The sequence below is a fragment of the Sorex fumeus genome, unplaced genomic scaffold (assembly GCF_029834395.1).
Source record: "Sorex fumeus unplaced genomic scaffold, SorFum_2.1 ptg000044l, whole genome shotgun sequence".
NCBI classification, from domain to species: Eukaryota; Metazoa; Chordata; class Mammalia; order Eulipotyphla; family Soricidae; genus Sorex; species Sorex fumeus.
Window position 1 is genome coordinate 12676484 of NW_026606101.1, and position 72089 is coordinate 12748572.

The window sequence follows — 72089 nt, forward strand, 5'->3', positions numbered from 1 at the left end:
TTGAGCCTCACAATGGTACCGTTTTTTTTTTTTAAAAAAAACTTATGTTCTAAGTTATTTGGCAGATGGTAGTTTCAAAGCTGGGCAAAGATTCTTCACTTTACTGTGTAATGCTGTGAGATATTGGTTGGCATTCAAGCAATGGAGGATCTTTGCAGATACTTCAAGCTTTCAATTAATACTCAAAAGACTCTCCTCCAAGGGAAAAGTCTATGCCCTAGAAATAGTCACCCTGAGTGGTAAGAGCAAAACTATAGTAGTTCCATCCTCATGAAGTACAAGTATGTCATGACATAATAAAACCACTCCACTTATAACAGAATGAAACCACTCCACTCCATAACAGAATGAAACCGCTCCACTCAAATCACTTGATCTTTCTCTTTGGAAAAAGAGAGTAACTCTCAGAGCCTTTACAATATTTCATCATTTTGTCTAATAGTCAAAAAAATTTTCAAGACAGATTTTCTGAAAAATAAAAGGACCAGTAGATTAAAAACCAATAAATTAAAATATAGAATATAGACTAGATTCATAAGTGATTTAAAAATTCAAATACTCAGTAATCAGCAGAGTGATCAGCCCACAGCAGATGAGAAGCAGGCTGACCACCCTGTTCACAGAAGTCTGAGACGTTGTTTTGGATACAGTACCTGTGGGAATCCATTTCTGGGCCACTCTGAGAAATTATCTATGGAGCAAATGGTGGGGGTTCCCCCCCATGGGTGTAACAGTGGAGGGACCAAAGGATTTACCTTGTCTTATTTCCGCCCAGTACAATACCTGTTATTTCCACCCAGTACAACACCTGTTCCACCCAGTACACTATCTGATGAGGAATTGGGACTCAGAGGAAGGTCATGCACGTCCTGGGATCACTCCTAGTTAGTGGATAGGGCCTGAGTCTCATAGCTTTTACCTGCGTATGCCCTACCACAAACCTACTCAAAAGAATTACTATGAGAATTCAACAAACATTTCAAACATTGTTGAGGTCAGGACCTAAGTTAACTTCTAATTAGTGTTTCAGGTTAGTGTTTCTTCTCTTTGCCTTCCTTGGTCCTAAAATGTTCTTTAGAAGACACAGACTAACAGAGCCCGCCAGACGACAGGGTGACCAAGGGACTCTGGGTGCACAGTGCTGGGTCTATACTAAATCTCAGCCACGGTCCTGCCTCAGGCCATAAATATTGTTACACCTGTTTTAAAAACCAGGAAATGGAAAGTTGGGGACGTAAAAGTGTGTATTCTTCCCTCTCTATTTATAGATAACTTTCAGTTTTAAGGGCAGATGTGGTTTATTTCCAAACCTTCTTTGCTCTCTGGGATAATTAGTAAGACAAAAATGGAAGTTGTTGGCTCGTGTTTCTGAAAGAGTGGACTGATCCAGCTTTTTTTCCCTATTGTGCTCCTTTCTGATTGATTAACAGATCACTGGCTAAAATTCTGCAGCTATTTTTTTTTTATAAAAGTCACAACCTCTGGGGTTACAGAGGGAAGAACTGGTTGGATCCAGCTCACCAGTTTAATAGCTTATCCCCAGAACTTCATCATTAGTTAAGTCACTGTTATTCATGCTCTGTGATAAAATTGAGGCCTCATTTGCAGCTGGTAAAATTTATCAAATATTTTAGTCTGGTTTCCTTCTTGGAAGAAAAGGCAGATTGGAGAGATTGCATTGTGCTCACCTGAGTTTCTCCCATGCACTGCAGAGATGACCCAGGTCGGTGTTGTCAGTTTTTAATGTGTTCTGCTATTGGTAGCTTCTATAAGTAGTGGGTGACCCCCATTACTGGGGAGGACGTGGCAATGGGTGATAGACAACTGGGAAAGCGATGAGAAGCCCTCTATTTCACCATGTCCATCACCACGTTCTTCTCCACTTCCAAAGCAAACACTCCTGCATGGAAGGCCCCAAGGGATTAAGGCAGTAGAGACTCACTTATACTATTTGAAGGATGAATCACTAACCTGTTTCAAACTGTACATCAGGGATATGAACAAACGGGGAGATGTAGAGAATGTGGAGCACTGAGAAGGGAGATTGTGTTCTTGAGTCTCTCATTCACCTCCCAGGCCTGCCAAGTGATTTTCTTGAGTAAGGCAGGAGGCGGATGGGGATCCAGGATTCTGACACAGACCACTGAGGAGGAAATGTGGGGGTGAGTGCAGAGAGATGGGACAGCAGGTAGAGCTCTTGCCTGGCACATACCCTACCCAACTTTGATCCTTGAGCTCCAAAAGCAAACGAACAAATGAGACCCACGGGTTTCCTTTGCTGCACTTAAATTTGCCAATAGGAGTTCAGAATGTAATTAATGCAGAACTAAATTACTAATTTTTTTAGACACCACCACCACATATTCAGTCCCAAACACAAAATGAACAACTAGAAATTGTTATAAAATAGTGCCAATTACTGAGGTTACAGGTAAACCATCCCAAATCCTTTTTACAATCCTTGGAATGTCAGCTCAGGATATACATCTCAGCTGTAATTTTTCTATATGCTTCTTCTCCCTTTTCCTGTCTTCTTTGTAGCTGTCTCTCTGTTTCACTGGGTTTATCCCTTGTCCAAGTGCCCTTCCAAAAGTATGTACATTCGTCCTTTTTTTATAGGCCTTCTCCTTCCTATTTTCCTGGGGACACCACAAATCATCCTATATCCTATAAGTAGTAGGTGGTGATTGGTCTACCAGAATGGTGATTGGTCTCTGGTTTTTTCTCCCTCCCATCAAAAACGCCCAAGGCAATGCCCACCAACTGGCTCAGACCAATAGCTCTTTCTTCCTTGTGCACAGTATCTTGTTTTATAAAATGTTAACTTTAGCATTCTGACATTTTCTGGGACTTCTGGATACATATCTTCATAAGTTCTGTATGTCTGATCAATCCTTTCCAGACATTCTGAGGGCTCCTCTGTAGTTTTTCTGACGAAGTTCATGTATCTAATTTAAACTCCTCTGTTTGGGCACCCTTTCCTGAAGTCTTTGTAAATACTCCTCTCATACACTCCGAAATTTAATTACCTCATCATTGAGGTCCCAGTTTGGGTCTAACAGATGACAGTTCCTTTAAGGTCAGGTGTCCCTCGGGGAATCTTCTTAATGAGAGTGTCATGATTTCTCATTGTCTTTCCTGATTGCCCTCTTTCATCAGCTGTCAGTTAAAATGTAAAATAAGGCCTGAACAGCACCCTTGTGGGGAAAGGGTAGCAAATATTTAACTAAATAAAATCAGTTGGGGAGAAGTTTATTTCCATGTAGAAGATTTGAATTTTACTAATTTAATTCATTGGAAGCAGAAAATAATCTGTAGGATCAACAATATACAACCTATTATCTTTGATCTTTTAATCCATTAATTCATGGAGAATTGCCATAATGGATATTTCCCTATCCAGTGTTCCCTGGATACCCAAATTGATTACCCCACTGGGTTCAAAAAGGACGATTGCCATAATGGATATTTCCCTATCCAGTGTTCCCTGGATTCCCAAATTGATTACCCCACTGGGTTCAAAAAGGACGATTTCAAATACACCCTTCATTTTGCATGGGAAGCCTATCACCATGGCCAGATTGGTAGTGTCGTCACCTGAGGTTCAGGAGACAAGGCAGGGACATCATAAGGTTTAAATAATTCATGATACTCCTTTTCTTTTCTTTATCCTACTTTTAGTATCTTTTCTGTCCCCTCTGTGTCATCAACACGGACCCTTTCTGATAGAAATATTTGTATATCAGATCACACAGATCACAGATCATCCTGTTATTCATCAATTGCCTTGAGCAGGCCCCAGTAACGTCTCCTTCATCCTAGCCCTGAGATTATATTCAAGGCTCTTTAGGAGAATGAGACCCATCATTGTTACTGGTATTTGGCATATTGGGTACGCCACGGGGAGTTTGCCAGACTCTGCCGTGTAGGCAGGCTACATTCGGTAGCCTGCCAGTTTGTCAAAGTAGGAATGAGATGTCATAATAAGATGCCGTGCGGCCGCGAATGCAGCCGTGCGGTTCTGGGAGCTGGTTTTTATAGTCTCTGAGTCTTGGCCGCTGATGGGATTACACGGTGCCAGGGGGCCAGTTGGTGGGTGTGACCCCCGCCTACTGGAATTTGGAGGATCTGGGTGGAGGATGCTTGACTCCAATCCGTGTAGGCTCGGAAATCTCGGCCCCGGAACCCACGTGGCTTTGTCCCTCTGCTGGTACCTTCAGGTGTGCAGAGAGTGGTCTCAGCATGGTGGTGGCTGGTCCTGGAGGTCTTCGGCTGCCGGGGCCCTGGTCAGGGCGGGGAGGAATATAATAACTTATAAACTTAAAAATCTGGTATTTCATCCTATTTGTTAGATCCTTGATAAACTGTTTGCAATTATAAGACAGAATAATAATTCAGAGACCCCTTCAGGGGCCATTTCCTCCCATGAAAATATATAGGCTAATTGGTGTTACACCTGAGTATCATTTTCTCATCAGATGTTCATGACTGTATATGATTCACACACACACACACACACACACAGATCCACTATAATTACCAATTACCAAAGAAAAATCAGTGCTTCTAAACACACAGTCTACCACTGAAGCCTTTGGCAGAGGTTTCCAAATCTCTTATATTTCTATCTGCAAATGACCCAAGGGTCACATATGGCAAAGAGCTGAGATTGGAGGATAGGGAGTTTCTGACTGTGCACATCAAGGACTTACCTAATCTTAGATTCCATTCGTTTTCTCAAAACCAAAAGCCAATGTAGCACATAAGGAAGCTGATGCAGAGAGGGAAAGGAAAGAACAGAGAACCTGACACCAATGGATCTTGTTCCCACGACCTAGAAATCTTGGCAACTGCTGAGAATCTCAAAAGCTTACCCTGAGGGGCCAGTGAATCTTGAATTGCCAGTACACACTGGCTGTTGCCACACCTGATAACATAATAGGGTAAGCCCTGACAGCCTGCTGTAGCCAACTGCTGCAAGCTGAGAGGGAACTGAGAGAGCGAAACCACCTGAGGCATACAAATGAGCCTGGCTGGTTCTCCAAAGCTATTACCAAATCCAAGGGCTGCTACTCACAGCTATAAGGTCAAGACTCAAGAGACAGGTGTTGGTGATTAATATATATATGTATGTATGTATATATATATATATGTATATACTGGTGGACTTGTTTTCTCCCAAGCCTTCTTGCTCTCAGCCTGAGTTCTATAAAGGAGTAGTGGAGGAAGGAGACAGATATAAATAAAAGTCATGGGCTGGTGGGAGCTAAGGGGCCCAGCCATGGTATCATGCTGATGGCAGTGATGTCACCAAATAATGGGACATGATAACCTGTTCTTCCTAAGACTCAAGGTAATATTGCTGACAGTGTCAACCTTCAGAGGCTGGACAAAGCCAATAGATTGGACATCTATTATTTGTTCTTCCCTAATCACTTGTGACTAGCTTGTACTAGCAAGGTATTTGTGATTAGCTTCTTCACCACTTGGTCCAGAAACCAAAACCCAGCTCATTTTACTTTTTAGTATTATAATTTGTATTTCAGATTATTCCAAATCATCCATGTTCATAAAGGAATATATTTTAAACATAAGAACTCATTTTAACAGTCTATTTAGAGACAATACCTGCAAACCCTTTGGTTCATTTCCTTCCAGGCTTTGTTCTCTGCAACATATGGATATGTTGTAAGATATGGCTATAGATGTAAAGGCATGGTACTTCAACTACATTCTTTGTGGCAGTTCGCGAGAAGGGACAACTGAGCATCCTATCACTTTAACTCACTTCATTATTTGGGGCAAAGATCAGATACTTGTACTGAATACCAGCCAAAGGGGTCTTGACCTGCTGAACATACATCAGCCATTCTTCAGTGTAGCCTAAATTCACTTCTGTCTACCCATTGTTCCCCTGCCATGTTCTGTCCCTTCCTCCCTCAGATCCTTTGCTCAAATTGTTCCTATGGGCAACTTGAAAGACAGAAAATGCGCCATAAAACTGGAGGCCAGCCACACGTGCTAGGGGAAAAGGGAGCTCAGATAGAGAAGGGAGCACCAAATAAAGGGTGTTGGAAGGATCCTCCCAGGATTGGAGAAGCATGCTGAAAGTAGACTATAGACCAAACATGATTGCCACTCAATGCCTTTTGCAAACCACAACACCCAAAAGGTGAGAGAGAGAACAAAAGGGAATGCCCTGCCACAGAGGCAGGGTGGGATGGAGGGGGATGGGGGGTGGGAGGGATACTAGGATCTGTGGTGGTGGAAAATGGGCACTGGTGGAGGGATGGGTACTTGATCATTGTATAACTGAAACCCAAGCACAAAAATTTGTTAAATCTATAACTGTACCTCATGGTGTTTCACTAATAAAAAAAGAATGAATGAATAAATGCCTGGTGCATTCTTTGAAATCCATGTTCTAGTCTCATCTTTAGACGTTCCTCTGGTAGAAATCACTCTCTCTCTGACTTCGAAGTCAGAGACCTGTTCCCCTGTTCAGCCCGAGGTTTGAGGATTTCAGTTTCCACCCCTGATTTGTCAGTTCTTAGAGGCTCTGTCTAAATTGTGTTGTCTTCCCAGTCGGGTGCTACATGCTCCGCACACTTCATCTTATTTTACCCTTCCCTAAATCAGTGAGGGTGAATGTTATAACTCTCACATTACAGGCAAAGAGGTTGTGCTCCAAGAAGCTGAGGAATTTGCCTTTGCTTCCTTTGAAGAGTCAAGAGCCAGACTCAGGAGGCAAGACCCAGGAACAGCTCTTCACCATGATCTAACTTCATCCTGCACACTTTCTATCTACTGATATGTGTTAGAAACTACTTGGCTTGGGTCATTTGAAAGCATGTTCTCAGAACATGTCTCAGTATGACCACCACTGAGACATAATTACACACCTGTTCATTATAGAATGTGGGCAAGGAAGTCCATAGATGAGAGACTAACAGGCTTGGTGGGAGTAAGGTTGTAAGGGAAACACAATTCCGGGCCTGGAGTACTAAAGAAGTTTTATTTTTAAATGCAAAGTGGTTTCTGTTTTGTTTTGTTTTTAGAGTTTTAGTCTCAAGGAAAAATATGCAGAAAGTTCTCATATAGCCCATACCCCCAAATGCACAGTCTCCATTACTTGCATTCTTTACCAGTGCGGGCCTCATATTGTAATGATAAACCCACCCTCACACTTTATTGTCACTCAAAGTGCACTGTTTGCAGTAGAGTTCCCTCTTGGTATTGTGCATTCTATCAATTTTAACAAATGTCTAGTGACATGTACCCACCATTTCACACACGGGATAGTTTCATTGTCCTGTTGTATTCTGCCAATTCATCCCTACTTCTCCCTCCCAACCTCTGACAAACACTGATTTTTTAATCATCTCTATAGTTGTACCTTTTCCAAAATGTCACATATTTAGAATTAAACTGTAACCTACTCAATGGTGTCTTTCACTCAGGAACATGAATTCAAGCTTCATTCCTGTTCTTCATGATTTGATACGCCATTTCTTTCTAATGCTAAATAATATTCCATTGATTGGACATGTCACATTCTATTTATCCATTCCCCTAATGGAGAACATCTTGGTTGCTTCCAAGTTTGGGCCATTACCAATCAAGTGGTTATAAACATCAACTTGAAGTTTTCTGTGGACATAAGTTTTCAACATAATTGTGTAAATACCAAGGAGATTGATTGCTGGATTGTGTTGGATGACTCTGGAAATTTTTATCCATAAGTACCTTTGTCAGCACAGCTGTTTCCTTCGGTTGCCACGCCTGCAGGTGGAGGGTCAGCTGAAAGGGTGAGTGTCAGTAGTACAGCATGGACAAATGTTGACTTGACCTGCTGGCCTTGGAAGAACTAAAGATAATCCCTTTATTCCCTGTTCTGGAACCAACAGTGAGGTCTTGCTTCTTCCCACAGCCTTACTTTCTTCCCAAAGTGAGGGTGGAAGGTGAAACTTGAACCTCAACCCTGGTTCTGGATCTTCATGTGAGGGGTCAGGGTGGCAACGGTTCAGCACTAGGGACCTTCAAGAATGATGTCAGAGGCTGTCCCTCTTTCATTAACATCCCCTTCCAAAAGATCGCTGCTTTTCTGTCCTCACTCACTCCACTCCTGCCCTGGGTGGCACCTGGACCAGTTAGACCCTTTGTCACCTTTCATTCCCCCCACCCCCGACCTGACACTTGAGCTGCCAGAGGAAACTTCCTGCAACTAAGAGCCAAAGTTACCTCCCCTTGCTCAGAAGCCTTCCATGACTTCCCATGGAGGTTCTCAAAGTGTGGAATGTGGGGGATCATCTTCAAGTCCTTCTCCAGGGGAGGCTCAAGGTTGTTCTAAACACCTTTTCAAGCAACACAAACACATTGTTTGTCTCTACACTCTTATTCCCCTTTTTAAAAAAATTTATTTTATTGAATCACTGTGAGATACAGTTACAAGCTTTCATGTTTGAGTCACAATCATACAATGATCAAACACCCATCCCATCACCAGTGCACATTCCTCACCACCAATCTCCCCAGTATACCCCCCCTTTCCCACCCTCCCTCTGCCTCAATAGCAGACAATTTCCCACATACTCTCTCTCTCTACTTTTGGGCATTATGATTTGCAACACGGGTACTGAGAGGCCATCATTTTGGTCCTTTATGTACTCTCAGCACACATCTCCCATTCTGACCGTTCCTTCCAACCATCATTTTCTTAGTGATCCCTTCTCTATTCCAGCTGCCTTCTCCCCTCACTCATGAGGCAGACTTCAAACTATGGAGCAATCTTCCTGGCCTTTGTACCTACCATCTTGGGTATCAGTCTCATGTTATGTTATTTTATACTCCACAATGAGTGCAGTCCTTCTTATGTCTGTTCCTCTCTTTCTAACTCACTACACTCTTATTCCCTTACAAGGGAGATAGAGGAGAATTTTCTAGATACTAGATGACAAATGGTAGTGTAGCAGATGGAATGTCAAACACTTGTGGGAATCCAGCTGACTTCTACTCAGTCTGCCACTATGCATTTAAAAATATATGCATTTAAAACAGAGCACATGCCTTGTCTATGTGAGGCCAGAACTAAGCGACAAAAAATACAAGGGTCACTCCTCTAACCAACCTTGTTCATAGACTATAGAGTTATTTTTCATAAAAACACATTATTTTTACAAAACTAATTGAGGTCATTGCAGTTATTTTATTATAGTTTAGGTTACACTGTTGTAGCAGCACTTATGCTTTTAGACCTGATATACAAACTTATTGAATCACCACCAAAGATCCCACAACCATCCACTATCCTCTAAAAATTATTATAATTTAAGTTCTATGTTTACAATACTGTTGGCATTTGTGGTTTGGCATAACACTTACCTCACCTCACCACCAGCAAAGTGGCGAAATCCTCCACTGCTGTTTGAAAACTTTCCCAGAGAGGTTTGTTGTTGTTGTTGTTGTTTGTTGAATCACCGTGAGTTACAAAGTTGATCATGGTAAGGTTTCAGTCATACAGTGTTTCAACACCCATTTCTCCACCAGTGTACATCTCCCACCACCAATGTCCCAGTTTCCCTCCCACCACCCTCCCCGCAGTCTCTCTCTATGGCAGGCACTGTTTCCTTCTCTCCCTTTTGGGGCATTATGACTTGCAATCCAGGTACTGAGAGGCGATTATGTTTGTTCCTTTACTATTTTCAGCATGCAGTTCTTATCCAAACTGATCATTTCCCTATCTTTTTCATGGTGGTCACTTCTCTGTCCCAACCACCTTCTCCTCAAGCACTTGAGGCAGATTTCCAACTGTGGACCAATCTTCCTGGCCCTTGTTTCTACTGTCTTTGGGTATTGGTCTCATGTTATGGGTTTTTTCCAATATCCCATAAATGAGTCCAATCATTCTATCCCTCTCCTTCTGACTCATTTCACTCAGCATGATATTCTCCATGTCCACTATTTATAAACAAATTTCATAGCTTTATTTTTCCTAAAAATTTCCTAGTATTTAATTGTGTAGATATACCACAGTTTCTTTAACCAGTTATCTGTTCTTGGGCACTCAGTTTTCAGAGATTTATTTAAATGACAATAACAATGGAATCTGATATAGATAAAGCTTTTTGAGGTCTTTAGTTTTTGCAGGCATGTTAGAAACAAAGAAATCAAATTCCTACCTAAAAAATTAAGTCAAAACCACCCCACGTTGGCATTCAGACTCTTCCCTCTACCTGACCCTCACATGTATGCTACAGCATCAGCAAAGGTTGTGGGTCCCCAGAAGACACAGTGTGATTCTCATTCACTTGGCTTTCTTCATTTGAGCACCTTTGCTTGCATAACTCCTACCTTCGACTTCATTCTACACCATCCTTTTCACTTAAGTTTAACTAGTACCTTTTCCAGAAAGCCTTCCCTTGCCACTCACTTCCAGGCTTGAATCTGAGTCTTTTATTAGTGCTTTATTGCTCTTCCTAATCCCAGTTCACCCAGGTTGCTGTGTGACTAATGTCCCTCCAATCCTTTCATCAGGCACCACTGCCTCAAGAAGTCACTCAATGCACATAGATCTGGGTGGGAACAGAGCTCCCTCAGTTGACTAATGTACCCTACAAGACCCCACCTATCTCTATACTCAGCATTTTTCCTGGATTTTGAAAATTTCCTGGGCCAAAGAGATAATGCAGAGAGGCTACAGAACTTGCTTTGCACATGACTGTCCCCCAATCTCATCTGTGGTACTGCATACGAATTCCCCAAAGACCATCAGGTGTGACCATGAGGAAGATGAGAAAGAAAGAAAGAAAGAAAGAAAGAAAGAGAGAGAGAGAAAGAAAGTTTCCCTCACCTCCTTAAGGAAAGAAACAGAGTGACAAAAGGAAAGAAAGAAAGAAAGAAAGAAAGAAAGAAAGAAAGAAAGAAGAAAGAGAAAGAAAAAGAAAGACAAATAAAAGAGAAAGAAGGAAAAGAAATAGAAAAGAAAGGAAAGAAAGAAAATGTGAGGAGGGAGAGAAGGAGGAAGGAAGGAAGCAAGCAAGCACGCAAGCAAGGAGGCAAAGATTTCTTGCATAAACATTAACATAGAAAAGAAATCACCTCTAACAAACTAAATAAACTTTGGTCACATTTCAGCATTTCTTTTTAGGCCTTCTGTGCCCCTGTCCCCAGTCTTTAAATTTATTTTTCCTCACCGTAATCCCAGTTAATGCAGTTCTTTTCAATTTCCACCTAACTGAAAAAAACACATGTATTTCCCAGGGCTTGTCTTGTTGGTGAGCTTGCGTGAGCTTTAGGAGAACGATGTACTGATGCCACCATGGACCCTTCTCATTTGGGAACTCTTGACTTTTCCAATATGTGATGTTTATTGTTTCCCATTCAAAAACCAAATAACACTGTCCTGTCCTCCCGTTGTTCATCGATTTGCTCGAGCGGGCCCAGAAATGTCTCCATCGTGAGACTTGTTGTTACTGCATTTGGCATATCGAATATGTCACGAGTAGTTTGCCAGGCCTTTGCAGTTACTCTTAGCTTGCCAGTCTCTCCGAGAGGAGCAGAGGAATTGAACCTGGCTCGGCTGTGCTAGCTTGCGCAAGGCAAACACCCTACCGCTGTGCTATCGTTCCGGCCAAATATTGGAAATAAAAGTGTCCATCTTCTGGAAAATGCATTGTGAAACATACACTCTCCCATTGTCATATCAATAGAAAGATTTGGTTATGAATAATATTCGGATGTGTCCTAGGGTCACAAATGTTCCAGGGCTTTATGCTGAGGCAACAGTGCAAACATGGGAAAGGTCCAGCCTTTACTGAGTTGGGTGGAGCTTTCAAAAGTGCTTGCTCCAGAGTTAAGCCCTCTTGAGTTTTGGGGTGATTTCCATCCACTCAAGTTTGTCTGTATTGTTTACTCTTGATTCCCTTAGAGCAGTGTTTCCCTCACCTCCTTAAGGGTCGTCCTCCTTCCCCAAGCCTCTTTCAGAGGTGTCGCCACCTCCAGAAAGTCCTTACTCCTCTTTGAGTTCTGGGACAAGTGGGCAAGGAGCCAGGCTCACTTCAGGACAGCATACCCTCTGTGCCCCACCACATCCCCTCTCCCTTTCCTTGGCTACATCAGTGAGCAGTGGGACCCAGGAAACCCACAGCTGCTCTATATCCCAGCTTCATTCATGCAGAATTTGGCCCAGAGCCCATCTCTCATGTCCTCAAGTGGCCTCAAGTGTCAGGTGACTAGATCTGGTTAAGAGAAAAGAATATGGGGCTGGAGCAATAGTACAGTGGTGAAGGCATTTGCCTGGCATGTGGCCAGTCCTGGGGATGTCCCATATGGCCCCCCCAATCACTGCTGGGAGTGATCACTGAGTGCAGAGCCAGGAATAAGCCCTGAGCATTGCCAGGTATGTTCCCCAAATAAAGAAAACTCCAAACAAAACTAAAAGACCCAAAAAGCAACCCCCTCAATAAAACCCACCCCCCAAAAAAACCCACAACCATCACCCCTCCCCCAAAGGAGAAAAAGAATAAAAAGAGTATTCTGTGTCCTCTTCTGGTGGCTGGAGTTTTGTTGCCTACAGCCCCTTGGCTCTCCAGGAAACAGTATCTGCCAGTGCTCAGACCTGCTATTCACTCACTCTGCACTGCTCAGTTCTAGATCTTCAGAAGTCATGGGTGGGGCGGGGGTGGGTATTGGTGGAGTGTGGGATGGTAACAAAGTCAATACGAAAAGAAATACTCATCCCTTCCCCTTGGCCAGCAGGAGATGCCAACCAAGACAAGCCTCTTGGACAAGGCTCACTTTGCCTTCGCCCCATGCAAGTCTCGTTTTGCCTTCACTCCACGATACCTGAGCAACACTCCAGCTCCCTTCAAACTCTCTGGGCCTCTGTGCCTTGCCCTCCCCCATGAACCATCACTAACCACTCATAAAACCCAGAAACTGATGAGGAGGGTGAAGAGAGGTTTACCGTGGGGTTTCTCAAAGCTATTGGCCAGCAATTTCCTACATGGAGGCAGTGGGAGCCAGGCGCTGAGTCACTCTCCTCTGGCCTGCCATGAGCTCCATTTAACAGGTGAGAAAACTGAGGTACTGAGACAGTAAGTTACATGCCCAAGATGTCAGGGGTAGCAAGTGACAGGCTGTGGATGTGCCCAGCTGCTGCTGCCCCATGCCCTGCAGAGACACCCCTAAAGGAGCAACTGGTCCCAGGCCACACCAGGGGTCTTTAAAGGTGACTTACCCCATGAGGCATCCTTCACCAGAGGGGAGTCCCATGGGTGAATTGCAATGGGGTAGGGGTCCCCTCAGGCCTCACTCTCTAAGAACCCAGGTCTCATTCCTGGGGGAGGGGTGAGCCCCCAGTCTAAAGTTGCATGAAGTGACAGGATAACAGCTCAGCACACCAGACTGAGGCCCCTGCTCAGCAGTGCCCATCCCCCCGTGTCACCCACTGTGCAGCTCCACAGTCACCCACTTTTCTGGGGCCTGAGGTCAGGGTGTCGAATGTCTGGCTCATCATTCCCAATCCTGTCGAATCCCAGGGCTATGGGGGCTTGTACCTGGGCAGCAGGGATGAGTCGGGGTTTGTGGGTACTACCCTGTCTTTTCCACCTGTTGTGGAGCAGGTGTATCTCCTGGGGAAATTCTGGGTCCTGGAGCAGAAGCAGCCAGAGCATGAGAGCAGGTGTGTGTGTGTGTGTGTGTGTGTGTGTGTGTGTGTGTGTGTGTGTGTGTTTGGGAGAGGCAGCAGCAAGATTTCTGTTGGAGCCGGCACATGCTAGCTGACCTTGGTGGCCAATCACCCCTCTGCTCTCTAGCTATCTCAGGGTTGACCCTTTTCTCTCAGGAGGTGGAAGTCTCAGGTAACAGGAACAATCTGGGCTGGTTTCAGAGCAGCCACTCCTGGCACCTCTGGCAGCTGTCACCTTGGCCACTCGCTGCCCTCTCTCTGCTCTGGCATTGTTCCTGCTCTGTCTCCCTCTCTAGTTGCTCATACTCTAGATCTACTGCACGGTCTCTATCTCTCTGTCTCTATTTATCTCTGTCTTTCTGTTTCTCTCTCTGTCTGTCCCTTTCTCTTTCTCTTGCTCTCTCTGTCCTATGTTTCTCTGTCTTTGTATCTGCTTCTGCTGTCTCTCTGTCTCTGTCTCTCTGTATGTCTATCTGTCTCTCTCCCTTCTCTATTTCTCTCTCATGCCTTCCCCCAGGCTCTTGGCTCACCTTAGTGGCCTGGAGCAGATGAGGGTGACAACCCCTTTGTCTGACCATACCTTTCTAGCTAGTTCCCTCTGGGCTTCCTCCTCCCTCTAGTTTGCTCATTCTCTAGGACCCCTACATTCTTGGAGAACCCTCTTTCATAAGGATGCAGCACAAAGCTGGCTCTATGGTGAAGTGTCTTTCCTACACTCCCAAACTCTCAGAAATTCAAGTGATAGAGACTCGCTGTTTCCTCTGAGTCCAGGTCATGGGACCCTATTCTCATGGCCCAGCTGTTTAGCTCCAAACTAAGAACTCATTCCCATCCCTGATTCCCAAACATGCCATCAGGCTACAGCCTCTTCCAACCAGGAGCCTAACTGCTCAGTGTGGGAGAAAATCGAATACATCTACTAAAAGCCATACAGAGCCTCAGGGTTCTCATCTGCCAAATGGGAACAGGAATAGTGTGCCAAGGCTGGGGCCAGGGCTCAGCACTTAGCAGCGGAGCACTTATCTTTCATGTTTGAGACCCTGGGTGTCATCCCCAGCACCACAAAATAGAAAAGAAAGAATAAACGATTTCCTTGGCTCTCTCTACTCAAGGGGTTGTCCAAATCCAGCCCGATGAGTTATTTCTCTCCCTTCACTTTATGGGACTGTCTCAGGCTCTCCCTAGATTACCCTCACCCCTATATTATAGAAATAACAAGGACAGGGAAGGAAAGAAATAAATGGGGGGAGTAAGAAGAGGGTGCTAGGAGGTCACGGGCAGGGGCAGCGACCTCAGACACTTCGGTGGTGTATCGGTGTGGAACATGAGTATAACTGGACCACAGAACCAACAACAATGCAAGCATGAGACCCGAATGACAACAACCAAACTTTAAAATATGCCTGCTAAGGATTCAGGCAGGGGGTGGGGGGTGGGGGTAGGGGAAGGGAAGAGAGAAGGGGGTGGGGTCGGGTGGTGGAGGGAAGTTGATCCTGATGCTGGGATTGGCACTGGAACATCTTATGCCTGAAAATCTATTTATGAACAACTTTGTAAATCACAGTGCCTAAATACAAAAATGTTTTAATTAAAAAAAAACAATTTCAGACAAGTTGTAGAAAGAGCAGCACCTGAGCTGGTGGTTCTTGTGAGACCTTGAATGAGGGCCCTATGGCTGTCCCCAGGGCATGGGACCTAAGTGGGGGAGGCTTGTCTGGCTCAGCCTGACTCCAGCTGTGTTCTGAGGCTGGATGGAGGAGTGTGGGGGCAAGAGGGGCTGGTGTTTATGGTACAGAGCAGCACCCCATGGCCTGGGTCACTGCACATGAGCACACAGCCACTCACAGTCAGCTGGGCATGGCAACTGGACGTTCTCGGGTGCTGCTGGAACAGCTCCCACACATAACTGCAGGATGTTGCCACCGCCCCATGTGGACACCGGCCTCAATCCTGTATGCCACTGTCCTCACTCTGCTCCTCACTCATAGACCACCTGACCATAGGCCCCTCAGTGAAGACTCAGATAGTTCCCAGGGCAGACTTCCAGTCTCCCTTGCAGGCCTGGCTGGTCAATAGTTACCAGACCCTGCTAAAGGAGTATCTGTCCCTGCAGAGACTGCCTTGGGGACCTCGACTGGGGCCAGGCTCCTCTGTAGCAAAGTCGAGTCATTCAGTTTATGTCTGTGTGTGTTTGTGTTTTGTAGGGGGTGAATGTCTATGCCTAGCTCTGTGCTTAGCAATCACTCCTTGAGGGTTCCGGGATCATTTGTGGTATCTGTCACTGTCACTGTCCTCCTGTTGTTCATCGATTTGCTCGAGCAGGCCCAGTAACATCTCCATTGGAGACTTTGTTGTTACTGTGTTTGGCATATCGAAAACATCACGGGTAGCTTGCCAGGCTTTGCCGTGCGGGTGAGATACTCTCGGTAGCTTGCCGGGCTCTCCGAGAGGGGCGGAGGAATCAAATTCGGGTCGGCCATGTTGACTGCGTGCAAGGCAAACGCCCTACCGCTGTGCTATTTGTGGTATCACACACTTGAATAGGGTCAGCCAGACAAGGCAAGACTGTATCCCACTGCATTCTCTATGAGCCCCTTGTCTTCATTCCGAAGACAAAAAGATAGGGCTGCAGAGTCCCAACTTTTATTCAACCATGATCCAGCTCTCTGACACAGCCCAATGTCCCACCCCTATCCCACACCCCAGACGAAGAAAGAACAGGTGACATGGAAGTGCAGGAATGGCGTTTTATTTGGGGAGGGGAGTAGAGCAGGGGGCCGTAGTCCCAACTGTAAAGGTATTCCAGCAGGCTCAGACTTTGATTCTGGCTGGGTGTGGCAGCACCTTCACAGAGGGAGATGCCAACCAGGGATCCTGGTCAAGACTCTGGAACCAGTCTGCAAGCAGACTTAGTGGTTAGAGCATGGCCGACTCTGGCTTCATCCAGGCACCCATGGAGGAGCCCCATGACCTCACCACACCCTCAGACTCTACCCCAGGACCCTCACCAGCTGGGGGCAGCACCGCGCTCAAACCCAAGCTCTGTCTTCAGACTCCAACCTGGACTCCGAGACGAATTTCATCTGCCCAGACAAAAACAACAGAAAACCTCAGTCTTCAGGTCTCCACCAAATAGTACCCAGACAATCAATGGCTGCCTCTCTTTGTGCTCTACCTTGCAGGGGCGCCACAAATGTGATGCCACCTATCTATCCTTGATTGTCTGTCTGTAAAGTGGACACATGAGGGTGCCCTTCCAAGGGGGCTTTTGAGAGGATCCAATGAGATGAATGTCCAAAAACTGAACCAGAGGCTCTTTCCTACCAGATGTGGAACCTTCACTGACCCCATTGCTCTAGTCCCTGTTGCCTGGCATCCCACCCTGCCAGGAGGACCAGGACCCAAGACCACTCCAGTGTGTGGAGAAGCCCAGCTCCTCCTCAGAAGGAAAGCAGGGGTGGGCTTGGAAACACTGCTTCCTCCAGAGGGGCACTTCTGCTGTTTCTAACCCATGTCTCAGCAAGGAACAGCCCCTTCATCAGGAACAAAATGGGGAGCAAGGGGTTAAGTCACAAGCCACACAGGTGCTTGACCTAACACTTAAGATTAGATCTCCATCCAGCCTATCTGCTATCATAGACCACTCTGCCAGTCACTTCAGCAATAAGGGAGACAGAAGAGATGTCTCCAGGCCCCCAGAACCCCCTCAACCCCTTAGATTCTCAGGACAAAAGGTCCTTCTTCCTCTCCAGGGACACCGAACCTGGGAAGGAAGCAGCTTCCCCAACTGAAGTTCCACTTACTTAGGATGTTCTTGATGATGACACCAACCTGGGATTCAATCACCAGGTGAAGCAAGGGGCACGCCTGAGGGGGTGAGGAGAGGAGGGTAGGTGAGTGTCCACTGGGCACACATGGAGACGCCCCTTCCATGGTCTCTCAGGGCCTTTGATCTTTAGGACTCAAGAGCAACAGGAACTTAGAAACCCCACATCTGAGAAAAAAGGCTACTGGGACCCAATAAACCCAGCACAACAGAAGCCAGGGAGCTTGGAATATGCAATTCCCACATCCCTGCAAGGTTTATTTCTATCCTTCATAGAAAAGCAAAGCTTCCTTTAAAAAGTTTAGGGTTCTAGGGAACGTATAAGTAATTGGGCGGAGATGGAGCGATAGCACAGCGGTAGGGCATTCGCCTTACAAGCGGCCAGCATGGCCGACCCGAGTTCGATTCCTCCGCCCCTCTCGGAGAGCCCGGCAAGCTACCGAGAGTATTCGATATGCCAAACACAGTAACAACAAAGTCTCCAATGGAGACGTTACTGGGCCCGCTCGAGCAAATCGACGATCAACGGGAGGGCCTTTACCTCGAGCAAAGTAATTGAAGTTATGTTAACAAAGGAGAATATTAACTATAAAGGCTAAAAAATGAAATGCGTGAATATGGTAGATGCTTCAGCTTGGCTTCCAGAAAGTTGACTAAAGGTCAGACCCCGTCCAGACTGAGCCAAAATGAATGTGGCTTCCCATTGACAGTCTTCAGAGGGAAAGTGGTCAGAGAGGCAGCCACCCTATCAAGACCCCGTCTGTGTCTGAACCTCAGGAAGGGGGACTCACAGCTTTCTCTATCACAAAGCTCACGATCTTCTTGAGGGAGAGCATAGAGTCCGCCTGGCGGTTGAGTGCAGGGGCCTTGCTGGAAGAGAGAGAGAACAGGGTGAGCTACCAGCAGCTACAACTCTTATATCAGTGCTGGGCCACAGAGACCCCTTGAAAAGACATAGCCTCTTGCAGGGATCATCATAGAGCCCCGCATCTAAGGGGAGTGGGCTGACTCAGCCCGTTCCGACAAGACTCCCATCAAAACTCCCACTTGTCCCAACAAGACAATCCATTCTTCCAGGCACTGTTCATTTCTAGCACTTCCACAGGTGCCAGTGCCCAGCTCAGCTGGGGCTCCAGAGATGAACCAAGCACAGGCACCTCCAAAATGGAACCCAAACACTAGCACACCTTGCTGAGATGCACTCCTCCTGGGTACTGTTTATCATCACCCCTACCCACTAGTCCCATAAGAGAGGACTTTGATGCCCCAGTCTCCTCAGTGCACTGCTCTGCCCAACACTTCTCAAAGTCTGGCCTGTCCCTGGAGGCCCCTTTAGCATATGGACTCAGTGCTCCTCCGGAGCCTTTCTCTGGACCATAAGCTGCAGGAGTGCAGGGGATGAGTTCGTTGCTACCGATAGTTTCTCCTGTGCTAGAGTCAGTTCTCAGTTAACAGAGGCACTGGACATTTAGGATAAAGAATGTGTGACATTGACATACAATGAAATCTAAAATGATACCCCATGCCATGGATAGGAATGGTCCTATACAACAGAACAGACTGAGCATATATCTTGTGAGAAAGAAAAGGCATTGGAGTAAGTCAAAGGTGTGTGATCACAGAAAGAGGGGCCAGTGGGTGGAGCAAGGCCAGAGAGAGCTAAAATAATCAGAGTCTAAGGAGGCAAAATGGAAATGAGGACAGGGAGGATTGGAGAACAGAATAGGAATGCATCTGCTCAGGTGGACAGGAGTCCCCAAAAGGCAGGAGGACTCCCTCAAACTTGCCCCACTCTCCAGAGGGTCCAGTCCTCTGCACATCTGGATCACCCATTGTTGCTAGGATGTTGGCAGTGAGATTTCTTGGTAGGTAGGTTGGAGCAACCTGTGTCCTCACCTTTAGGAGCAGGACAGAAGCCGATGCTTTGGAGCTGAGGGTTACAGAGTAAGGCCTTGCATCCTGCAAAGTCAGTTCAACCCTCCATTTCCAGACCTTTTCTCCTCCACTGGTCATGACCAGGACTGCCCTCTCCTATTCCACTCTTTTCCAGGGTGAATCCTGCCCTATCAAACACACTCGTCAGGATTTACATTTTATAGATGAACAAGGACCAATATTTTCAAACAAGTTTTCAATATTTCACTTTGGGATTTTTCCAGTGGGTGGAGGACAATTTGAGAATGAACTGAAATTAGAGCCCTGGAGAAATATCTTGTTCTCCTCTTCCCTTCTATCAACTAGAGGAGAAGGGGAATTCAATTTATTACCATTATTCTTACTTTTGCGTTGCTTGAACTTCAAAAATATATGAAACAGGACTTGGGAGATCTCAAAGGGCTGACCCAAGCTTTCTGGGGCAGGAGTCTAGGGTTCAATCCCAACATGAAACGGTCACCTGACCACCTCTGGAGCAACTCCAAGAACTGGGAGCAGGGAGCAGTCCCCAGGACCACCACATGTGGCCCTCAATACAAAACTATGACATGAACACCAGGAGTGCTGGAATTTTGAAATCTACCAAATCTGCCATTAGAGCTCAACAGCCTGTTCTGAGTCATGGGAAGATCAAAACAGAGGCCAGAGAAGACATGTCAAAATGATTATTGAGTACTTAGTGTGGAGCCATTCGTAGTCTCATCTGACAAGCTTAATAGTCTGTATTACTGTCAAAGCCAGTTCCTAGGGGCAACTGAGGGTCAGTGGCCACGTTTATGAAAAAGTCTCACATTAGTATTACAGCTGTTACTGAAACCAAGGTCGGTCTGACTCGAGTCTAATTCATTTTCTCCACATGGTACAACTTTCCAGATACAGAAATGAGGCTGACATTCAGATGCCCTGCTATCTGATGAATGGGCCTTACCCATCAATCAGGATGAGCTTGACGCTGGCTGGGTCACTCCTGCATTTTCCTTGCACCACTGTGGGGTATTCAGACTCGGTATCTTCCACTGTGACAGAACTCAGAAGGTCCAGGTAAACCTCCAAGTTAGCCAACCTTCCAACAAAAGGCCTGAAAAAAAAGATTTCTGGTGAGCAGAAGGCTAGAAGGTCTATAAGGTCCCACTTGCTTCTTCCCATGGCTGCCTCATCTCCCAGAGGTCCATGAGTCACACCAGCAGTGTTCAATTGTTGGGGGAGGAGCATACTGACACTGTGGGCTGCGTCTCCTTGCCAGGAAGTTCAGATTCATGTCAACTTCTAGAACTTCAGCCCAATAACTAAAAAGGTAAAGGTAAAGGTAAAGGCCCTCCCATTGATCATCGATTTGCTCGAGCGGGCCCAGTAACGTCTCCATTGGAGACTTTGTTGTTACTGTGTTTGGCATATCGAATACTTCACGGGGAGCTTGCCAGGCTCTGCCGTGCAGGCAAGATACTCTCGGTAGCTTGCCGGGCTCTCCGAGAGGGGCGGAGAAAGAACTCGGGTCAGCCATGTTGGCTGCGTGCAAGGCAAACGCCCTACTGCTGTGCTATCGCTCCAGCCCAATAACTAAAATGATGTAAATTAATGATGGAGCACAAAGGATGCTTGGAGTACTTTAAAAAGAGTTTTAGGCAAAACATTAGATAGAGATTACAGAAACACCATGAGGAAAATGTATTATTATTATTAATAATAATTCCTATCTTTAAATGATCAAGCCATGTGGTACAGCATTGGGTAACAGTCTCTAGGTCTCTTAACTGAAGAACGAAGGTGACATATTATGTTAATCATTGATAAAGATAGTATGGCTCCTGCTCATTTTCCTAACTCTCATAAAGGACTTTCAAGTTACATTTTTCACATATGCTGTTTATGTGTGTACTACCATGCTGTATAAAAGTACCTATATGGATCTAGAACACCTCTACTCCTTAGAGGGAGTCTCAGGAAACAAAAGAATTCCTGAGGCAAATACCAGAGTAAAATTTGCTCATGTTCTCTCAATTCTTCATACTTTATTTAGAACACAGAATTCCTTTTAAAGAGTCTTGGCTATGGCCTGAAGTGCTGAGAACATGTTAGTGGTAAAGGTTTGTGGCTAGAAAAGTAACCGGTGATTCATGAGGCTGAGGACCAGAGTTTGTAAGCAGTGTGTGAGAATTCGCTTGGAGCCCCTCAGCAGGACACATTCCCTTTCCCAGACCCCAGAATGGAAACGCAAACTCACAGGGCCACGGTGACATTAGCTGTGACGGGGAACCTCAGGTCGATGATGTTGTCCTTAGGGTTCACTTCCAGCTTCACATCCAGGATTTGGACGCCAGTGAGTTGCGCTCTGTGCAAATCCCACAGTTGATGGGTGTGGAGAGAGGTCAACAGGATGAGTGCAGGCTTTGCCTGCAGGAGGCCCCAGTTTACTCCCCAGCAATGCATGGTCCACCCAACACTGCCAGAAGTTGTCCCTGAGCATCGAGTGGGGAACCCTGGGGACCATTGGCTGGAGCCCCCAAACCAAAGCAAAGCAAACTATATAATGGAGTGTGCTCTATGCCTGAGCTTTGGTTTTCTCTCTCGTGGGTTTGGGAGAGAATAAATCTTACTCTCCTTAGCTGTAATGGAGAAGAAACATCTGAGTCCCTGGGAAAGGAACTCAAGCACCAGCAAACTGGTGTTGATGGCATTGAAAAGAAACTTCACATGGAAGGTAAAATGACACAGTGTGAGCACTCAATCCATGAGGCCCCCCACCTACACCCCACCTCTGATTTACTCAGGCCACGGGCATCTGTCTTACACTCTCTGGTCTTGGTGAGGAGAGACCACCTTAATTCACTGCAGTCTTTGAATTCCCTCACTGCCCCACATATGGAGTCCCATACCAACTCACCCCAGAGCTCCGACATCAGAGATGACACTGCCCAAAAAGCTCTTGGTTCCCTGGACAGTACTTGTGATCCCTTTCCAAACACTGGATTTCTGAATTTTGTTCAACTCAGCCTTCAGTGTCTGAGTAAGAGCTTGGGAAAACAATCTGCATTTAGTATTACAGACGAACCATGTGGGAATCAGCAAACTCAGGCTTCATTGCTCTCAATGAGCTATTACCACCAGTTTGAAACAGGAGGTAAAGTGCCACAAGAGAATAAACTCTGACATGGAAAATCTAGAATCGAGGTATTGCTCATGCTCTTGGAAAAACAAAGCTAATTACTACAGTGACAGTTCTATTAATGCATTAATTCATATGGGAGCAGGAAAATAGAACACTGGACTCTGAGGTCTTCAATGAAAAGAAGAATTAGAATGACTGACATGGCAGATGACACATATGCAGGAGAAAGCCTCTGGATGTTGAAAAGCAGTTGATTTGAGAAACAAGACAGTCACTGAATAAAAGAACAACAGAAAAAAAATGTTTTCCCATAGGTGGTGTGCACTGTGGACCTGCACCCTGACTATTTCTATTTAATGGACAGTATCATGATGTGAAAGAAGAAGCCAGAACCCCAAAAATCATATCTGGTCTCAGTAGATGACCGAGGATTTTCTGTATCTGAGCTCAGTTTCCCTGGTGGTGAAATTAGACGATAAATCCTTTACGTATCTTTGAAGAGCCTAAGTCTTGCCTAAGGTTTTCAAGGTATGTATGTACAAGTTTCTACTATAAATAATATTTCTTCATAGGATGACAATGTTTCCAGAAAATGAGAGTCAAATATTTTAATAAATCAAAACAGGGGATAAAGAGATAGTTCATGGATTAGGGTCCTTGAAACATGTGGCTAGTGCTAGAAAGATCCTCAGACCCACATATAGGTCCCTGAAAACTCCCAGAATTAATCCCTGAGCACTGTTTGGTATGTCCTCCATCATCACCCCTGCCCCAAAGATATTAGTATTTAAAAGGGTGTCAGAATAAATATTTAATTCTGACACCCTTAATTCAGCAGATTTAGGGGTGAGGAAGCTAGCACTCTTAGGCTACTGGGCAAGTTTTCATCTGAGGCCCTATCCTTTATCTCTTCTCCACATGGAGTCCCAGCATCTCTTGAAGCAACCCTCAGGCAAAAGTCAGGGAGTAGGGCCTGAGCACTTCCAGATGCAACTGCACCCTACCAAAAGGGGAAAAAAAGCAGGGTAAGCTGTAAAACTTCCTTGGCCTGTTAGTACTAATTTTAATTTGCAATTAGTTAAATAATATACCGTAACTGTCCTCCTGTTGTTCATTGATTTGCTCGAGCAGGCCCAGTAACATCTCCATTGTGGACTTGACTGTGTTTGGCATATCAAATATGTCACGGGGAGCTTGCCAGGCTTTTCCATGCGGGCGAGATACTCTCTGTAGCTTGCCAGACTCTCTGAGAGGGGCAGAGGAATTGAACCCCAGTCAGTGGGGTCAGCCACGTGCAAGGCAAACGCCCTACCGCTGTGCTATCGCTCCAGGCCCGAATACATCAAAGTGAAAATCAAACTGCAACATAAGAATATGCAAAAAATATAACAATTTCATAAGGAGCAAAGAACTAGCAAAAAAGCCAGAGCACTTGCTTTGCTGAAGGAGGTTGGGGTTAGATGCCAGGCCTCAATGGACCCTTGAGCACCTCCAAGAATGACCCCCATTCCACTGATCTGGACATAATTTCTAAGAACCACTGAGTGTTATTGAAAAATAGTAACAATGCTTCATTAAAAACATACAAGAAGCTAATAGATGTTTATTTTTATAAAAATACAGTGAGTTCTGTCACTGCTAGAAAAATATGAAGTGAAATGAGTTACAATCTTTCATTAATAAGATTACAGAACATTTAAATTACCATAGTGATATTTTTGAGGAAGTGATACTTTAAAGGCACTGTCCCAGACTTTGGCAAAAATGTGGACTTAGTGTACTATTTATAAGCATCTACCAGAATTAAAAATGTGCATTCCTCAGAGAGCTAGGACAAGAGGAAGTCACTTGCTTGCCTTGTGTGCCAATGTCTCCATTGCAGCCTTGGTTTGAATCCCAGGTAACACACCTGGTCTTTGAGACCTGCCAAGATCACTCCTAAATATGGAGCCAGGAGTAGTCTCCAAGCTTGCTGGCTGTGACCCAAAAGCCACACATACAAAATTTTTTAAGGTTCTCATTGAAACTTTAAAATCCTAGAATTTCAAAAATTTTAGAAATTCATCCTACACACATATTGAGAAATATTATCATCCTATAATGTTAAAGGATGTTCAGTAATCATTGATTATTTCAGGAATATATGAACCAGGAATTCAAACTACCCAGAAACACATAATCAGGACTTCAAACTACCTTTTAAGACCACCCGGGGAGTGTATAGCAACGAGGCAGAGGGATTGGGAACTGGAGTTAGCCAGCCCTGAGGGGTTTACTTACATCCAAGTCCTTCCTGAACTTGTCCAAGTTCCACATTTTCCAGCACTCCAGTCTTCTCTGGAAAAAGACAGGTTTAGCATTAAATGATATTTGTTGCTCATTGCTCATTTCAGAGGAATAAGTGAATGAAGCAGGATTTCAAACAACTTTGTAGCACCCCCTGGAAAAGGCTATAGCAATGCAAGGTTAGAGTTGAGGAGACTGGCACTTAGGAACCAGCCATGAAGGGTTAACTTACGTTCCAATGCACCACTAAGTCCTTCCTGAACAAAGTCTTGATGCTGAATTCCCACAAGTTGAGACTGGGAGGTTCTGGCCAGCAAGCCACACAAGAGAACCAATTTCCACATCTTATCCTAGGAAAAGGGATCTAGAATAAGCACCTGTCACTCTTCCCCTGAACATTCCTTCCATCTAGATGGCTGTGATGATCACCTACTTTACAAACACCCAGCCCAGGGTTGAGAGCTGGAAGCCAGTCTGCCCAGAGAAACAGAGCTAAGACTGAAGTTGTGATTTGGAGACTGCACCTGATGCCGAGTCTGTCCAGGAAGGGGCCTGGGGCCCACTGGCTTCTCCACCTACAACTTTCTTCTTATTCACGTTCCCACCCAGGCCCTTCTCAAGGACTCTCCTACTTCAGTGGGGCACCAGGTGCTCTAAAAGCCCACTCCAGACCCTTCCCCAGAGTCTAGTTTGGGGGGAACCCCACCGCCCATCTTGCTGCCTTTGTTCTCCTAGGGAATCTTAAATTCATGATATCTTTTGGGGAATTTGTCTTCCTCTCCAGGCTGGGAACTCCTCAGAGGGACCCCATGATATCTCCCTGCTGAAATTCAACACCCCAGTACATAGCCTGTACACCGTGCAACAGAGAAGCAAGCACTGAACATAGTTATGAATATGAATTATGCACCATGCCCTTCTCTCTCATGCCCATTGGCACTTGTAGCAGATTTATCACCTGATTTTCTATCTTCAAAATTACAGTTAACTCAGTGGCAACATCTCTCTGCTTCTTGACCACAAAGTTTGCTGCAGACCAGCATATGAGGAGACATCAGGGATCAACTTACCACTCACAGGTCAGGAGGAGGATGCTAAGGAAGCCTTGCTCCACTGCACAGTCTCTGTGAATCAGCCTGGTGGAGGAGGCCCTTTTATGACAGAAAAGCAATGGGAGTGCCCCCAGGGACTTAAGCCCTGGTTCCTGGATGACACAAGGACACTCCTAAGAAAATAATCCCAGGATGAGCAAAGATGTTTCCAAACCTAAGGCCACCCGGATATTTAGGTTGAAATTGATGGACATGGAGAAGACTCTGCCAAAACTAAACCCTGGTATCCTTGGAGTGTCCAGGACAGTGACCTTTGGATGGGCTCTGGATCAAATAATGGGAGACTATTTCCAGAGGGAAGATCCATAGCGATCACGGGGCCCATTCTGTCATCACTTGGAAGCGGGGGCTCAGAGATGGCAAACAACCTGTGCAAAGCCACGCAGTTGGACAATAAGGAGCAAGGACGTGACCTCTAGTGGACTCGGGTTGGCTACAGGAAAATCGCCAACTCTCCTCTGAGGCCTCGGGGCTCCCCGCAGAATCTCTCCCATGAAGCCAGCCTCAGTACAGGTGTTTCAATGATTTAGGGAGTTAACCCAATGGCAGCAGCCTAATACGCCCCAAAGGCTGCTTGTCCCATCTGGTTGAAGAAAGGTCCTCCTGAGAGTGAATCAAACCTCAATGTCTCCATCCATCCTGGTGACAGTGACATCCATAGTTCATGTGAGTCTCAGACCAGGATCCACCTCCTGATCACCCTCTACCACTGTCCCGAGTTTACAGGCAGGAGAGGACTCTCTCCACTCAAGTCTCCCCCTGGACTCAGGAAGTCTGTCATCTGCTCACTCACTTCTGCCCCAGCTCCCGACCCACCATCTCTCCCCCAGCCCCATTCTTCCTCCATTCCAGGCTAATGTCACACAAGAATGCCAACCTCTTCCCAGCCTTTGGCCCTACTTGGACTATTCCACACTCTCTCCCCTGCTGTCTCTGTCTGGCCATGTCACTTCCTTATTCCTTCCCTGACTACTCATTGAGGGAGTCTTCCAGACCTCCTAGGCTCCACGCTAGTTCTCTAATAGTAAACCATCCCAATATCATTTTCTTACACATTCTATTCAACTTGTTTCAACCTTTGTTCTGAGTCTTCTTTTGTGGACCCTCAAAAACCTGACTTATCTCCAGAATGTTCAAATGTTCCTTTTCTGGTTTGTCAAAAAACCCAGTCGTCAGCTGAGAAAGCAGTAGGTCCTCATCACTAGAAATGCCTGGAATTGAACTCAGTGACCAGTGACTACTCAGTGTGTGGCTTGGAGGGGCTGTAAGAATGATTCTAAGCTGCCTGATCTGGTGTTCATAGAGTATGATTGCTCTCCTAAAAGAATAAGAGTATAACATATATTATATATATGTGTGTGTATGTGTGTATATGTGTATATATATATACATATATATACATATATGGAGCGATAGCACAGCAGGTAGGGCGTTTGCCTTGCATGCAACTGGCTGACCCAGGTTTGATTCCACCGCCACTCTTGGAGAGCCCAGCAAGCTACTGAGAGTATTCGATATGCCAAAAACAGTAACAAGTCTCACAAGGGAGACATTACTGGGCCCACTCGAGCAATCGACAAACAATGGAAGGACAGTCCTCCTGTTGTTCGTCCATTTGCTTTAGCGGATGCAGTAACATCTCCATTGTGAGACTTGTTGCTGTGTTTGGCATATCAAATACGTCAAGTGTAGCTTGCCTGGCTTTGCCGTGCAGGCAAAATACTCTCAGTAGCTTGCTGGGCTCTCCGAGAGGGGCAGAGGAATCAAACCCAGCTCCTTGGGCCAGCAGCTTGCAAGGCAAACGCCCTACTGCCGTGCTATCACTCCAATATCTATATATCTATAGATATATAGATATATATTACATTTTCTATATCTCTCTCTATCTCTCTCTCTCTATATATATATTACATTTTCTCCTCTACTTTTCTTTCTCCCTGAGTCCATCTGGGAGATGGTTCCTTCAGACTTCCTACCTCTTTCTCCTCTCACTCTCCACACCTGCCCCTGCCCAGACCTTTGCCATGGCCTCCTGGAGCAGAGCCATGCTGAGGGCTACTTCTGAGCATGAACCACTGAAGGACAAGGCCAACGTCTCCCACTGCACCAGCTCACAGGCAATAGGAACTCAAAGTTCTGAAGATTCGTGAAGACAGCACAAAGGCCAGATGGTCATCTTAGGGCACTGTCCTCTCCTCAGTCCAAAGACCCTGCTTTCTCAGGAGCCACATTCTTACACTCCTCCAGCTGCAACCTGTGTGAGGTCAATGCTTCTCCACACACTTTCTGCTAAAACATTTGGAGGTACCCTAAATCCAATATAATCCAGGTTCAATCTACCATTCTGGGGAGAAACTATTGGATTATAGTTCTAAGCATTTTAAGAAGTAACATTGATTTTTCCTTGCTCCTCCCACAGGGAGCTTAGGTTTATTGAGTAACCCATGACAGTGTTCCCGAGGCACATCCAATCCATCAGGCAATCATAATCCTCTGTGTTTATCTTTAAACTCTCCTTTGTGCTTTTCTTCCCCTATCTGTTAATCACAAATATCTCCAAATCTACTCTAACCTGTAGGCCAATTCTTGTGAAGGTTCTGTATTTGTCTATGTGATTGAAATTTGCTTTTCTCTTTCCTTCATGTCCTTTACATAGTTTACTTTAGAGCACTGTCCTTTTTGAATACACACAGGAAAACAATGCTATGCATTTGTACTTTGGGAGTTAACTGACTCCAAATAATATTAAGTCCTGGGCATCTATCATATTTACTTGACTTAAGTTGCCTCAGTTTCCCTTACTTCCTCGGGGATCCTGGTGAGTGATTTGGATTTGGTTGGACTCAGGACAAGTTATAGCTACCCACATTGTAAAGGGATGGTTTAAGTGCCATGAGAATTCTAATAAGTTAAGAGTATAATCATGGAATAAACTCTGTCATGACCCAAAAAGATGTAACTGAATGCGGGGCCACCCCAGGTAGAAATAGGTTTTGTGCCTTGGTCTGTTTGATCCCCCCTGGTGGCTCCATGACCACCATCCTCCAGTGGCCATTGGACAGTCAGGTTTGGGCCCGCAGTGACAAGACATACCGGGCCTCACGGGTGGGGGTGAAGATGGCTCTTTCTTCCCCGCCCCAACAAGACCCCGAGTTGCTGCCCACGAATGGCCTCTCGTGCTCCTGATCAAGCTGCTTAATGGCCATGATCCCAGAGACTCAGAAACAAATCTCAGAACCCAGTGACTTTTGGCAGAAATGTGTCTGGTCCCCACAGTATGTTACCGGCACCGGGTCAACCCGGGGGGAAAGGGTGCTATCCCTCCACCTGCACCCTCTTGGTGGCTTGGTGGCTGCCATCCTCCAGAGGCCATTGGACAGTCAGGTTTGGGCCCCCAGTGATGAGACATGTGGGACCTCACGGGATAGTGGTGGAGCCAGCCCTTTCCTCCCCACCCCAACGAAACCCCGAGTTGCTGCCCACAAATGGCCTCTCTGGCTCCTGATCAAGCTGCTTAATGGCCATGATCCCAGAGACTCAGAAACAAATCTTGGAACCCAGCGGCTTTTGGCAGAAATGCATCTGGTCCCTGCAATAGATTAACGGTGCTGGGTTACCTCAGGTGGGAATAGGTTTTGTGCCTTGGCCTGCTCCCCCTTGGTGGTTTGGTGGCCGCCTCTGCCAGAGACCATTGGACAGTCAGGTTTGTTTGGGCCCACAGTGACGAGACATGCGGGGCCTCATGGGATAGCAGTAGAGCCGTCCCTTTCCTCCCCACCCCAACGAGAATGCGAGTCGCCGCCCACAAACGGCCTCTCTGGCTCCTGATCAAGCTGCTTAATGGCCATGATCCCAGAGACTCAGAAACAAATCTTGGAACCCAGCGGCTTTTGGCAGAAATGAGTCTGGTCCCTGCAGTAGGTTAACAGTTCTGGGCCACCCCAGGTTGGAATAGGTTTCATGCCTTGGCCTGTTCCCCCTGGCGGCTTGGTGACCACCATCCTCCAGAGGCCATTGGACAGTCAGATTTGGGCCTGCAGTGATGAGACACATGGGGTCTCACGTGATGGGGGTAGAACCGACCCTTTTCTCCCTGCCCCAAGGAGACCCTGGGTTGCCACCCACAAACAGCCTCTCTCCATCAAGCTGCTTAACGGCCATAATCCCAGAGACTCAGAAACAAATCTCTGAATCCAGCAGGTTTTGGCAGAAATCCCTCCAGATTTAATTGTTAAAATTTTCAGAATTCCAAAATTGTGTGGCCACCACTGTGGCCACGCAACATCATATGTTATTAATAATCAGCAATAGAAAACAAATTGTCTATGGTTGCCTTTTCGGAAGATCCAAATGTTGGGGTAAAATCCCAAATAATAATGGTGGGTCTGGTGTTGAAATATTGAATGTAATCAAATTAGAGAGAGAGAGTAATGTGGAAATCATCTGCCCCACAGGCAGGGGGAGGGTATGGGGTGGGGGTTATGCTGGGGTTTTTGGTGGTGGAAAATGGGCACTGGTGAAGGGATGGGTGTTTCATCATTGTATGACCGAGACTTAGACCCAAAAGCTTTGTAACTGCTCTCATGGTGATTCAATAAATAAATTTATAAAAAGGAAAAAAAATGTAAGGCCTAGTTCATGACCAATTTAGTCAGCCTAATCAATGGCTGAATAAATAGCAATACTCCTACATTTAAAAAAATAATAATAATAAACTGCTTTTCTGCCCAAATTTTGAAGTTTATTCACTTCCTATAGTAATACTAAATGCTCTTTTATTTATTCAACTTAATATTTCAAAATCTCTTTTTGATGAAATGTTCATATACAATTAGTAATAACGTAAGTGATGTTGACATTTCTGTAAAGACAACTTCTTTAATAAAATGTAATTTTTTAATCCCCCCCAAAAAAGATGTATCTGAAAGAAGACCCTGCTGGGGTTAGGAAAACTAACCTGATCTGAAAACTGTAGACCGTGGCCGTGGCGTCTACAGACCGTTTGCTCTCTAACTGTCTGAGGGATGTCTCTGTTCTCTCAAAGTCTAGGCAGCTGTGATCTGGGATAACAGGAACAGAGGTCGTTCTACCCTCCAGCGTCTGTCTGGGCTGGTGTCAGAGCAGCCACTCCTGGCACCTTCTCTGGCAGCCATCAGCTTGGCCATTTGCTGCCCTCACTCTGCTCTGTGATTGTTCCTGCTCTGTCTCCTTCTCTACTTGCTCATAGCCTAGAAATACTGCACTTTCTCTATTTCTCTGTCTCTCTCTATCTCTGTCTCTGTCTCTCTCTGTCACCGACTTTCTGTCTCTGTTTCTGTCTGTTTCTATCTCTTTCTCTGTCTGTCTCTGTATGTCTCTGTCTCTGTCTCTGCCTCTATCTCCTGCCCTCCATAGGCTCTGGGCTCATCTTTGTGGCCTGGAGCAACCGAGAGTGACAACCCCTTTTTCTGACTGCTCCCCTCTAGCCTGTTCACTCAGGGCTTCCTCCTCCCTCTGGATGGCTCATTCTCAAGGACCCCTACATTCTCGGGGAACTCTCTTTCATGGGCATGCAGCCCAAAACTAGTTCTGTGGGGAAGCATCTTTCTACAGACTGTCAAGCACTCAGAAATTCAAGTGATAGGGACTCACTCTTTTCTCTGAGTCTGGGCTGTGGGACCCTATTCTCATGGCCCAGCTGTTTTGCTCCAAAACAAGGACTCATTCCCATCCTGGTTTCCCAAAAATGTCATCAGGTGGTAGCCTCTTGCAACCAGAGGCCTAACTGCTCAGTGTGGGAGGAAATCGAATACATCTACTAAAGCCTTACAGAGACTCAGTGTCCTCATCTGCCAAATGGGGACAGGAATAGTGTGCCGGGGGCCGGGGCTCAGCATTCAGCAGTGGAGCACTTGTCTTCTTGTCTTGCTTTTTTTTTTTCTTTGCAAGATAATCTTCTCAAGTTCTGTGCAGCTATATTTATTTATTTATTTTAATGTATCATCACGAGGTACCATTACAGATTTACAAACTTTTGTGCTTACGTTTCAGTCATACAATAATCTAGTACCCATCCCTCCACCAGTGCCCATTCTCCACCACCAATAATCCCAGTGTCCCTCCCACAACCCCCTGCCTATGTGTCAAGCACATTTCCTTTTGCTCTCTCTCTCCTTTTGGGTGTTGTGGTTTGCAATACAGGTATTAAATGGCCATCATATTCTGTCTATGGTCTACTTTCAGTAGACATCTCCCATCCTGAGAGGCCCTGCATGTCACCCTCAGCACCATAAAACAGAAAAGAAACAATAAATGATTTCCTTGGCTCCGTCTACCCAAGAGCTGTCCAAATCAGCCCGATGAATCATTTCTGTCCCTTCACTTTATCAGACTGTCTCCAGCTCTCCCTTGGTTACTCTCACCCCTAGATTATAGGAATAACAAGGATAGAGAAGGAAAGAAATGAATTGGGGGAGTAGAAGACGGGGATGGGAGGTCACGGGCAGGGGTAGTGATCTTGGGCACATCCGTGATGTATAGGTGTGGAATTTGGATGTTTCTGGGCCACAGAACCAGCAACTATACAAGAATGATACCCAAATAACAACCAAATTTTAACATATGCCTGCTAAGGAATCAGCCTGGGGGTGGGAGGGAATCCGGGGATTGATGGAGGGAAGTTGATGCTGGTGCTAGGATTGTCCCTAGAACACTGTATGCCTGAAAATCTATTACGAACAATTATGGTGCCTAAATATAATAAGCTTTTTAAAAAACCTTTTTATTGAATCACTGTGAGATAGACCCTTACAAAGCTGATGATGACTGGATTTCAGTCATACAATATTCCAAAACCCACCCCTCTACCAGTGCACATTTCCCAGCACCAGTGACCCCAGGTTCCCAACCCCCCTCACCCCTCCCTCCCCTTCCTGCCTCTATGACAGGCACCTCTCTCTCTCTCTCTCTCTCTCTCTCTCTCTCTCTCTCTCTCTCTCTCTCTCTCTCCTCTCTCTGTATTTCAGCACTGTGGTTTGCATTATTGATACTGAAAGGTTATCAAGAATATCCCTTAACCTACTTTAAACACTCAGTTCTTGTCCAGCATAATCATACCCAGCTATTATTGTCATACTGGTCTCTTCTCTAACTACTTTTAGTACCACACACACACTGTGGTTATATGCAACCATTGACCAGTCCTCCTCACCCCTGTTTTTCCAGGCCATGAATATTAGTCTTCTACTATGTATATAGCACAGAGGATAGGGCATTTGCCTTGCACGCAGTCAGCCAACTGGGCTGACCCAGGTTCGATTCCTCCGCCTCTCTCGGAGAGCACAGCAAGCTACAGAGAATATCTCACCCGCACAGCAAAGCCTGGCAAGCTCCCCGTGACATAGTTGATATGCCAAACACAGTAACAAGTGTCACAATGGAGACGTTACTGAGTCTGCTCGAGCAAATCGATGAACAATGGGAGGACAGTGATAGTGACAGTGACTCTGTGTGTGTGTGTGTGTATGTATGTGTGTAAATATGTTGGGGCTGGACTGAGCTGTCAGAATAAGCACATCTAGACTGTACCACACAATGGGCAGAAACATAGGGACCCATGAAAATGGGCGAGATTTCTCGTGTGTCCTGACTCGTTTGGATAAAGCTGAACATCTTTTTCCTTTAAGTTGCCTTCAGTAAATAATTTCATAAATTTCATTATATTGAAAGAGTCAGTTTTTTCCTTTTCTCACAGAAGCCCAGCCTGATTTTTGACATATAGATTCAGGGCTCTGGCCCAGCCTAGTCTTTGGGATGCAACTTTAAGATGCTTGCCCAGTTTGTCTTTGGGATGTAGATTTCAGGTGCCAGCCCAGTCTTGTCTTTGGGATGCCGACTCAAAGAGCCCAAGAAAGGTTTCAGTTTCGGTTTTGTATCTCTTTCCTTAACCAAAATTTACTGGCCTGTGGACACAAGGAAACAACACCTGCTTGGCCTGCCTCAATGTTCTTGCTGTGACTTCTTTTGATGACATCACTGTATTGAGCCCTTTAGAGTGTGGGCAGTAGGATGGTAATAAAAGGAGATTTCGGTGCTCACTACCTTTGTCACAGATCAAAGAGAACCTGGACCCTCCGTGACATAAATTTCTCTTGCGTTCCTTGTCTCAGCACCTCTGACTGCATGAATATTCATGCAACAACATATGTACTTGTATAGCAAAAATGGCGAGGGGGTCTGTGGGCAAGGCTCAGTGACCAGGTGCTCCGGGGGCCACTGCCATGTTGGTACTGGGCGAGTACCAGTGACACTGCAATTCCATCAACTTGGACTTGAGCAGAGAGTGCCGGGGTGGCGGGGACTGGGGCCGGCCGGCGACGCCGGGGAGCAGGAGGAGGTGCACTACATCCCCATCCACGTGCTGGGCCTTGGTGCCTTCGGGGGAGGCCACACTGTACTGCCGCACCTAGGTAGCAGCCCTGGCCAGGGTTGGGGGCGACCCCGGCTTCCTGCACCACAGAGCTCCCCCACACACACCCAGTGCGCACCATCTGTGCCCTCGGGGAAACCTCGAGCACACTCCCCCCCACACACATCGCCCCCGCGCATGCACTCACGCACGCATTCACGTCCCAGGGCAGGGGCTTGGTGGACAGTCTGGCCACCGGTGCCCACCCTTCCTTCCCCCCTCGCTGCGTGGCTCCCTGAGGTCCAGGTGGGCAGCAGGGGAGCCCAGCGGCCGGCTGGCCCACGCTGCACCTGAAGCGGAGGTGTTGAGTTGCCACGGGCAAGTTGCTCCCCGTTTATCCAGTAGTGTGGAGGCGTTGGAAAGGGCTCGGCCTGGATTATTCCAGAAGACAATTTCCTCCTCTCGCCCGTGGCCCTTCCCTGCCCCTTCTCCTGGGATAAGCCCCAGGTCTGGCACGTTCCAGGCCCACTTCGCCTAAAAGCCTTTTATTCCGAAGCCTGGAGGGGCCTGATGTGAGTAGCTACACCTCCCATGGCATTTGCATACATGCAGGCCCTTTGAGGAGTTGCTCCGGAGAACTGACGCCCCTCCCCCCCCATTCAAATACCTTTTAAGGGACTCCTGAGAGATAGTACTTGGCTTGCACTGCAAGGCCAAGCCCCTGACCTGGGTTCCAACCCCTGGCACTGCAGGGCACCTCTGGGTGTGGTTTGCCAAACCACGAAACACAAAAGAATGTGTACTGATCCCAGGCCCCAGGGAATGGGGTCTGTGTGATCAAAAACAGTGTTCTGGGTTTGAGTCCTCCAAAGTTTGTTCTAGGAATCACCGTTTAATGAGGGTCTGATGGGGTTGATGGGGGAGAGCTGGTTGTTAAAGAGTATCACACAATGAGAAGATTGACTAAGTACCCTGGTGACTTGATGTGTAAGGAAATGAAGACATGTTTAAATGATTTGCCCATAGATTTGAAGTAAATCTTTGACTAGAGTGGAGTTTCACATTCCTCTTTCTCTAGTCTTTCGTAATGGTGTGGGGTCTGAGTACTGAGGTTGTTTTAAATTTTATTACACTGGGCTGGGGACGGAGCTCAGCTGTCATAAGTATATGTATCATATGCCTTGCATGTGGTAAAGGCCCTGTGTTCCATCCCTGGCACCCTTTCCCCCAGTTTTTTGTAGGGCTTTTACCTTGCTCGAGGCCGACCTGGCCAACCCAGGTTTGATTTCTCCTCCCTCTCGGAGAGCCTGGCAAGCTACTGAGAGTATCTCACTGGCACAGCAAAGCCTGGCAAGCTACCCGTGACTTATTCCATATGCCAAACACAGTAACAAGTTTCACAATGGAGATGTTTCTGGGCCCGTTCAAGCAAATCGATGAACAAAGGGAGGACAGTGATAGTGACAGTAAAGGTAAAGGCCCTCCCGTTGATCGTTGATTTGCTCGAGCGGGCCCAGTAAAGTCTCCATTGGAGACTTTGTTGTTACTGTGTCTGGCATATCGAATACTCTCGGTAACTTGTGTAAGGCGAATGCCCTACCGCTGTGCTATCACTCAAGGGGCTGGAGCGATAGCACAGCGGTGGGGTGTTCGCCTTACAAGCGGCCAACATGGCCGACCCGAGTTCGATTCCTCCGCCCCTCTCGGAGAGCCCGGCAAGCTACCGAGAGTATTCGATAGTGACAGTAATAGAAAAAATGAATGCAGTCGTTCTATATCTGTCCTCTCTTTCTGACTCATTTCACTCAGCATGATACTCTCCATGTCCATCCATATGCAATAATCTTTTAAATTAAAAAAAATAAACAATTTTAGACAAAGTTGTAGAGAGAACAGCAGCCCCAGATGGATGTTCGTGTTGATGTTAGTGGGCCCCACGTGTGACTGTGAGGCAGGGAGGAGACAGTCACTTTCTCCTTATCCATTTCTGCCACCCCCAGACCCAGAGTTCTGGAGTTCTTGTCTTGCCTCACAGAAAAGAATTTCGGGAGTTATCAAGCAGTGAAGTAGAACAGATTTTATTTGGAGGTTATTAAAGGTGAGGAAGGAGGGAGAGAGAGAGAGGAGAGAGACAGACGGAGACAGAGACAGAGACAGAGACACAGACAGAGATAGGGACAGAAACAGAGATAGAAGAGTGAGCTCAAAGGAGAACACAGGTTTCTGAGCAACTACTTGAGGTAAGGGTTGCTCTTTCCTCTACTTTCAGATGAGGAAGAAAAGCATGCAAGGTTAAGAGTGGAACTAGAGTCACATGCTTGCAGCCCTTACATGTTCCATGCTGCCTTCAAAGAGAAATAATAATCCTTACTGATCTGTACAACTGGAGCATCTGAGAGGCTGATTGTACAGCACCCTCGAAAGAGAGACTCGGGTTCTATTGCTCTCAGAGAACTACTTCCACCAGTTGGAAACATGAGATCTAGTGCCACAAGAGAATAAACTCTGACATGGAAAATTAGAAGCAAGGTGAATTCTTTTGCTTGTGCTCATGGCAAACAAAGCTAAGTAATACAATGACAGTTTTATTAATGTATTAATTCATACAGATGCAGGAAAGTAGAACACTGGACTATGAGGTCTGCAGTGAAATGAAGAATTAGAATGAATGACATGGCAGATGACACGTGTGCATGAGAAAACCTCTGGATGTGGAAAAGCAGTTGAAGTGAGAAACTAGACAATTTCTGCTTCCATGAACAGCATAAAATGTGTTTTACAATGGAAGGTGTACACTGTGGATCCACACCTTGACTATTCAATGGACAGTATCATGAAGTGAAAGGAGAAGCCAGACTCAAAACGATTATATCTGGTTTAACTAGATGACACAGGATATTCTATATCTGAACTCAGTTTTCCTGGTGCTGAAATTAGAGAATAAACCCTTTTTAAATCTTTGAAGAACCTAAGTCTTGCCTAAGTTTTGCAAGAGATATATATATATATATATATATATATATATATACAAGTTTAAACTATAAATAATATTTCTTCATAGGATGATAATGTTTCCAGGAAGTGAGAGTCACATTACTTTAATAAATCAAAACAGCAGCTAAAGAGATAGTTCAGGGGTTAGGGTGCTTGGAAACACATGGCTGGTGTGGGAAAGATCCTCAGACTTGCATATAAGTCCCTGAAAACCGCCAGAATTATTCCGCGAGCACTGTTAGGTATATCCCCCACCATTACCCCCCTCCAGAGAAATCATAACTTAAAAGGGTGTTGGATCAATATTAATTCAGCAGGTTTAGGGGTTGCAAAGCAAGAGCTCTTAGGCTAGTGGACAAGGTGTTCATGCGGGGTTCCTGGACTTTGTCCCTTCTCCCACAGGGAGTAGGGCTGAGCACTGCCGGGTGCAACTGCTCCCTACCAAAGGAAAAAAAGTCGGGGGAAGCTGTAAAACTTCCTATGCCTGTTAGGGCTAGTTTTCTTAATTTGCAGTGAGTTAATAATACACACCAAAGTGAAAACCAATCTGCAACATAAGAATATGTGAAGAATATGATTTCACATGGGCAAAGAACAAGTAAAAAGGATGGAAGTAGCGCTTGCTTTGAGGCAGGAGGTTGGTCACTTGAGCCTTTCTATGAGTGACCCCTGCCACTGATCTGGAAAAAAAAACTCTAAGCACCACTGAGTGTTACTGGAAAATAGTAATAATACTTCATTCAAAACATACACGTAGCTAAAGCTAATTTTTTATAAAAAATATACAGGGATTTATACAATGATCTAAAACTGTACCTCATGGTGTTTCACTAATAAAAATTTTTAAAAAAGAATCAGCATATACTATCACCAGATAATGTAACAGATATATATATAAGACAACATAAAGTATAATCATTTATAATTATAGATAAATTTAGAAAGAAACGGTTGTTCTTAGAAAAAAATAAAGCATTTGCAAATTTAAATATGGCGTCTGCCTTGCACGCAGCCAACATGGCCGACCCGAGTTCGATTCCTCCGCCCCTCTCGGAGAGCCCGGCAAGCTACCGAGAGTATTCGATATGCCAGACACAGTAACAACAAAGTCTCCAATGGAGACGTTACTGGGCCCGCTCGAGCAAATCGATGATCAACGGGAGGGCCTTTACTATATATATATATATATATATATATATATATATATATATATATACAGCGAGTTTGGTCATTGCTAGCAGGAGGGAAAATGAAGTGAGCTACAATCTTTCATTGATGAGATTGCAGGACATTTGAATTGCCATAGTGGTATTGTTGAGGAAGTGACACTTTAAAGGCACTGTCCCAGAGTCTGGCAAAGATACGGACATAGGGAGTCCCAGCATCTCTTAAAGCAACCCTCAGGAAAAAGTCAGGGAGTAGGGCTGAGTACTATTCATCAGCATCTACCAGAATTAAAAATGTGTGTTCCTTGATTCAGGGAGCTAGGACAAGAGGGAGGCGCTTGCTTGCCTTGTGTGCCAATGCCTCCATTGCAGCCCTGGTTTGAATTCTATATGCCACACCTGGTCTCTGAGACCTGCCAGGATCACTGCTCAGTATGGAGCCAGGAGGAGCCTCTAAGCCCTCAGGTTTTGACTCAAAATCCACAAATACAAACATTTTAAGTTTTTATTGAACCTTAAAAGTCTAAGAATTTATGAAAGTTTAGAAATTCATCCTATGCATGTATTGAGAAATGTTATCATATAATGTTAAAGGATGTTTACTGATCACTGCTTATTTCAGGAAAATGAACCAGGAGTGCAAACTATCTATAAACCCATAACTAACTCCTGAAAGTCCCTTTTGAGAACCTCCCTAGGGAGTGTGTGGTAATGAGGGAGGACTTAGGAACTGGCAGTTAGCCAGCCCTGAGAGGTTTACTTACATCCAAGTCCTTCCTAAACTTGTCCAAGTTCCACATTTTCCAGCACGGCAGTCTTCTCTGGAAAAAGACAAGTATAGCATTAAAGGATATTTGTTGCTCATTGCTCATTTCAGAGGAATAAGTGAATGAAGCAGGATTTCAAACAACCCAAAAAATAACCAGCTTTGGAGCACCCCCTGGAAAAGTCTATAGCAATGCAAGGTTAGAGTTGAGGAGACTGGCACTTAGGAACCAGCCATGAAGGGTTAACTTACGTTCCAATGCACCACTAAGTCCTTCCTGAACAAAGTCTTGATGCTGAATTCCCACAAGTTGAGACTGGGAGGTTCCAGCCAGCAAGCCACACAAGAGAACCAATTTCCACATCTTGTCCTAGGAAAAGGGATCTAGAATAAGCACCTGTCACTCTTCCCCTGAACATTCCTTCCAGAGGGTTGTGATGATCGTCTAGTTTACAAATGCCCAGCCCAGGGTTGAGAGCTGGAAGTCAACATGCCCAAAGACACAGAGCCTGAGACAGAACTTGTGATATGGAGACTGCACCTGATTCCATGTCTGTCCAGGAAGGTCCTGGGGCCTACTGGCTTTTGTGCCTGCAGCTTTCCTCTTCTTCATGTTCCCACCGGGGCCCTTCCCAAGGACTCTCCCTCTTCAGTGGTGCACTAGGTGCTCTAAAAGCCGACTCCGGAACCCCACCCCCCCATCTTGCTTCCTTTGTTCTCCTAGAGATCCTTAATAATCAATTAATCAATTTGTGATGCTTTGGGGGGTGTCTGCCTTCCTCTCCAGGCTGGGACCTCCGCAGAGGGACCCCATGATATCCCTCAGACTTCCTATCTCTTCCTTCTCTCCTTCTCCATCCCACCCAGCTCCTTGTCATGGCCTCCTGGACCAGGGCCATGCTGGGGGCTGCTTCTGAGCATGGACCACTGCAAGACAAGGCCATGGTCTCCCACTGCACCAGCTTTCAGGAACTGAAATTCGAAGTCTGAGGGTGTTCCTGGAGACAGCACAAAGGCCAAATGGTCAGTCCAGGACACTGTCCTCTCCTCTATCCAACTACCCTGCTTTCTCAGGAGTCGCATTTCACTGACTCTTCCAGCCACAACCGGTGTGAGGGTAAGACTTCACCACATATCTTCTGCTAAAACATTTGGGGGCCTCTAAATCCAATGTACTCTTAGTTCAATCTATCAATCAGGGGAAACTGTTGGATTATAGTTCTAAGCATTTTAAGAAGTAATGTTGGTTTTTCTTTGCTCTTCCCACAGGGAACTTAAGTTTATTGACTAATACCCATGACAGTGCTCCAGAGGCACACCCAATCCATCAGGAACTCCTAATCCTCTGTGTGTATCTTTAACTTTTCCTTTGTGAGCTTCCCCTATCTGTTCATCACATATATCCCCAAATCAGACTCTGTAGCCTGTAGGACAAATCTTCGGAGGGCTCTGGAATTGTGTATGTAATTATAAATTGCTTTTCTCTTTTCTTTATGTCCTTCTTCAAAGTTTACTTTTGAGCAATGTCCTTTTTGTATACACATAAAAAGACAGGTAAAGCTATGCTTTTGTAACTTGCGATTTCACTGACTCCAAGTAATATTTACTCCTGGCAGTTCCTCATATTTACTTGACTTAAGCCTCAGGTGCTCTTCGTTCCTAACACCCATAATGGGATCCTGGTGAGGGATTTGCATTTGGATGGACCCAGGGCAAGCTGTGGCTACCCTGCATTGTAAAGGGACAGTTTAAGCATCATAAGAAGTATAAGTTAGAGTATGGTCATGGTTGCACTCATTTGTCAAATATAAAGTAACAAAAAGGGAGACTAACACCCAAGAATAGTAGAGATAAGAACCAGGAGTTTCGCTCCACGGCTCAGAAACCGCACTCACATGCTGGGGGGAAAGGGCAGCTCAGATAGAGAAGGGCCCCCTAAGTAAAGAGTGTTTGGAGGGCCCGCTCAGGATAGGAGATGCATGGTGAAAGTAGATTATTGACCGAACATGATGACCATTCAATACTTGCTTTGTAGACCACAACAACCTAAAGGAGAGAGTAAAAGGGAATTCACCTGCCAAGAGGCAGTCAAGGGAGGGGAATGAGGGAGATAGAAGGGATACTAAGAACATTGGTGTTGAAGAATAGGCATTGGTGGAGGGATGAGTACTCGCTCATTGAATGACTGAAACGTAAGCATGACAGTTTGTAAGTCCATATACTGTACATCACGGTGATTCATTAAAAAATAAAACAATAAAATAAATAAATAAATAAATAAATTTGAGCAAATTATTTAAAAAAGAAAAGTATGGTCATGGAACTAACTCTGTCACTACACCAAAAGATGTAACTGAAATAGGACGCTTCTGGGTTAGGAAAGACTGACCTGATCTGAGGACTGTAGACCACTGCAGTTGCCCATTTGCTCTCTAGCTGTCTGAGGGATGTCCCTGTTCTCTCAGAGGGTGGTGGTCTCAGGATCTGGAAATCTGTGATCACAGATAACAGGAAACAGCAGCCATTCTGCCCTCCAGCACCTGTCTGGGCTGATTTCAGAGCAACCACTCCTGGCACCTTCTGGCAGCCATCAGCTTGGCCACTCGCTGCCCTCACTCTGCTCTGGCATTGTTCCTGCTCTGTCTCCCTCTCTAGTTGCTCTCTATCCCTCTCTATCTTTGTCTCTATCTCTCTGTGTCTCTATATCTCTGTCACTCTTTGTCACTGTCTGTCCCTCTCTCTTTCTCTGTCTCTGTCTCTGTCTCTCTTGCTTTCTCCCTCTCTCTCCCGTTTTGAGCATTGTGGTTTGCAATATTGATACTGAAAGATTATAAAGAATATCCCTTCACCTAGTTTTAACACTGATTGTCCAGAGCGATCATTCCCAGTATTACTGTCATATTGGTCTCCTCTCAAACTACCCTCAGCCCCACACACAGTTGTGGTTAGATCCAACTGTTGACCAGTCATCGTCACCCCTGTTTTCCCTGGCCATGGATATGTCTTGTACTATATATAATGTTCATTGATTTAAAGAAGACCTTTGATTCTGTTGAGACTGAAGTGGTCATCGAAGCCCTAGCCAAACTGGGCATTCAAACTCAATACATCAGGATCCTCCGTGAGCTGTATTATGGATTCACTGCCAGGATCTCACCATTCTACTAGGAAGTGATCATACATGTCAAGAGAGGGGTTCAGCAGGGTTACACCATTTCACTGAAACTCTTCAGTGCCACCCTTGAGAACATCATGCAACCACTGGAATAGGAAGGAATGGGAGTGAAGATAGATGGTTGGCAAATACACTACCTCTGTGTCACTGATGACATTGTTCCAATAACACCAAACATTAGCCAAGCGGCGCAAAAGCTGGCTGACTTCGTCCATGAGTGTAGAAAGGTCGGTCTACAGCTGAATCTCACGAAGACAATGTTTATGAGAAACGGTCTCATTCCTGACGTTCCATTTGCTCTCAACAAAATGAACATCTCTGAACGCAGCTGTTATCTGTACCTAGGTCAAGAAGCCAACATGACGAGTGACCTGGCACCTGAGTTGCGCAGGAGGAAGTGAGAGGCTTGGAATGCCTCCAAGAGCATCGAAGAGATAGCTAAGAGGATGAAGAACATCCAGCTCCAGCCACATCTCTTCAATTGCACTGTTCTTCCTGCATTAACATATGCCTCAGAGACCTGGGCCATACAAAAAAACAGGATGAGAACGCTCTTTGGGTCTCCCCTTGGAATATTACGCTTCACTCAAGTGAGAGAAAGAATCTGGAGTTCCAACCTCCATCAACAATCAAGAATCAGGGACGCTGTATCATTTGCCAAGTCTCCAAAAATCAGATGGGCCGAACACATAATGAGATTTGGAGATGACCGCTGGACTAGAGCCATTACCGACTGAATTCCATGGGACGTCAAAAGATCGTGTGGTCGCCCACCTATGAGATGTCAGACTTCTTTGTCAAGACCCTGAATGATCTGTTTGAGGATCTTCGTGTTTCTAGAACGAGTAGACGCCATTGGGCTAAATTAGCACATGATAGGGACAAATGGAGACATTACTGGCACCCATTCGAGCAAACCTATGAGTAACAGGATGTCAAGTGATCAAGTGATACATATATATATTTATATAGCAAACATGAATGTAGTTATTCTGTATCTGTTCCTCTCGTTCTCTGACTCATTTTACTCAGCATGATACTCTCCCTGTCTATCCATATATAATAATGTCTTTTTATGTATAATAATCTTTTAAAATAAAAAAATGTAAACCATTTCAGACAAAGTTGTAGAGAGAGCAGCACCCCCGGGATGTCTGTTCATGTTGATGTTGGTTGGTCCCACATGTGGCTGTGAGGCAGGGTGTTGGTCCCCAACAAGACTGTTCCGACGAGCCTACAGAGGCTGACCTGCAAGCAGGCAGAAACACAGGCCCCATGAAAATGGGCGAGTCATGACTTGTGTGTCCGAACTGGTCTGGGCAGAGTTAACATCTCTTCCTTTGGCTGCCTTTTAGCTTTTAGTGTTACATAGAGCAATCTTTCCTCTATCACAGATCCCTAACCCAGCTCAGCTTTGGGATGCAGACATTCTCTCACATCCCCTTATCACTCCAGGTACAAGGGGCTGTAGCTCATGGTGCCAGGCTGCTTGGCCTTGCATTCCTCCTTGGAAGCTGTGATCCTTGGTGACAGAACAATGTAGCCTTGAAGTCTTGATGTTCCCCTCTCCCCCGTAACCTCTTTTGCCCCGTTAATGCTTTCTTTGTACTGAGTGCATTAGATGTGTGCATGTAGGATAGTAAATAAAAGGGGCTGAGGGACGCTTCTCCATGTTGCCCTGTCAGAGCAAGCTAGCAGCCCCCCAGCCAGTTTTAGAATTCTTCTTGAGGTTCTATCTCTGCGCTCCCGAGGAAAAGAATATTCATACAATAGCAGGGAGGAGAGAGACAGTCACTTTCTCCTTATTCACCTCTGCCACCCCCATGAGTTTCAGAGTTCTTGTCTTGCCTCACAGAAAAGAATTTCAGGAGTTATTGAGCAGGGAAGTAGAACAGATTTTATTTGGAGGTTTTTGAAGGTAAGGGATGAGGGAGGGAAAGTGTGTGTGTGTGTGTGTGTGTGTGTGTGTGTGTGTGTGCAGGTGTGTGAGAGAGAGAGAGAAAGAGAGAGAAAGAGAGAGAGAAATAAGTTAAGGGACAGCTTGAGCTTCTCCAAGGGTGGAGAAAACCCCTACATACATCCCAGAATTAGGAGAGTACACATCTCAAGAGGGTAGATGCAGGTGACGCATGTGCTCGGGTGCCACATGTGCTTGGCCATGTGGGCACAAGCAGCACATGGGCTCTAGCAGCATATGCAGGCCCTGCCTTTGTCGAAAGTGTATTTTATAGGGGTCTTCCAAGCCGCCCCCACATGGGGCTTTCTAACTAGATAAAAGTCCAGTGTTAGGGTTGTTGCTCCGTAGGTAGAGTAAGAAGTGATCATCTTTGAAAGTCCCTTTCTTTTTTGTATTTTTCATAGTTTTATTTATTTTTCTTCTTATGTTTATTTATTGAATCACAGTGGGAAAAGTTACTAAGCTTTCAGGTTTAAGTCTCGGTCATACAATGATCAAACACCTCTCCCTTTACCAGTACTCATTTTTCACCCCCAAGAACCCCAATATACCCCCCTCCCACCCTCCCAATGCCTGTGAGGCAGATGATTTCCACTTAACTCTTCCCTACATTGATTACATTCATTATTTTTACAAAAGATGGACCATTATTGTTTAGAATTTCCCCCCTCCCCCAACAATCAGAATTGCTGAAAAGGCACTGTGAAATACTTTGTTTTCTGTAGCTGGTTATGAGAATCATATAATGATTTTGAATTTCTGCAAAGAGCCAGATAATTACGAGATTGGTTTCCGTACATCTGGTGTTATGGCTGTACTGGAGAGCCACTCGTGGGGGGCAACTCATGACCTCGGTAGGGTGTGAAGGACGAGCCGGTACCGCCCCCCTTCCCATGAGACTGCAGTTGCCCCGTCACCACTGGCTTTCCTATAAGCTCTGAGGCAACAGCCATCTTGATGCGGGGGGGGGGGGGGCGGGAGTTGGGGGGGAGGTGGGGAAAAGGCGGAAGGGAGCAACACCCTTTCCCTCCTGGGGAGGCATGGCGCCGGAGTTTAATGCATGGTCCATTTGCTTTTCTGCCGCAAGCTGCCGGGCTCTGGATTAAGTCCTTTTGCCTCTGGAGCCATGGCGATGCCGGAGAGCCGCTTGTGGGAGGCAACTAGTGACCTCAGTAGGGAGTGAAGGATGAGACAGTACCATCCCCCTTCCCATAAGACTGCAGTTGCCCCATCACCGCTGGCTCATACCTGGCTTTCCAATAAGCTCTGAGGCGGCAGCCACCTTGTATGAGGTCCAGATGCATTGCTGCCAAAAGCCGCTGGGTTTTGAGATTTGTTTCTGAGTCTCTGGGTTCATGGCCATTAAGCAGATTGATCCGGAGCCAGAGAGGCCATTTGTAGGCGGCAACTCAGGGTCTCGCTGGGATAAAGAGGAAAGGGCTGGTTCCACCCCCATCTGGTGAGGCCCCGCGTGTCTCGTCAATGCAGGTCCAAACCTGACCATCCAGTGACCTCTGGAGGATGGCAGTCACTAGGCCACCAAGGGGAACAGGCCAAGGCACGAAACCTATTCCCATCTGAAGTGGCCCAGCCCCAGTAACCTACTGCAGTAACAGGACTCATTTCTGCCAGAAGCCTTTGAGTTCCGAGTTTCGTTTCTGAGTCTCTAGGATCATGGCCGTTAAGCAGTTCGATCAGGAACCAAAGAAGCCATGCCTCCAATTATATAGCTGAACCAGAGGTGATTTGTGGGTGTGTCTCCCACATACCTAAATTATGTCTGTTTACTTTCTTGGTAAACTTTGCCCCAAGTTTTTGGGGTCTGGCCAAAGGCACAGCAGCAATTTTGGGATATCTGAAAGTCTGACAGTGCCATCAGGCTGCTGATGCACTCACCTCACAGGTACAGATTGACCTGTTGGTGGCACCATACCCCCGAAAGTCCTATTCTTGACCTTTGTTCCTGCTGGGTATTCTCTTGGAGGGTGGGTCTAGTCTTCTCTAGTCTGGGCTATCTAAGGATTAATCAGATTAAAAGAAGGAATAGAGGGTTCTCTAGTAATTTACTTCAGGCCCTTTCTATAGAGATGGGTCCAGACTCCTCGGTCAGCTGCTGGAGAAGATCCTATCAGGTCTTGCTTTTTGTATCCACGAGGTGGGTCAGACTTAGAACCAGCGGCTTTTACTACCCAGAAATTTCATTGCCATGATGGGAATGGGGGGAGCCCTTTCCGAACCTCCCTGCCTACATCACTGGCAGGCCTTGAATGAGGGCTCCATGGGAGTCCCCTAGATGTGGGCCGTAAGTGTGGGAGGGTTGTCTGATTCAGACTGAATCCAGGTGGAGAGTGTGGGGGCAAAAGGATCTGGAATCCATGGCGCAGGGCAGCACCCCCAGGGCATGGGCAACCTGCACATGGGTACACAGGCACACAGGGTTAGCTGGGGGTTGGGGCTGATTCCTGGGCATGGAGACTACAGATGTTTCAGGTGCTGCTGGAACAGCTTCCACACACACCTGTGGGGTGTCAGGGCAGCCCCGTGTGGACACCAGGCTCAAACGCGCGTGCAACTGTGCTCACTCTGCCCTTCACTCGCAAACCCCCATCCGCAAGGCCCCTCAGTGAGGACTCAGATAGTCCCCAGGGTCGACTGTCCTGTCCCTCCTGATGACCTGGCCATTCTGTATCTACCAGACCCTGCTAAAGGGGTGCCTGTCCCCGCACACACTGCCTTTGGACATAGGTTGGTGCTTGGATTCTCTGTGGCAAAATCAAGTCACTAGGTAATTTTTAATTTTTCTTTTATGGGGGTGGTTTTCTATACCTTGCTCTGTGCTTGGTTTTCTATCTATACCTTGCTCCTAAAGGGTTCCTGGGACCATTTGTGATTTCACACACTTGAATAGGGTCGGCCAGTACAAGGCAAGACTCTATCCCACGGCATTATCTCTGGGCCCCTTGTCTTCATTTCAAAGACAAAAAGATGGGGCTGCATACTCCCAACTTTCATTCAACCATGATCCAGCTCACGGACACAGCCAAATGTCCCACCCCTATCGCACACCCCAGACGAAGAAAGAAGGTGACATGGAAGTGCAGGAATGGCGTTTTATTGGGGAAAGGGGAGTAGAGCAGGGAGACGCAGTCCCAACTGTAAGGGTTTTCCGGCGGGCTCAGACTTTGATTCCCTCTGGGAGTGGCAGCACCTTAACAGAGAGAGATGCCAACCAGGGATCCTGGTCAAGACTCTGGAACCAGTCTGCAAGGAGAATCAGTAGTTAGAGCATGGCTGACTCTGGCTTCATCCCGGCACCAATGGAAGAACCTCATGACCTTACCACAACCTCAGACCCCACCGCAGGAAGCTCACCAGTCGGGGGCAGCACCTCGCTCATCCCCAACCTCTGTCTTCAGACTCCAACCTGGACTCCAAGATGAATTTGATCTGCTCAGAGGAAATCAACAACAGCAAACCTCATTCTCCACCATCAGTGACTGCCACTCTTCATGCTCTTCTTGACAGGGATACCTCAAATACGCTGCCACCATTGTATCCTTGATTGTCTGTAAAGTGGACACATGAGGGTGCCCTTCCAAAGGGGTGTTTGAGAGGCTCCAATGAGATGATTGTCCAAGAACTGAACCAGGGGCTTTTTCCACCCGGATGTGGGACCTTCACTGACCCCACTGCTTTAATCCCAGCAACTTGGCACCCCCAACCCTTCCTAGAGACCCACGAACCCATGAGCACCCTAGTGTGTGGAGAAGCCCAGCTCCTCCTCAGAAGGAAATGAAGGGTGAGTTTGGAGCATCACTTCTTCCAGAGATGCCCTTCTGCTGCTTCTAATACATTTCTCAGCAAGGAGCAGCCCTTTCATGCAGGAGAAAAATAGGGGCAAACGGTTATGTCACAGGCCACGTAGGTGCTTGGCCGAAAATTTAGGATTAGCATCTCCATCCAGTCCATCTTCTATCATGGGTCACTCTGTCCGGTCACTTCAGCAATAAGAGACAATAGAAGAGAGGTCTCCAGGCCCCCAGAACCCACTCAGTCCCTTAGAATCTCAGGACAGAAGGTCCTTCTTCCTCTCCAGGGACACTGGGCCTGGGAAGGGCACAGGAAGCAGCTTCCCCAGGCTGAGGTTCCACTTACCTAGGATGTTCTTGATGATGACACCAACTTGGGAGTCGATCAGCAGGTTAACCACAGGGCATACCTGGTGTGGGGGAGAGGAAGGCAAGTGAGTGTCCGCTGGGCACATATGTAGACGCTCTTTCCAAGGTCTCTCAGGGCTTTTGATCATTAGGACTCACTCCACTAAATCCAGCACAGCAGAAACAAGGAAGCTTGGAGTATGCAATTTTCACTTCTCTGCCAAGTTTATTTCTATCCTTCATAAAAAAGTAAAGCATCCTCCAAAAAAATTGAGGGCCCTAGAGTACTTATAAGTAATCGAAGTTGTGTTAACAAAGGAGAATACTAACTATAAAGGCTAAAAAATGAAATGCATGAGTGTGGCAGATGCTACAACTAGGCTTCCAGAAAGTTAACTAAGGGTCAGGCCCGCTCCAGACTGAGCCAAAATGAATGTGGGTTTGCGGAAGGAAAGTGGCCAGAGAAGTGGCCACCCTACTCAGGCCACGTCTGTGTTTGGGGCTCAGGAGGGGGGACTCACGACTTTCTCTATCAAAAAGCCCACGATCTTCTGTTTGAGGGAGAGCACAGAGTCCACCAGGCGGTTGAGTCCAGGGGCCTTGCTGGAAGAGAGAGGGAATGGGGTGAGCTACCAGAAGCTACAACTCTTCTGAGTATATCAGTGCTGGGACACAGAGACCCCTTGTGAAGACACAGCCTCTTCCAGGGTTCGTCTTAGAGCCCTGCATCTGAAGGGAGTGGGATGGCACAACCCGTCCCGACAAGACTCCCATCATAACCCATCCTTCTGGGTAATACTCATTTCTAGCACTTCCACAGGTGACAGACCACAGCTCAGCCTGGACCCAGAGATGAACCAAGCACAAACACCTACAAATTGATACCCAAACACTAGCACACCTTGCTGAGATGCACTCCTCCCCATCTTCAGGGTTCTGCTTATTGTCACCACCACCCACAGGTCCCATAAGAGAGGACTTTGATGCCCCAGTTCCCTCAGTGTACTGCTCTGCACAAGATTCCTCACAGTCTGACCTCTCCCTGGAGCCCCCTTTAGTAGAAGAACTCAGTGCACCTCCAGAGCCTTTCTCTGGACCATAAGCTCGAGGAGTGCAGGGGATAAGTCTGTTGCTACCAATAGTTTCTCCAGAGACTAATTCATTTTCTCCACATGGTACGAATTTCCAGATATAGAAATGAGGCTGGCATTCGGGTACTAAGCTCCTCTGATGCCCAGCTATCTGATGAATGGGCCTTACCCATCAAGCAGGACGAGCTTGAAGCTGGCTGGGTCACTCCTGCATTTTCCTTTCACCAATGTGGGGTTTTCAGATTCGAGATCTTCCACTCTGACAGAAGTCAGGAGGTCCAGGGACACTTCCAGGTTGACCAACCTTCCAACTAAAGGCCTGAACAAAGATTTCTGGTGAGCAGAAGGCTAGAAGGTCTCCAAGGTCCCACTTGCTTCTGCCCCAGGCTGCCTGTTTTCCCAGAGGTCCAAGAGCCACACCAGCAGTGTCCAGTTGTTGTGAGAGGAGCAGACTGACATTGTGGGCTGCCTCTCCTGGCCAGGAGGGTCAGGTTCATGTCAACTTCTAGAACTTTAGCCCAATAATTAAAATACTGTGAATTAATGATGCAGTAAAAAAGGATGCTTGGAGTACTTAAAAAGAGTTTTAGGCAAAACACTAGAGATTATAGTAAGACCATGAGGAAAATGTATTATTATCATTATTATTAATCCCTATCTTTAAATGATCAACCATGTGGTACAGCATTGAGTAATGATCTCTATGATTCTTAGCTAAAGAATAGAGATGACATATTATGCTCATCCATTGATTAAGATAGTATGACTCCTGCTCATTTTCTTTACTCTCTTAAAGGACTTTCAAGTTACATTTTTTATATATGCTACTTATGTGTGTTCTACCAGCCTGTACACAAGTGACTGCATGGATCTAGAACTCCTCTATTCCTTAGAGGGAGTCTCAGGAGACAAAAAAACTTATGGAGGCAACTGCCTGAGTATAACTTGCTCATGTTCTCTCAATTCTTCTTACTTTATTTACAGCACAGGATTTCTCGTAGAGAGAATTGGCTATGGCCTGAGATGCTGAGAACAAGTTAATGATAAGAATTTGTGGCTGGAAAAGTAACCGGTGATTCATGAGGCTGAGGACCAGAGTTTGTAAGCAGTGTGTGAGGATTCGCTTGGAGCCCGTCAGCAGGACACATTCCCTTTCTCAGACCCCAGAATGGAAACGTAAACTCACAGGGCCACGTTGACGTTAGCTTTGATGGGGAACCTCAGGTCCATGCTGTTGTCCTTAGGGTTCACTTCCAGCTTCACATCCAGGATTTGAACTCCAGTGAGTTCCGCTCTATACAAATCCCACAGTGGATGGGTGAGGAGAGAGATCAACAGAATGAACTCAGTCTTTGAATGCAGGAGACCCCGTTTTACTATTCAGCACTGCAAGGTCCACCAATCACTGTCAGAAGTGGTCCCTGAAGACCAAGAGGGAAACCTTGGGGACCATTGGCTGGCGCCCCGAAACCAAACCAAAACTGACTGTATATTAGAGCGAGCTCTGTGCCCTGAGCTTGGCTTCCTCTCTCATGGGTTTGGGAGAGAATAAATCTTTCCCCTCAGCTGTATGTGGAGAAGAAACATCTGAGTCCTTGGGAAAGGAACTCAAGCACCAGCAAACTGGTGTTGATGGCAGTGAAGAGAAACTTCAGACAATGGTAAAATGACACAGCATGAGTCCTCAACCCATGGACCCAGTGGTGCTACACCGACCACTGATATTCTCAGGTCTCTGCGGAATCTGTCTTACAATCTGATTTCTGCAGGGAGAGACTACCTTAATCCACTGCACAGTTTGAGTTGCCTCACTGCCCCACATATGGAGTCCCATACCAACTCACCCCAGAGCTCCAATATCAGAGATGACATTGCCCAGAAAGGTCTTGGTTCCCTGGACAGTATTTGTGATCCCTTTCCAAACACTGGATTTCTGAATTTTGTTCAACTCAGCCCGAAGTGTCTGAGTAAGAGCTGGGGAAAACAATCTGCATTTAGTATTACAGACATACCACATGGGAACCAGCAAACTCATGCCTGCTCTAGATGAGACTGTGGCTCATGTCTGTGGCTTAATCTTCTGAGCAACTACTTGAGGTAAGGGTTGTTCTTTCCTCTACTTTCAGATGAGGAAGAAAAGCATGCAAGGTTAAGAGTGGAACTAGAGTCACATGCTTGCAGCCCTTACATGTTCTATGCTGCCTTCAAAGAGACATATACTCCTTACTCATCTCTACAACTGGAGCATCTGAGAGGCTGATTGTACAGCACCCTCGAAAGAGAGACGCCGGGTAAGGCGTTTGCCTTGCACGAGGCCAACCCGGGTTCGATTCCCAGCATCCCATATGGTCCCCCGAGCACCACCAGGAGTGATTCCTGAGTGCAAAACCAGGAGTAACCCCTGACCATCGAGCATCGCCAGGTGTGACCCAAAAAGAAAATAAATAAATAAATAAATAAATAAAATCTCAAGCACATATTCTGCCTAATCCCATAAGTTATTTGTGCTGGCATGGCTAAGTATACGTGATGCCCGAGTACATGTTTCACTAATAAAAATTTAAAAAAAGAATCAGCATATACTATCGCCACATAATGTAACAGATATATAAGACAGCCTAAAGCATAATCATTTATAATTATAGATAAATTTAGTAAGAAATAGTTGTTCTTAAAGAAAAAAATAAAGCATTTGCAAACTAAAAAATTTACATATACAGCAAGTTCTGTCAGTGCTAGGAGACAAAATGAAGTGAGCTACAATCTTTCATTGATGAGATTGCAGAACATTTAAATTGCCATAGTGGTATTGTTGAGGAAGTGATACTTTAAAGGCACCGTCCCAGAGTCTGGCAAAAATATGGACATAAGGAGTCCCAGCATCTCTTAAAGCAACCCTCAGGAAAAAGTCAGGGAGTAGGGCTGAGTACTATTCATCAGCATCTACCAGAATTAAAAATGTGTGTTCCTTGATTCAGGGAGCTAGGACAAGAGGGAGGCGCTTGCTTGCCTTGTGTGCCAATGCCTCCATTGCAGCCCTGGTTTGAATTCTATATGCCACACCTGGTCTCTGAGACCTGCCAGGATCACTGCTCAGTATGGAGCCAGGAGGAGCCTCTAAGCCCACAGGCTTTGACCCAAAATCCACAAATACAAACATTTTTAAAGTTTTTATTGAACCTTAAAAGTCTAAGAATTTATGAAAGTTTAGAAATTCATCCTATGCATGTATTGAGAAATGTTATCATATAATGTTAAGGGATATTTACTGATCACTGCTTATTTCAGGAAAATGAACCAGGAGTGCAAACTCTCTATAAACCCATAACAAACTACTGAAAGTGGTTTTTGGAAACCTCCTGGGGAGTGTGTGGTAATGAGGCAGAGGATTTTGGAACTGGCAGTTAGTCAACCCTGAGGAGTTTACTTACATCCAAGTCCTTCCTGAACTTGTCCAAGTTCCACATTTTCCAGCACACCAGTCTTCTCTGGAAAAAGACAAGTATAGCATTAAAGGATATTTGTTACTCATTGCTTATTTCAGGGAAATAAGTGAATGAAGCAGGAATTCAAACAACCCAAAAAATAACCAGCTTTGGAGCACCCCCTGGAAAAGTCTATAGCAATGCAAGGTTAGAGTTGAGGAGACTGGCACTTAGGAACCAGCCATGAAGGGTTAACTTACGTTCCAATGCACCACTAAGTCCTTCCTGAACAAAGTCCTGATGCTGAATTCCCACAAGTTGAGACTGGGAGGTCCCGGCCAGCAAGCCGCACAAGAGAACCAATTTCCACATCTTGTCCTAGGAAAAGGGATCTAGAATAAACACCTGTCACTCTTCCCCTGAACATTCCTTCCAGAGGGTTGTGATGATCGTCTAGTTTACAAATGCCCAGCCCAGGGTTGAGAGCTGGAAGCCAACCTGCCCAAAGACACAGAGCCTGAGACAGAACTTGTGATATGGAGACTGCACCTGATTCCATGTCTGTCCAAGAGGTCCTGGGGCCTACTGGCTTTTGTGCCTGCAGCTTTCCTCTTCTTCATGTTCCCACCGGGGCCCTTCCCAAGAACTCTCCCTCTTCAGTGGTGCACTAGGTACTCTAAACGCCGACTCCAGACCCCTACCCAGAGTCCAGGTTGTGAGGAACCCGACCCCCTCTGGCTTTCTTTGTTCTCCTCGAAAACTTTAATAATCAATTTGTGATGCCTTTTGGGGTGTCTGCCTTCCTCTCCAGGCTGGGACCTCCCTCCATAGAGGCACCCCATGATATCCCTCTGCTGAAACACAGCACCCAAGTAAATAGCCTGTTCCTAGCAACGTGCATCAGAGAAGTATACACTGTACAGCGATATGATCATGAAGTGTGCACCATGCCCTTCACTCTCATACCCGTTGACACTTACAGCTGATTGATCATCTGATTTGCTATCTTCAAAATTTCAGTGAACCCAATAGCACCATCTCTCTGAGTCTTGCCCACAAAGTATGCTGCAGACCAGCATATGAGGAGACATCAGGGATCAACTTACCACTCACAGGTCAGGAGGAGGATGCTAAGGAAGCCTTGCTCCACTGCACAGCACAGTCTCTGTGAGTCAGCCTGGTGGAGGAGGCCCTTTTATCACAGAAAGACCATGGGAGGGTCCCCAGGGACTTAATCCCTGGTTCTTGGATGACACAAGGACACTCCTAAGAAAATAATCCCAGGATGAGCAAAGATGTTTTCAAACCTAAGGCCACCCGGATATTTGGGTTGGAATTGATGGACATGGAGAAGACTCTGCCAAAACTAAAGCCTGGTATCCTTGGAGTGTCCAGGACAATGACCTTTGGATGGGCTCTGGAGCAAACAATCAGAGACTCTTTCCAGTGGGAAGATCCATAGCGATCATTCTGTCATCACTTGGAAGTGGGATGTAAAGATGGCAAACAATCTGTGCGAAGCCAGCAGCTGGACAATAAGAGCAAGAACATGACCTCCAGTGGCATGACTGTGTATTGGCCACCAGCAAAGTCACTGACTCTCCACTGAGGACTTGGGGATCCCCTCAGAATCTCTTTCATGCAACCAGCCTCAGTACAGATGTTTCAATGGTGGGGAGCTCACTACACTCCAAAGGTTTTCTGTCCCATCTGATTGAATAAAAGTCCTCCTGAATGTAAACCGAACCAACCTCATTGCCCCCATCCATTTTAGTGACAAAGACACTCGAGGTGAACAGCCCTGGAGGCTGCAGCAATAGCACAACAGGTAGGACGTTTACTTTGCACGTGGTCAGGTTCGATTCTCAGCATCCAATATGGTCCCCTGAGCACTGACAGGGATAATTCCTGAATGCAGAGCCAGGAGTCATCCCTGTGCATCTCCGGGTGTAACCCAAAAAATTTTAAAAAAAAGGTGAACAGGCCTGAGACTCACATGGATTGTGAGACAAAGAGACAAGGAGCTGCCTCCCTGGTCGCTCTCCACCACTGGCCCCCATGTGCAGGCAAGAGTGGACTTTATCCACTCAAATCTCTCCGTGGACCCAGGGAGTCGGTCCTTTGCTCACTCACATCTATCCCAACTCCCAGTCGCCATCTCCTCCCCAGCCTCATTCTTCTTCTTTCCCAGGATAATGTCACACAGGGATACCAACCTCTTCCCAGGCTTTGACCCTGCTTGGACTAGTCTATTCTCTCTCTCCTGCTGTCTCTGTCTGGCCATGTCACTTCCTCACACCCTCCCTGAATGCCCACTGAGGGGGTTCTCACACACTCTCTCCCTCGCTGGGCTCCATGCTGCTTCTCTCACAGAAAAACATCCCAATTTGACTGTCTTACTCATTCTCTGCAACTTGTTTCAGTCTTTGTTCTGAGTTTTCTCTTGTGGGCCCTCAAAACCCTGACATATCTTCAGAATGTTTGAATGCTCCTTCTCTGGCTTGTCATATAAAGTCAGTCATCAGTTGAGAAAGCTGTCAACAGAAATACCTGGAATTGAACTCTGTGACTAGTGTCAATCTATTGTTTGATTTGGAGGGCTGTGAGAATATTTTTAGCTTCTTTGGTCTGATGTTCAAAGACTATGATTTCTCTTTAAAATATAAGAGCAATACATTTCCTCCTCTGCTTTTCTTTCTCCCTGAGTCCATCTGTCCCACAGGATATGGTTCCCTCAGACTTCCTATCTCTTCCTTCTCTCCTCCAACCCACCCAGTTCCTTGTTCTGCTCCTCCTGGAGCAGGGCCATGCTGGGGGCTGCTTCTGAGCATGGACCACTGCAAGACAATGCCATGGTCTCCCACTGTACCAGCTTACGAGCAAGAGGAACTCAAAGTCTGAGGGTGTTCCTGGGGACAGCACAAAGGCCAGATGGTCAGTCCAGGACACTGTCTTCTCTATCCAAAGACCCTGCTTTTTCAAGAGTCACATTTCACTGACTCCTCCAGTCGCAACCTGTGTGAAATTAAGACTTCACCACCTATCTTCTGCTAAAACACTAGGGGGGTTCTAAATTCAATGTACTCTATGTTCAATATACCCATCGGGCGAAACTCTTGAATTATAGTTCTAAGAGTTTTAAGAAGTAATACTGGGGGTCTGGAGAGATAGCACAGTGGGTAGGGCGTTTGCTTTGCATGCAGCCGACTCGGGTTCGATTCCCAGCATCCCATATGGTCCCCCGAGCACCGCCAGGAGTGATTCCTGAGTGCAAAGCCAGGAGTAACCCCTGAGCATCGCCGGGTGTGACCCAAAAAAGCAAACAAAAAAAAAAAGAAGAAGTAATATTGGTTTGTCCTTGCTCTTTCCGCAGCGAACTGAAGTTTATTGAGTAATACCCATGACATATCTCCAGAGGCACACTCAATCCATCAGGAACTCCTAATTCTCTGTGTGTATCTTTAACTTCTCCTTTGTGAGCTTCTTCCCCTATCTGTTCATCACATATATCCCCAAATCAGACTCTGAAACCTGTAGGACAAATCTTCGGAGGGCTCTGGATTTGTGTATGTAATTATAAATTGCTTTTCTCTTTTCTTTATGTCCTTTACAAAGTTTACTTTCGAGCCAAGTCGTTTTTATATACATACAGAAAAACAGGTAAAGCTATGCTTTTGTAACTTGGGATTTCACTGACTCCAAATAATATTTACTCCTGGCAATCCATCATATTTACTTGACTTAAGCCTCAGGTGCCCTTCGTTCCTAACACCCATAATGGGATCCTGGTGAGGGATTTGAATTTGGATGGACCCAGGGAAAACTGTGGATACCTGCATCCAAGAGGGACAGTTTAAGCAACATAAGAAGTATAAATTAAGAGTATGGTCATGGTTGTACTCATTTGTCAAATATAAAGTAACAGAATGGGAGACTAACACCCAAGAAAAGTAGAGATAAGTACCAGGAGGTTTGCTCCACGGCTTGGAAGCTGACCTCACATGCTGGGGTAAAAGGCAACTCATATCGAGAAGGGACCCCTAAATAAAGAGTGCTTGGAGGGCCCGCTCAGGATAGGAGATGTGTGCCAAAAGTAGATTATAGACCGAACATGATGGCCATTCAGTACTTGCATTGCAGACCACAACAACCTAAAGGAGAAAGGGAGTAAAGGGGAATGCACCTTCCACAGAGGCAGGGAAGGGGGGGAATGGGTGGGATGGGAGGGATACTAGGAACATTGGTGGTGGAGAACAGGCACTGGTTGAAGGATGAGTACTCGATCGATGAATGACTGAAACGTAAGCATGACAGTTTCTAAGTCTGTAAACTGTACATCACGGTGATTCATTAAAAAATAAAAAAAAACTGGGGGTATGGTGCCGCCAGCAGGTCAATCTGTACCTGTGAGGCGAGTGCATCAGCAGCTTGATGGCACCTTCAGACTTCCAGAGACCCCAAAATTGCTGCTGTGTCTTTGGCCAGACCCCAAAAACTTGGGGCAAAGTTTACCAAGAAAGTAAACGGCTAGAGTTAGGTATGTGGGAAACACACCCACAAACCACCTGCGACACAACTGTATAATTGGAGTCATGGCCTCTCTGGTTCCTGATTGAACTGCTTAATGGCCATGATCCCAGAGACTCAGAAACAAATCTCAAAACCCAGAGGCTTTTGGCAGAAATGCATCTTGTCCCTGCTGTAGGTTATCAGTGCTAGGCCAACTCAGGTGGGAATAGGTTTCATGCCTTGGCCTGTTCCCTCCGGCAGCCTGGTGGCCACCATCCTCCAGAGGCCTCTGGAGAGACTCAGGTTTGGGCCCACAGTGATGAGGCACGCAGGTCCTCACAGGATGGGGTGGATCCGGTCCTGTCCTCCCCACCCCAACGAGACTCCAGGTCATCACCCACGAACGGCCTCTCTGGCTCCTGATCAAGCTGCTTAACGGCCATTATCCCAGAGACTCAGAAACAAATCTCAAAACCCAGTGGCTTTTGGCAGACATGAGTCCGGACCCCGCAGTAGGTTACTGTCGCCGGTCCACCCCAGGGGGGAAAGAGTGCTATCCCTCCGCCTGCTCCTCCTTGGTGGCTCGGTGGCCACCATTCTCCAGAGGCCATTGAACAGTCAGGCTTGGGCCCGCAATGACGAAACTTGTTGGGCCTCATGGAATGGGGGTGGAGCCGGTTCTGTCCTCCCCATCCCAACAAGACCCCAAGTCATCGCCCACGAACAGAATCTCTGGCTCCTGATCAAGCTGCTTAACATCCATAATCCCAGAGACTCAGAAACAAATCTCAAAACCCAGTGGCTTTTGGCAGAAATCCGTCCGGACCACGCAGTAGGTTACTATCACTGGGCCACACCAGGGGGGAAAGGGTGTTGTCCCTCCACCTGCTTCCCCCTGGGGGCTCGGTGGCCATCATCCTCCAGAGGCCTCTGGAGACAGTCAGGTTTGGGCCCCTTTGGACAGTCAGGTTTGGGCCTGCAGTGATGAGACATTTTGGGCCTCACGGGATGAGGGTGGAGCTGGTCCTGTCCTCCTCACCCCAACAAGATCCCAAGTCATCGCCCATGAATGACCTTTCTCGCTCCTGATCAAGCTGCTTAACGGCCATGATCCCAGAGACTCAGGAGCAAATCTCGGAACCCAGCAGATTTGGGCAGAAATCCCTCCAGATTTAAGTGTTAAAATTTCAGAATTTCAAATCGCGCAGCCACTACTGCAGCCACGTGACATCATATGTTATTCATAATTAGCAATAGAAAACAAATTGTCTACTGTTGTCTTTTCAGCAGACCTGAGTGTTGGGGTAAAATCTCAAATAATAATGTTGGATCTGGTGTCAAAATATTGAATGTGATCAAAGTAGAGAGAGACTAATTCGGAAATCGTCTGCCCCACAGGTACGGGGAGGGTGTGGGATGGAGGTATACTGGGGTTGTTGGGAGTGGAGAATGGGCACTGGTGAAGGTATGGGTGTTTTATTGTATGACTGAGACTTAGACCCGAAAGCTTTGTAACTGCTCTCACGGTGATTCAATAAATAAAATTATAAAAAAAAAATGGGGGAAAAAAAGTAAGGTGAAGTTCATGCACAATTCAGTCAGCTAATCAGTGGCTGAATAAATAGCAGTACTCCTACATAAAAATAAATTAAAAAAATAAAAAATCAATCAATCAAATAAATAAATTTGAGAAAATTATTTTTAAAAAAAGTATGGTCATGGAACTAACCCTGTCATGAACCAAAAAGATGTAACTGAAATAAGACCCTTCTGGGGTTAGGAAAGACTGACCTGATCTGAGGACTATAGACTGTGATGGTAGCCCATTTACTCTCTAACTGTCCGAGGGATATCCCTGTTCTCTCAGGGGGTGGTGGTCTCAGGGTCTGGGCATCTGTGATCTCAGATAACAGGAAACAGCAGCCATTCTGTCCTCCAGCATCTGTCTGGGCTGGTTTCAGAGCAACCACTGCTGGCACCTTCTGGCATCCATCGGCTTGGCCACTCGCTGCCCTCGCTCTGCTCTGGCATTGTTTCTGCTCTGTCTCCCTCTCTAGTTGCTCTCTACCTCTCTCTATCTTTGTCTCTGTCTCTGTTTGTCTGTATGTCTCTGTCATTCTTTGACTCTTTGTCACTGTCTGTCTGTCCCTCTCTCTTTCTCTGTCTTTCTCTCAGTCTCTCTCTCTCTCTCTCTCTCTCTCTCTCTCTCTCTCTTGCCCTCCATAGGCTCTGTGCTCATCTTAGTGGCCTGGAACAGCCAAGAATGACTACCCCCCTTGTCTGACTGTACACCTCTAGCCAGTTCACGCAAAGCTTCCTCCTCCCTCTGGTTGGCTCATTCTCTAGGACCTCTACATTCTCGGGGAACTCTCTTTCATGGGATACAGGACAAAGCTGGCTCTGTGGTGAAGCCACAAAGTTTCACACACTCAGAAACCAAGGGACAGAAACTCATTGGTTCCTCTGAGTCCAGGCCATGGGACCTTATTCTCATGTCCCAGCTGTTTTGCTCCAAACCAAGTACTCATTCCCATCCCAGTTCCCAAACATGCCATCAGTCTGCAGCCTCTTCCAACCAGGAACCTAACTGATCAGTGTGGGAGAAAATCAAATACATCTACTAAAAGCCTTACAGAGTCTCAGTGTCCTCATCTGCCAAATGGGGACAGGAATAGTGTGCGGAGCCAGGGCTGTTGCTCAGGACTCAGCAGAGGAGCACTTGTCTTTCATGTTTGAGACCCTGGGGTTCATCCTCAGCACCACAAATAGAAAAGAAACAATAAACGATTTTCTTGGTTCTCTCTATCCAGGAGCTGTCCAAATCCAGCCCACTGAGTCATTTCTCTCCCTTTACTTTATCAGACTGTCTCAGGCTCTCCCTAGATTACCCTCATCCCTAGATTATGGGAAAAAAAACAAGGACAGAGAAGGAAAGAAATGGATGAGACGGGTAAGAAAAAGGGTATGGGAGATCACAGGCAGGGGCAGGGACCTCGGGCACATTGGTGGTGTTTCGGTGTGGAACATGGGTGTGTCCAGACCACAGAACCAAGAGCAATTTAAGCATGAGATGCCAAAGACAGCAGCCAAATTTTAAAATATCCCTGTGGGAATCACGCTGGAGGTGGGAGGAAGCTGTGGATTGGTGGAGGGAAGTTGATGCTGGTGCTGGAAACATTGTATGTCTAAACATCTATTACAAACAATTTTGCAAATTATGGTGCCTAGCTATAATAATCTTTTTTAAAAAACTTTTTATTGAATCACTGTTAGATAGACCTTTACAAAGCTGTTCATAATTGGATTTCAGTCATACAGTACTCCAACACCCATCCCTCCACCAGTGTATATTTCCCAGCTCCAGTATCCCCAGGTTCCCTTCCATCACCCCCCACCCCCTGCCTGCCTGTATAGCAGGTGCTTATCTCCCCACCCCCCTTTTGAGCATTGTGGTTTGCAATATTGATACTGAAAGGTTATAAAGAATATCCCTTTACCTAGTTTTAAAACTTTTGTCCAGATTTATCATCCCCAGTGTTATTGTTATTGTCATATTGGTCTCCTCTCATATTGGTCTCAGCCTCACACACACTTGTGATTAGATCGATCCAACCATTGTGGTTAGATCCAACCATTGACCAGTTGTCCTCACCCAAGAAAACATGGATATAAGTGGTCATGGATATAAGTCTTCATATATATATATATATATATATATATATATATATATATATATATTAAAGGCCCTCCCGTTGATCCTCGATTTGCTTGAGCGGGCCCAGTAACGTCTCCATTGGAGACTTTGTTGTTACTGTGTTTGGCATATCGAATACGTCACGGGGAGCTTGCCAGGCTCTGCCGTGCGGGCGAGATACTTTCGGTAGCTTGCCGGGCTCTCTGAGAGGGAGATATATATATATATATATATATATATATATATATATATATATATATATTAGAATCAGTCTCAACAGAATCAAAGACCTTTAAATCAATGGAAGATATATATGTGTGTGTGTGCGTGTGTGTGTGTGTGTATATCTTTCATTGATTTAAAGAAGGCCTTTGATTCTGTTGAGACTGAAGCAGTCACCGAAGCCCTAGCCAAACTGGGCATTCAAACTCAATACATCAGGATCCTCCGTGAGCTGTATTACGGATTCACTACCAGGATCTCACCATTCTACAAGGAAGTAATCATCCATTTCAAGAGAGGAGTTCAGTAGGGTGATTCCATTTCACCAAAACTCTTTAGTGCCACCCTCGAGAATGTCATCGAAGACTGGAATGAGAAGGAATGGGAGTGAAGATAGACGGTTGGCGAATACACCACCTCCGCGTCGCTGATGACATTGTTCTAATAACACCAAACATTATCCAAGCGGCACAATTGCTGGTCAACTTCTACTGTGAGTGTGGAAAGGTCGTTCTACAGCTGAATCAAACGAAGACAATGTTTATGAGAAACGGTCTCGTTCCTGATGTTCCATTCACTCTCAACAAAACAAACATCTCCGAATGCAAAAATTATGTGTACCAGCCCGCCTCCAAGGGCCTGGGACCCTTTCTGGGCATGCGCACCTAGATCCAGCCCCTAGACAGCTGGTTTTCAACCCCTGAGCTGTGCGGGACAGGCATGGAGGCCCAGCTCTGGGCAACAAAGCTGAACGGCTCCAATTTCAAACAGGTACAGCCCGCCTCCAAGGGCCTGGGACCCTTTCTGGGCATGCGCACCTAGATCCAGCCCCTAGACAGCCGGCTTTCAACCCCTGAGCTGCGCGGGACAGGCACGGAGGCCCAGCTCTGGGCAACAAAGCTGAACGGCTCCAATTTCAAACAGGTACAGCCCGCCTCCAAGGGCCTGGGACCCTTTCTGGGCATGAGCACCTAGATCCAGCCCCTAGACAGCCGGCTTTCAACCCCTGAGCTGCGCGGGACGGGCACGGAGGCCCACCTCTGGGCAACAAAGCTGAACAGCTCCAATTTCAAACAGGTACAGCCCGCCTCCAAGGGCCTGGGACCCTTTCTGGGCATGCGCACCTAGGTCCAGCCCCTAGACAGCCGGCTTTCAACCCCTGAGCTGCGCGGGACGGGCACGGAGGCCCACCTCTAGGCAACAAAGCTGAACGGCTCCAATTCCAAACAGGAGACGTTCCCAACTCCTCGCCAGTGCCAGGGACTCTTTCCGGAGCCGCGGCCGCTAATGCGGCCGCGAAATATTTTCCCACTACGTATACCTTAGGAACCATAAGCTACCTTCTTAGATGGAAACTTCTCTATTTTAGCTCAGCCACTAGAAACACAGTAGCCAATAACTCATAAGCCTATCTTAACTCACACTTCATATCAAGCAGAATAGTAACAGTGAACGTGAAGGACTAAACCACACCTCTCACAATGGTAAAGCAACGCAAAAGCCCACCAAACTTTCATATTGAAGAGTCTAGCCCAGATGACACCAACAGTACTGTAGTGTTAGACAACCTCTCTGACAAGGAATTCAGGAGGGAGCTACTTAGGATGCTTAGGGAATTAAAAGAAACAATGGAAAGCAATGCCAATAGAAGACAAGAGGATCTGAAGCAGAAATGAGGAAAATGCAATCAGAAATATCAGACCTGAAAAATCTCGTAGGCGAATTGAAAAGCTCAGTGGAAGGCCTCAGCATCAGAGTAACAGCTGCTGAGAACAGAATCAGTGAACTCGAAGATGAAGTTCAGAGGCTCTCCAGAAAAGAGCAGAAAATGGAAAAGAGACTCACAATTCGCGAACAGATGGCAAGAGAAGATCGGGATGAAGCCAAGAGGGGTAACATAAGAATTATTGGAGTCCCAGAGGTACAGGAAGAAAACCTTGATGAAGAAGAAACTGTCAAAGACATCATTGCTACAACGTTTCCAGAGCTGAAGAAAACTTGTGACCACATTCAGGAGGCCCGAAGGGTACCAGCTAGAAGAAATCCGAATAAAAATACCCCAAGACACATTCTGATCAAAATGACCAAAACCTTAGACAGAGACAAAATTCTGAAAGCAGCAAGATCTAAGAAAGAAATCTCTTACAAAGGAGCATCCTTAAAATTCACAGCTGATTTTTCTGATGAAACCCTCATGGCCCGAAAACAGTGGTGGGACATAGTGAAAAAACTCAATGAAATAAATGCTTCTCCAAAAATACTTTACCCAGCGAGACTCTCATTCATAATAGAAGGAACAACACACAGTTTCACAGACAAACAACAGCTCAGGAACTTCATAGACTCAAAACCATGGTTACAAGAACAACTAAATGGGCTACTTTAAGGCAAGAAAGGCCCCTCAAATACACCAAATTTTAACAGAACAATGGGACAAAATCCCATAACAATAATCTCTCTCAATGTCAATGGGCTAAATGCACCAATTAAAAGACATAGAGTGGCAGGATGGATTAGAAAATTGAACCCAACATTCTGCTGCTTGCAAGAAACGCATCTCAATAGTCAAAGCAAACACAGACTCAGAGTCAAAGGCTGGAAAACAATCCTACAGGCAAACAGCTCCCATAAAAAAGCTGGGGTAGCCATCCTTATATCAGACCACATCGATTTCAGAGTGAGGAAGGTCATAAGAGACAGTGAAGGCCATTTCTTATTGATCAAAGGATCTGTACAACAGGAAGAACTTACAATAATAAATGTATATGCACCTAATGAGAGACCAGCAAAGTACTTAAAACAACTACTCATAGATTTGGAAAAAGACATCAATAGCAACACAATACTAGTGGGAGACTTCAACACTGCTTTGTCACCTCTTGATAGATCAACCAGACTCAAGCTTAGCAAGGACATACTTCATTTGAGGGAAACAATGGAAGAAAGGGACTTAGTAGATATATATAGGACACTTCATCCACAAAAAGCTGAATACACATTCTTCTCAAGCGTCCATGGAACATTCTCCAAGATAGACCACATGCTGAGCCACAAAACATGCCTCCATAAAATTAAGAAGATAGAGATTGTATCAACAATCTTCTCAGACCATAATGTGCTGAAATTAGAAGTAAATCACACACAAAAACAGAAAACTAAATCAAACACCTGGAAATTAAACAGTGCACTATTGAACAACGAGTGGATTAGACAGGAAATCAAAGAGGAAATCAAAAGATTCCTAGAAACGAATGAAAATAAGAACACGAGTTACCAAAACTTATGGGACACAGCAAAGGCTGTGTTAAGAGGAAAGTTTATAGCTCTACAAGCATTCCTCAGGAAGGAGCAGCGAACACACATAAGTAACCTAACCTCACAGCTTAAGAGCTTGGGGAAGGACCAAAAAAAGGAGCACAACCCGAACAGGAGAAAGGAAATAATAAAACTCAGAGCAGAGATTAATGAGATGGAAACCCAAAAAACAATCCGAAAGATCAATGAAACCAAAAGCTGGTTCTTTGAGAAAATTAACAAGATCGATAAGCCGCTAGCAAAACTCACAAAGAAAGGGAGAGAGAAAACCCTAATAAACCGAATCAGAAATGAAAAGGGGGTCATTACAACAGAAACCACAGAAATTCAGAGGATACTCAGGGAGTACTTTGAGAAGCTTTATGCCACGGAACATCAAAACCTCGAGGAAATGGATAAATTCCTAGACTCCTACAGACTCCCAAGGCTGAACCAAGAAGACCTGGAATACCTGAACAGACCTATCACCATCAAGGAAATTGAACTGGTAATAAAAAGTCTACCCAAGCACAAAAGTCCTGGCCCGGATGGATTCACTAGTGAATTCTTCCAAATCTTTAAAGAGGACTGACTCCCAATGCTCTTTAAGCTTTTCCACGAAATTGAAATATCAAAAACACTTCTGAACAGTTTCTACGAAGCAAATATCACACTGATACCAAAAGCAGACAGAGATACCACAAAGAAAGAGAATTACAGGCCGATATCCCTGATGAACACAGATGCAAAGATCCTCAACAAACTACTAGCAAATAGAATCCAACTACTCATCAAAAAGATCATACACCATGACCAAGTAGGATTCATCCCAGGGATGCAAGGATGGTTTAACATTCGAAAATCAATCAACATAATCCATCATATCAACAAAAGAAAAGTTAAAAAGCATATGATTATATCAATAGATGCAGAGAAAGCATTTGACAAGATCCAGCACCCCTTTATGATGAAAACCCTAGCCAAAATGGGTATAGAGGGGACCTTCCTCAACATAATTAAAGCCATCTACCACAAGCCTACAGCAAGCATCATCCTCAATGGGGAAAATCTGAGAGCCTTCCCTCTAAGATCAGGGACGAGACAGGGATGCCCACTCTCTCCACTTCTGTTCAATATAGTACTGGAAGTACTTGCAATAGCGATTAGGCAAGAAAAAGATATTAAGGGCATTCAGGTAGGAAAGGAAGAAATCAAGCTCTCACTATTCGCAGATGATATGATACTCTACTTAGAGAACCCAATAACCTCCACCAAAAAACTCCTAGAAACAATAGACTCGTATAGAAAAGTTGCAGGTTATAAAATCAATACCCAAAAGTCCATGGCTTTCCTATACACAAACAGTGAGAGAGAAGAAAGCAACATGAAAAAAACAATCCCGTTCACAATTGTGCCCCAGAAAATCAAGTACCTAGGAATCAGCTTAACTAAGGAAGTAAACGACCTGTACAAAGAAAACTACAAAACGCTACTTCAGGAAATAAAAGAGGACATGAGGAAATGGAAAGATATCCCCTGCTCATGGGTCGGGAGACTTAACATTGTCAAAATGGCAATACTACCGAAAGCATTGTATAAATTCAATGCAATCCCAATAAGGATACCCATGACATTCTTCAAAGAAATGGAACAAACACTCCTGAAATTTATATGGAACAATAAGCCCCCACGAATAGCTAAAGCAATTCTTGGGAAAAAGAAAATGGGAGGAATCAACCTCCCTAACTTCAAACTGTACTACAAAGCAGTAATAATTAAAACAGCATGGTACTGGAACAAAGGCAGAACTGCAGACCAATGGAACAGGGTTGAATACACTGACATCTCCCCTCAATCATATGATCATCTAATCTTTGATAAAGGTGCAAGTAATGTGAAGTGGAGTAAGGAAAGCCTCTTTAATAAATTATGTTGGCATCATTGGACGGCTACATGCAAAAAAATAGGCTCAGAACTCTGCCTAACACCATGTGCAAACGTAAGATCAAAATGGATTAAAGACCTCAACATCAGACCAGAAACCATAAGGTACATTGAAGATAAAGTTGGCAAAACCCTCCATGATATTGAAGCTAATGGTATCTTCAAAGATGCCACCGCCACTGGCCAAGCAAGTGAAAACAGAGATAGATAAATGGGACTATCTTAAACTAAGAAGCTTCTGCACCTCCAAAGAAACAGTGACCAAAATACAAAGACAGTCTACAGAATGGGAAAGGATATTCGCCGAATACACATCTGACAAGGGGTTGATATCCAGGATATACAAAATACTGGTTAAACTCCACAAGAAGAAAACATCCAACCCCATCCAAAAATGGGGCAATGAAATGAACAGAAACTTTCTCAAAGAAGAAATCCGAATGGCAAAAAAGCACATGAGAAAATGCTCTACATCATTAATCATCAGAGAGATGCAGATCAAAACCACAATGAGATACCATCTCACACCTCAGAGACTGGCCCACATTCAAAAGAACAAAAGCAACCACTGCTGGCGTGGATGTGGCGAGAAAGGGACACTCCTTCACTGTTGGTGGGAATGTCCACTGGTTCAGCCCTTCTGGACAACAGTATGGACGATTCTCAAAAAATTAGAAATTGAGCTCCCATTTGACCCAGCAATACCACTCCTGGGAATATATCCCAGAGAAGCAAAAATGTATAGTCGAAGTGACATCTGCACTTGTTTGTTCATTGCAACACTCTTTACAATAGCCAGAAACTGGAAGAAACCTGAATGCCCAAGAACAGATGACTGGTTAAAGAAACTTTGGTACATCTACACAATGGAGTACTATGTAACTGTGAGAAAAGATGAAGTCATGAACTTTACATACAAGTGGTACAATATGGAAAGTATCATGCTAAGCGAAATGAGTCAGAAAGAGAGGGATAGACATAGAAAGATTGCATTCATCTGGGGGATATAAAGTAACAAAGTATGAGATTAATACCCAAGAATAGCTGAGATCAGCACCAGGAGGATTACTCCATAACTTAGAGGCCAGCCGGGTATCCTAGAGGAAAGGGCAGTTCAGATAGAGAAGGGAGCACCAAATAAAGGATGTTTGGAGGATCCTCCCAGGAGGGGAGATGCATGTCGAAAGTAGACTATGGACTGAACATGTTTGCCACTCAATGCCTCTTTTGCAGACCACAACACCCAAACGGAGAGAGAGAACACAGGGGATTGCCCTGCCACAGAGGCAGGGGGGGATGGGGGGATGGGGGTGGGAGGGATATTATCCATGGTGGTGAAAAACGGGCACTGGTGGAGGGATGGGTATCTGATCATTGAATAATTGAAACCCAAGCACAAAAAAAAATTGTAAATCTACAACTTTAAAAAAATAAATAAATAAATAAAAAATATAAAAAAAAATATGTGTACCGAGGTCGAGAAGCCAACATGACGAATAACCTGGCACCTGAGTTGCGCAGGAGGAAGAGAGGCTTGGAATGCCTTCAAGAGCGTCGAAGAAATAGCTATGAGGATGAAGAACCTCCAGCTCTGGGCACATCTCTTTGATTCCACTGTTCTTCCTGCATTAACATATGCCTCAGAGACCTGGGCCCTACGAAAACAGGATGAGAACACTATTTGAGTCTCCCAAAGAGTAATTGAAAGAGCTATGTTTGAAGTATCACACTTTGTGGGAAGCTGGCCCTTTAACTGACCAAGGGCCTACGTGCCTGTGCTAGGTATGGTCATCTTGACCTACGACCCCGTGGCAGGCACAGCCTGTGCTATGTATGGTCGTCTTGATCTATGTGACACCGAGGCAGGCAAAGCCAGTGCTGTGTATGGTTATCTTGAGGAATGGTTATTCTGAGAGAACATCTGTCATGGCTGTCAGTACCTCGTGTCTGGTACGTGATATGTATAAACTTGGTAAATCATATGGACATGGCCCTTTGTGTAATCACCTCATGTCTGGTACGAGACACACACAAACCTTGTAATGCATGATATGTGAAAACAAACCTTCCTAACCACATATGGGCACGACCTTTTGTGTAGCTGCCTTACTAATGGATATATACCCTGATTGCCCCCAATAAAGTCTGTCCCTTTTTCTCTCTGTTTCTAAACTGCACTCTGTCTCTTGTGTCTTGTGTTCATTCACCTACGGATCCTAGGGCCACCTCCGCGGGCTGGAGAGTGGTGTTGCGCCCCCCCCCCCCCGCAACGCTTCACTAAAGTGAGAGAAAGAATCCGGAGTTCCGACCTCCATCGACTATCAAGAATCAGGGACATTGTCTCATTTGCCAAGGCGTTGAAAGTCAGATGGGCTGGACACGTAATGAGATTTGGAGAGGACCACTGGACTAGAGCCATTACCAACTGGATTCCAGAGGATGTCAAAAGATTGCGTGGCTGCCCCCCTACAAGATGGTCAGACTTCTTTGTCAAGACCTTGAACGATCGGTTTGAGGCTCTTCATGTTCCCAGAATGAACAGATGCCGTCAGGCTACACTAGCACACAACAGGGATGAAAGGAGACGTTACTGGTGCCCACTTGAGCAAATCAATGAGTAAGGGGATGTCAAGTGATCAAGTGAAGTTGAAGAAATAAAATTAATCTTGCATGAAGATTTATTCTCCCAGTAAAAATGTTATATAGATGTGTATGTTCAAAAGAATAGACTCTAAAACTAGAAGCAATTTTAGAATTTTCCAAATCTAATATCCACTTGGAATGCAGGTCCCCTCCAAGCCCAAGCAATTGATCATGAGATCTCTGTTTAAAAAAAATTTCTGGTTATCTTGTAATGCAAATACTTGCATCATGTCCATTAGGACATCTGTGGCCTTGCTTATTATAAGAAAACTTCCTGGCACTGCATTCCTCTGGTGTATAAAACCTCTGAGGGTGGCCAGGGAGAGACCCGACGGCTCTCCCCCTTGCCACCTGCATTTGGTTTTCAATATTGATACTGAACGTTATCAAGAATATACCTTTATCTACTTTTAACACTCAGATCTTGTCCAGCGTGATCATTTCCAGTTATTATTGTTATACTGGTCTCTTCTCTAACTACCCTCAGCCCCACATACACCTGTGGTTAGATCCAACCATAAGTCTCTTCCTTGATAAGTCTCTTCCTAACGTCTGCTTTCCCTGGCCATGAATATTAGTCTTCTACTAATATTTTGGTATATATACATACACACACACACACACACACAAAACACACATACTGTTTTTACATATGCCAAAAACTGTCACTGTCACTGTCCTCCCATTGTTCATCGATTTGCTCGAGCGGGCCCAGTAACGTCTTCATTGTGAAAATTATCACTGTGTTTGGCATATCGAATACATCACAGGTAGCTTGCCAGGCTTTGCCATGCAGACAAGATACTCTCGGTAGCTTGCCGGCCTCTCCAAGAGGGACGGAGGAATCGAACTCAGGTCTGCCATTTTGGCCGCTTGCAAGGCAAACACCCTACCCGCTCTGCGATCACTTCAGCCCGTATGCCAAAAACAGTAACAATAATGGGTCTCATTCCCATGACTCTGAAAGAGCCTTCAGTATAGCAGAGTTGGGAAAGACAAGTAAAGAGAGGCTGCTAAAATCGATTTGCTCGAACAGGCCCAGTAATGTCTTCATTTTGAGACTTGTTGTTACCGTGTTTGGCATATTAAATACTTCACAGGTAGCTTGCCAGGCTTTGGGCAAGATACTCTTGGTAGCTTGCCGGGCTCTCAGAGAGGGGCAGAGGAATTGAACCCGGTTCGGCTGGGCTGGCTTTGTGCAAGGAAAACGCCCTACCGCTGTGCTATCACTGTCTCTCTCTCTCTCTCTCTCTATATATATATATATATATATATGTGTGTGTGTGTGTGTGTGTGTGTGTGTGTGTGTAGTCATTCTATATCTGTTCCTCTCCTTCTGACTCATTACAATCAGAATGATACTCTCCATGTCTACCCATATATAATAATCTTTTAAATAAAAAAATAAACAATTTCAGACAAAGTTGCAGAAAAAGCAGTGTCCCCAGATGGCAGTTTATGTTTAATGTTGGTGGGTCCCATGTGTCGCTGTGAGGCAGGGAGGAGAGAGACAGTCACTTTCTCCTTATCCACCTCTGCCACCCCCATACCCAGAGTTTCAGAGTTCTTGTCTTGTCTCATAGAGAGGAATTTTAGGAATTATTGACCAGTGAAGTAGAACAGATTTTATTTGGAAGTTTTTAAAAGTGAGAAGGGAGGGAAAGTCAGTAAGTGACAGAGAGAGAGAGAGAAAGAGAGAGAGAGAGTAATGAGTTAAGGGACAACTTAGGCTTCTCAAGGGTGGAGAAAGCCCTAACATACATCCCAGCATTAGATAGGAAAGTACACATCTCAAGAGGAGCGATGCAGGTGACGCCTGTGCTCGGGCACCACATGAGCTTGGCCACATGGGCACAAGCAGCACATGGGTTCTGGTGGCATATGCAGGCCCTGCCTTTGTTCAAGGTGACTTTTATAAGGTTCTCAAAGCTGCCCCCATGTGTGGCTTTCTAGGTAGATAAAAGTCCATTGTTAAGATTTTTGCTAAGGAGGTAGAGAAGGAAGTGATCATCTTAGAAACTTCTTTTCTTGACCTTTGTTTCTGCTGGATATTCTCTTGGAGGATGGGGCCAGCCTTCTCTATCTAGTCTGGGCTAGTTGATGATTAATTGGATTAAAGGAAAGAATAGAGGGTTCTCGAGTAATTTTCTTCAGGCTCTTTCTGTAGAGTTGAGTCCAGAATCCTTGGTCGACTGCTGGAGAAGGTTCTAGCAGGTCTTGCTTTCTGTATCCACAAGGCGGGACAGACTTAGGACCAGTGGCGTTTACTTACCAGAAATATCATTGCCATGATGGGAGTAGGGGGAGTCCTTCCCAAACCTCCTACATCATTGTGAGGCCTTGAATGAGGGCCCCAAGGGAGTCCCCAGGATTGGGCCCTAAGTGGGGGAGGCTTGTCTGATTCAGATTGACTCCAGGTGGAGGAGTGTGGGGGCAAGAGGATCTGGAGTCCATGGCACAGGGCAGCACCCCCAGGGCATGGGTCACCTGCACATGGGCACACAGGCACTCGGGGTAAGCTGGGGGTGGGGCTGATTCCTGGGCATGGCGACTACGGATGTCTCAGGTGCTGCTGGAACAGCTTCCACACACACCTGTAAGGTGTCGGGGAGTCCTGTGTGGACACCAGGCTCAAACATGCACGCCACTGTCCTTACGCTGCCCCTCACTCGCAGACGCCCGTTCACAAGGCCCCTCAGTGAGGACTCAGATAG

General features: G+C 45.8%; 1 protein-coding gene and 1 long non-coding RNA gene across 2 annotated transcripts in view; both read right to left on the minus strand.

Moving 5' to 3' along the window:
- LOC130030776 (uncharacterized) overlaps positions 1-4774 on the minus strand; it is a 10716-nt gene extending 5942 nt beyond the window's left edge. Inside the window, exon 1 of the long non-coding RNA XR_008793477.1 lies at positions 4713-4774. This is a non-coding gene — a long non-coding RNA (uncharacterized LOC130030776). The remainder of the gene's footprint in view (positions 1-4712) is intronic.
- Positions 4775-16735: 11961 nt separating this feature from the next.
- Positions 16736-50874, minus strand: BPIFA2 (BPI fold containing family A member 2). Its single transcript, XM_056121548.1, has 10 exons — positions 50831-50874; positions 49814-49963; positions 49075-49156; positions 48552-48615; positions 30910-31012; positions 21670-21777; positions 20377-20526; positions 18305-18383; positions 17491-17554; positions 16736-16770 (listed from the first exon to the last, which is right to left on the minus strand). Exons 1-10 carry the CDS (start codon positions 50872-50874, stop codon positions 16736-16738), a joined length of 879 nt encoding a protein of 292 aa, XP_055977523.1.
- Between the last annotated feature and the right edge of the window lie 21215 nt (positions 50875-72089).

What these genes read in the sequence shown, in the direction of transcription:
- BPIFA2 (XM_056121548.1), bottom strand. Translation starts at nt 50,874, where the DNA reads ATGGACCTGAGGTTCCCCATCAAAGCTAACGTCAACGTGGCCCT. An exon ending in GTCTACAGTTTTCAGATCAG is followed by an intron (nt 21,778 to 30,909) that starts GTTAGTTTTCCT and finishes GGATTTGCACAG; the next exon opens with AGCGCAACTCACTGGCGTCC. An exon ending in GCTAATGTCACCGTGGCCCT is followed by an intron (nt 20,527 to 21,669) that starts GTGAGTTTGCGT and finishes CTTTTTTTTCAG; the next exon opens with GCCTTTTGTTGGAAGGTTGG.